General features: G+C 33.4%; 8 protein-coding genes across 13 annotated transcripts; 2 read left to right on the forward strand and 6 right to left on the reverse strand.

The window, feature by feature from the left end:
- Window positions 1-6,630: 6,630 nt before the first annotated feature.
- Window positions 6,631-7,680, forward strand: LOC140874704 (ethylene-responsive transcription factor TINY-like). Its single transcript, XM_073278059.1, has one exon. It carries the CDS (start codon window positions 6,807-6,809, stop codon window positions 7,587-7,589), a length of 783 nt encoding a protein of 260 aa, XP_073134160.1. The 5' UTR covers window positions 6,631-6,806; the 3' UTR covers window positions 7,590-7,680.
- A 12,739-nt stretch (window positions 7,681-20,419) lies between these two features.
- LOC140875952 (F-box protein At5g51370-like) lies at window positions 20,420-21,959 on the reverse strand. The gene has a single exon (XM_073279784.1). The coding sequence runs from the start codon at window positions 21,915-21,917 to the stop codon at window positions 20,826-20,828; it is 1,092 nt and encodes a 363-aa protein (XP_073135885.1). The 5' UTR covers window positions 21,918-21,959; the 3' UTR covers window positions 20,420-20,825.
- A 2,567-nt stretch (window positions 21,960-24,526) lies between these two features.
- Window positions 24,527-30,272, reverse strand: LOC140884449 (nuclear pore complex protein NUP85-like). Its single transcript, XM_073291222.1, has 18 exons — window positions 29,828-30,272; window positions 29,540-29,642; window positions 29,336-29,446; window positions 29,168-29,251; window positions 28,642-28,713; window positions 28,509-28,565; window positions 28,120-28,239; window positions 27,839-28,039; window positions 27,611-27,721; window positions 27,485-27,522; window positions 27,051-27,207; window positions 26,640-26,741; window positions 26,434-26,490; window positions 26,166-26,312; window positions 25,631-25,701; window positions 25,447-25,534; window positions 25,217-25,273; window positions 24,527-25,072 (listed from the first exon to the last, which is right to left on the reverse strand). Exons 1-18 carry the CDS (start codon window positions 30,187-30,189, stop codon window positions 24,878-24,880), a joined length of 2,133 nt encoding a protein of 710 aa, XP_073147323.1. The 5' UTR covers window positions 30,190-30,272; the 3' UTR covers window positions 24,527-24,877.
- Window positions 30,273-31,023: 751 nt separating this feature from the next.
- LOC140888297 (ultraviolet-B receptor UVR8-like) lies at window positions 31,024-34,315 on the reverse strand. 2 transcript variants are annotated; one of them, XM_073295983.1, is made up of 5 exons: window positions 34,167-34,315; window positions 33,836-34,012; window positions 32,895-32,930; window positions 32,637-32,761; window positions 31,024-32,556 (listed from the first exon to the last, which is right to left on the reverse strand). In XM_073295983.1, the coding sequence occupies exons 1-5, from the start codon at window positions 34,252-34,254 to the stop codon at window positions 31,246-31,248; spliced, it is 1,737 nt and encodes a 578-aa protein (XP_073152084.1). In that variant the 5' UTR covers window positions 34,255-34,315; the 3' UTR covers window positions 31,024-31,245. The 2 variants fall into 2 exon arrangements, with proteins under 2 accessions (XP_073152084.1, XP_073152088.1); XM_073295987.1 differs by lacking the exon at window positions 34,167-34,315 and having other exon boundaries at window positions 32,637-32,730; window positions 33,836-33,975.
- Window positions 34,316-36,444: 2,129 nt separating this feature from the next.
- LOC140876123 (uncharacterized) lies at window positions 36,445-37,708 on the reverse strand. The gene has a single exon (XM_073280000.1). It carries the CDS (start codon window positions 37,600-37,602, stop codon window positions 36,697-36,699), a length of 906 nt encoding a protein of 301 aa, XP_073136101.1. The 5' UTR covers window positions 37,603-37,708; the 3' UTR covers window positions 36,445-36,696.
- Window positions 37,709-39,687: 1,979 nt separating this feature from the next.
- Window positions 39,688-42,638, forward strand: LOC140875892 (protein NONRESPONDING TO OXYLIPINS 2, mitochondrial). 5 transcript variants are annotated; one of them, XM_073279718.1, is made up of 3 exons: window positions 39,688-39,893; window positions 40,319-40,488; window positions 42,407-42,638. In XM_073279718.1, the coding sequence occupies exons 1-2, from the start codon at window positions 39,766-39,768 to the stop codon at window positions 40,467-40,469; spliced, it is 279 nt and encodes a 92-aa protein (XP_073135819.1). In that variant the 5' UTR covers window positions 39,688-39,765; the 3' UTR covers window positions 40,470-40,488; window positions 42,407-42,638. The 5 variants fall into 5 exon arrangements, with proteins under 5 accessions (XP_073135819.1, XP_073135818.1, XP_073135822.1 ...); XM_073279717.1 differs by having other exon boundaries at window positions 40,319-40,482; XM_073279721.1 differs by having other exon boundaries at window positions 40,319-40,437.
- A 16,278-nt stretch (window positions 42,639-58,916) lies between these two features.
- On the reverse strand, window positions 58,917-59,585 carry LOC140872755 (uncharacterized). The gene has a single exon (XM_073275641.1). The coding sequence runs from the start codon at window positions 59,583-59,585 to the stop codon at window positions 58,917-58,919; it is 669 nt and encodes a 222-aa protein (XP_073131742.1).
- A 6,608-nt stretch (window positions 59,586-66,193) lies between these two features.
- Window positions 66,194-67,636, reverse strand: LOC140875469 (GATA transcription factor 9-like). The gene is made up of 2 exons (XM_073279155.1): window positions 67,176-67,636; window positions 66,194-67,063 (listed from the first exon to the last, which is right to left on the reverse strand). Exons 1-2 carry the CDS (start codon window positions 67,512-67,514, stop codon window positions 66,317-66,319), a joined length of 1,086 nt encoding a protein of 361 aa, XP_073135256.1. The 5' UTR covers window positions 67,515-67,636; the 3' UTR covers window positions 66,194-66,316.
- Between the last annotated feature and the right edge of the window lie 4,453 nt (window positions 67,637-72,089).

Raw genomic sequence — 72,089 nt, forward strand, 5'->3', positions numbered from 1 at the left:
TTTATTCAATGTCTAATGTTCATAAATCATAATATAAGATAATAAGAACGCTAGTGGCATACTCTCAGGCGAAAAATAGCCCAAATCATCCTATCCTGTGATCATCGTTCCATTCAATATATTTGAATCTTCCTTTAACACCATCGATGTTTGGATTTTGATTCTAAAAAATATTTCAATCAGGAGTATTCCAAACGCGATAAATCATTGAAGACAGCCAAATCACAACTAAATGATCATAAAAGTATTTCTCTATTATCAGGGGCGGATCCAGGATGTAAGGTTTGGGGGGCCGCATATAAAGTGACGACAATGTGCGACGGTGTCGGAACTACCAGTTTCCAACGAGAACTATTAGTTTCGCTATTTTGACTTGCGTTATTTTTCTAAAACTTTATGTTTGAGTGTGAGATATATAGAAAGATAAAAAAATTGAGAAATTTTTTGTTCGAGTGCCACATAGATCTGTCACTATTAGTGAAATCAAATTTTAACTTAATAAAAATCCTAATTTTTGTGTCATTTTATATTTTATTTTTAAAATTTAATTTAATGTTCGGAAATATTTTTTTTTACTAATTTTTGACTTTTTTCAATACGAAAAAAGTGTGTTAAAATAAAATTTTAAAAGTAAAGTTTTATAAATACTACTTTTTGGAATTTTAATAATAGACATTAAAATTTGCTAATCATTAAAATTAACCAAATTAAAAGATATTGAGGATGTGACAAACTGCCAATTAATACATGAGCCCAACAAATAAATAAAAAAAATTTAAAAAAAAATTGAAATGATGTTGATCAGATTCGAACCATGGATTATATCTCCTCATCTCTGCTTATTGAGATAGCATGGCCATCTACGCTAGAAACCTGATTATTAGCATAGATGGTTTATTAAAATATATATACACACTTAATAAAAAAATTCATATATAATACTAAAAATTTTAAAATTTCTGGGGGGGGGGCCGTGGCCCCCCGGGCCCTTATGTAGATCCGCCCCTGTCTATTATTATCATTGCCGAAGTTTATAATATCACAAATTTTCATATAAAAAAGACGATGATTTTTTCACTTAAGACACAACTTTCCAAGTTGGGAGACCCCAAGTCGCAGATTTCAATTAAAAAAAAGAATTATTATATCGAACTCTACCCGAGCCATATAAAAAAAATTCTTTTAAAGCACATTTTGAAAAGGAGAGGAGAAAGGAATTAAGTTCTATGACATGCAAGTACATAACATTTAATAACTATTAAGTACCAAATATTAATATTTTTTCTCAATATATATATATATATATATTTACTTCATTGGTTTACTGACATCTGGGACAGGCATGTGAATAGATCCATGAACAAAATTATGGGATATACATGAGATAAAGCAAATGCAAGGTGTGGAAAATGTTATAAGCTATTAATGCGACTTATACCTAACGGGTCCAAATTAATTAAAGGGAAACAAATCTTAATTATTGGACCCCATTTCTCATATAATGGGGCAAACTTGATTCCACAGTCGACGTAGTATGGAAATTTCTTGAAACAAGAGCATGTGTACCCCTCCCACACCAAACGCACCTCATTCCAAAAAAGTTTCATATAATTTAGATTTTCGAGAAAATAGCGAAACCGATCATGGAACTTGGCGTGGTTTTGGTTTTGGTTTTAATCATCTGATCGTGTCGAACTTCGATCTAATTACTAATTAATTAGCAAAATCCCATTATTAAATTTCAAAGTTTTTAACCAACTATGAGGATTATTTAGAGTGGATATATAAATTATAACACGAGGTTTGTGCAAGTGTAATTGACTAAACCAAGAAACAACAAAAAAGGATTTGCCCCACAGGCAATAATTACCCTAGTAGGTCTTACAACACTTATTAATAAGGTGCACAATTTGCGAATAAAATACAGTAAAATGAGACAATATATTCTGATGTCGATCGGCCTTATTTAACAATTCGATCTTCTAAATCCGATCAAATTGACGATCTTCATTTAAATATATATATATTTAAAATAATTAAGAACATAAGATATTTAATCAATCCAATTGAGTTTTATATTAATGCAAGTTGTTAATGAATTACATATGCTGCTAGCTTAATTAGTTTCTTATGTCATCGTTAATTTCAAAGCCTTGTATTTATTTATTGTGGGTGAAGGAATTTGTGCATCAAAATTTTCAAATACTCGTACAGTAGTATCTCAAAATGGGGAATTATATTGTTGGCGATGTAATTGGGACGTTTTCAATTTTTACCTTGTTGTGGGTCGATACGATCATATATAGTCCTCGTATTTTGTTTCAATTTTAATTTTTTTTACTAGAGTATTGATGCGATACCAAAAAATTATGCTACGACATAGAAAATTATTAAAACGATGTATGACATTGTTTATACATTCAGTCACGTCAACACTGGATGAAAAAGAATTCACATTAAAAAGTAAAAAAAATAGTTGACAATGACCTTGACTCGATCAACAACATAAAAAAATGAAAAAAAATTAAAGTTATGGCAAAAAAATAACAATCTCCCCTCAAATTAAATTCTGTGTTGTTATATTTTTTGATTCAAGTGTGAGCATGAGATTTGAAGTCTCTATCTCGAAGATGTCAAAATCGAGAAAAACAAAAATATAAAATGTATATTCAGTTCTTTAATGAACTTCTTTGCCATTTTCATCAACAAGGGATATATAAAATAGAATAAGTTTTATTGCGAGACAAACCAACAGATCTATATCTATGAAACGTGTTGAATTGGATTATATTTATGATTAAAAATAATATTTTTGACATAAAAAATAATATTTTTTTATGAGTAAGATCAAATAGGAGATTCATACAACAAAATTAATTTGTGATATCATCCTATAAATGTTTTTGTGCATGACATATTATCATACATATTCATAGTATATAGCATATAAATATGCAAGTTATATGATAATAATAAAGTTGATTCCAAAAATTACTGTATATATGACTGGTTATGTAAAATAAAATGGGCCCATTGTTGAAATCTGGAAGTTGTCCGGTTCGCTGGTTCTTGGGGCCAGCACAAAGGTAATCCACAAGTTATAAATCAATCATTTCACATAGCAAACAGACCATAAAATTAATAATCAATCGAACATATAATTAATTAGTACATCATGGCATAAATTAAATTGTACCCCAACAAAACTAGAGGAAAAACTCCAAATATTCTAGTAAAGATACCATGTAACCTCTAGAGGGCAACATATTTCTCAAAACCTACACAAACAAACAAATGAAATGACATGCACTTAAGTGCTTAAATTATTGTGAGGGAAAGAAAATTTTTTTTTTTTTTTGCCCTCTTGTATCTAACCTATACCGTCAGGAGTTGATTTTGTATTAGAGATTATGGCACGATTTAATAAATGTTAATAATAAATATATATACATATAATTAATTAATTGTTAGATTTTATAAATCTTGGAAGACAAATCGTAATGTTGTATTATGTTTGTATCGGCTGAATTATAAGGTGGAAAATAATTTTTTGTCTATTAAATTTTCAAATTTTGTTTTGTGAATCGATTTTGAATTGTTTTAGATTTCAGTTCCATTTCATCCGAATGCTGACATGAATCATGATTCTGAAAACTGTTTACTTGTCTGATGTCACATGAGAAATTAGATAAAAATAATCAAAAATTAAAAATTAATACACTAAAACTAAAATAAGAAAATTTACCTAAAATTAGGCAAGTAAGTAGATAAAAATTTACTCTAGGTTATAAATTATGTGTTTGCATCTTCATATTCGTATTGATGCAAGTATCATGATAGCGATCACCTTCATTGATGGCAATCAGTCTCTTGCAATGAAGACTACCTATAAGCATAAGATATTCTTTTAATTAAGTCACTAAAATTCATGATTTTAAGTCGATTTTATATGTTGGGTGATTTGTTAGTAATTAAATGAATTTGAAGTAAAACACATCCACCAAAATCAAATTATCTCGTCCAAATACATGATAATGTAATTAAGGATTCTAATATTAATTAAAGCATCAGCCACGCAGTAGATTCATTCAATACATTATAAGCCATTTAAAATGTAAAATTCATTAATAAGATATGATGTAGCTAGGATAAGGATAGTGATGGAAAAAAAAATTTAAAATATTTTTCTTAAATATAAAATTGAATCAAACATATGTATTATGTTGCATTCACCGCAGGTTAATTTGTCTATACTGCATTAGTCGTATTTCTAGATGAAATATCTATCCTTAGATCAACAAGACGTGTTTCGTTCGATGTAGCATCACGATCATTTCCCTTTCGTTTTCTCGAAAATTTTCATTACCACAGTTGTTGGATCACAAATTTTTTGAGTCATATTGATGGGCGGTTGTTTTGGCATCTTGAAATATCGATCCCACAAGCACCAAAGCAATTAATAACGTTACTAAAAATGAAAAATAAACTACTCCTATGGCCTCATTAAATTGTCTTTTAATCTAATTATATATATTCATTGCAAAAATTATAATACGCCAAACTAGTAGAATCCCTTTATCTGTCGATCAATCGCACTCGACTTTTATTTTCTATCTGATCATAAATACATATTTTGCATATTTCAAAATAGTGCCGATGAAATATGATAGGAGATAAAGGTACAGAGTTAAGTGTTACAAAAGATGAAGCCGGAAAGTCACCAAAAAGGGTTGAAATTAAATGAGGGCGTGAGTATTGTGCATTGTACAGGGCACCCATAATCGGCTATTTTATTTTCTTTCTTTTTTAACAAAAATAAAACCTTCATATTTTACAATGACACATATTTTAAAAACAAGTCAATGATTAATTTTGTAAAACGAATTTCTTATTTGACTGGATCCAATTAAAAAGTATTACTTTCTATATATAAAAAACAAAAAAATAAAAATAAGTTTTTTGGTCCATTAACTTGTCCATGTTTTGGTTTTGATCCACTAACATTTTTGATGTGGGTTTTGGTACACTAACTTTGTATTTTCAGTGTTTTTTGGTCCAACTGCATACGTGTCAATTTTTTATTGGTCCAAAATGATGACGTGGATCAATCAAAAGTTGACACGTATGCAGTTGGACGAAAAAACACTGAAAATGCAAAGTTACTGTACCAAAATACACATCAAAAAAGTTAATGGACCAAAACCCAAAGGGGGTAAAGTTACTGGACCAAAAAACTTATTTTTCCAAAAAATTATTACTTTTCGTTTTAAATATAGATCGAGTCGATTCGTTTAACAAGAGACATACCAGATATATTGTATTTGATTTGATAGTTATTAGTGGTACACCGAGTGACCCGATCGATCTGCTTAAAGTTCCAATCCGATAAAGAGAATGTTTTGGAGAGTTTTTACTTATTTAAAGTGATTCAAGTAGAGATTATTTTGAATTTGGTGAGAAACTAAAGTAAGCATTGTTTGAAAATAGAAGGTGAAAGTTAATATAAGCTAAAGTTTAGTGTTTGGAGAATAATTACTTCCAAACTTAATTTTTTAATTAAATGATAATCATATCCTTATTTGATTATTTAATTTTTTATACTCAAACTATAAAAAGTGAGTTTATATATTATTATTACATTATGAATTTTGTATCAAAAATATTTTATTTTTTATAACATAAATACTTGAAAAAATATATAATATTAATAAAAATAAAAATATAAAAAATAAAAAATGAAAAAATTTGTATAAATATACAAAATATTTACAAAAATTTATGAAAATGAAATATATATATATTTATATATATAATAATGTAAAATTTTAAAAAATATTTTTTTTAAAAATGCTTGTAATAATAATGTAAAATTAAAAAAATATTTTTTTAAAAAAAATGCTTGTAATAAAAATGTAAAATTAAAAAAATAAAAGTATATGTAATATGATAAGTTTATTAATGGTATAAATGTCAAATTATAATTTTATATCTTAAACAAAAAATCAGAAGCCAAAAAATAATCTAATTTTAGTTTCTTGCTTTTGAATAAAAGTTGCAGAAGCTAAAACAGAATTTAACATTAACAAAAACTCAAAAGCACTTATATACAGATAGAAGTTAAGAAGCACTTTGTAAAAGCTCTCTCAAACACTCCTTAAATCGATATTAAGCATATATATATATATATATATGATGAGTTTATGACAATTGATGATCACCTATTTGACCTACGATTGATCGCCTTCTATATCAAGGTTTTTCAAAAGTCCTAGATTTAATGGTCTCACCCGATCTACTCTGTTCATAATATTTAGATTCTCTACACGTTTATTTGATTGTTTACCACTTGACAAAAGTCATTTTAATTTGTTATTAACACGTATGGGCTCTCTCTTGATTGAAGTGATGATGTATAGTAGTACCAGTCATAAATAAAATTTTTTAAACAAAACCCAAAAAAAAACAAAATTCTTACACATTATTATTTTTTTTAATTTATTTATTTATTTATTTATTTTATTTTTAAAAAAAAGGAATTTATTTATTTATTGAAAGGGTAAGCCTGTGGCTATTTAAGTACACTATATATTCTTTCCATTTCTCTGCTCAAGTTTTCACCATCTCCAAGACTTTGCCCTCTCTCGCAGTTCATGAATTTCTGTATCTGCATTTTCCACTTTAGAAAAGTAAATATCCTACTTGTGCATTGATTTAGTTACAAATTACTTAATATAGCACCATAATATATATATATATAATATAATATGGAAGATACTTGTTAGTACATACATTACATTGTCACATATATGGATTCGGTTTCAAGAATGTTGAGTACTGCTGATCAAAACTCATCATGTGTTTCACCGTCGTCATACTCCCACTTCTCGCCGCCGGATGACGATGCTTTCAAGGCGGAGGAGTCCCCGGAGACGGCCAAGAGGACCAAGAGAATCCGAGACTCCGACGCTTCCGATACCAGCAAGCACCGGCCGGTATACCGCGGCGTCCGAATGCGAAGCTGGGGCAAATGGGTGTCCGAAATCCGGGAGCCCCGCAAGAAATCAAGAATATGGCTAGGTACTTTTTCCACGGCTGAAATGGCGGCGCGTGCCCACGACGTGGCGGCTTTGAGCATTAAAGGGAGCTCCGCCGTGCTGAACTTCCCCGAGCTTGCGGCAGCGCTGCCGCGCCCCGTCTCCCGTACCCCACGTGATGTCCAAGCCGCGGCCTTGAAGGCCGCCGCGATGGAGAAATTCGACGTTCTGTCGTCTCCCACCAGCACTTGTACTTCATCTTCTTCTTTCAGAACTTTATCTTCTTCTTCTTCCATGTCCTCTCTGGCTTCTGCGGCGGACATGTCCGCAGAGACAGATGAACTGAGTCAGATCATCGAGCTTCCGAGCTTGGGGCCGTGTTCCGACGCCGTAGATCTGCGGAACGACTTCGTATATCTTGACAACACGGTGGTGGATGACGGTTTGGACTCTCCGCCACCGTGGACCGGGGGCGGAGGCGGTGGTTGTGTTGGGGTCGAGAGTGATGTTGAAATTTCCTGCTATTTCGAGACTTTACTTTGGAAGAATTATTAATCTTTAAATTTTGAGTCTTATTTTTTTTTTTAACCCAGTGTGACCAATATTTGCCTTAATTCGAGCTACAAAAATTGTATCGTATCTGTTAAATAATTTCAATAGTATGATTTTATTTAAATTGAATGGCTTAAGAATTTTATTCATATATATATATATATATATATATATATATATATATATATCATCAATAAATGTTTTCACTCTACAGTAGTATTGTTAGGTCTAATAAATGGTCAACATTTTTTTTACTGTTGCGAAAGCAATTTACATGTTTTGAAATATATATATATATATAATTTTATAGAAAACTATATTAGAAATGCTAGGAGAACTACTTTAATTCAGTCTACTTTAGAAATATGAAATTGGAATTTTGTTAAGAAAAATAAAGAAGCAGATATTGGTGGGATTATAAAGTTATTAGTTTATGAGGGCATAAATGCTAGGAAAACTACTTGCAATCGCTCATAAAATCAATGGGCGGAAATAAATGCCAAAAACTACCCCAAAAAAATAAACCCATTATTTTTTTTTTATTGCAATAAACCCATTATTTAATATATGGCAGTCCATATCTTTCATTTTGTGTCTTGGTACAGATTTTAGGATTATTGAAAATATTAATTTATACATCATTTAATATCTACAAAAACTTTTAATATTAAAAAAATCATGGTTGGTTGGTTCGATTGTGGCAGATATATTGAAGACTTGAAGTTGCGCAAGTAGCCAGGTAAGTAAATTCTGGTTGGTAGAATTTTTGGATTACGAATCTCTTAGAAAAATTAAAAGTCTAAACCGAATTTAACCCAATAATAGATACCACAAAAACTAATGTGAGATCATTTTATTTTTTATTCGATCCGAATTATAAAAAATATTATTTTTATATCAAAACATTATTTTTTCTCTATGTATAAATCGATATATCTCAAAAATAAAAATAAATATTCGTTAAATTATCTCGCAGGAGATATACTCGTAACTAAAGTGCATGACAATTGACAAGTAATGAAGGATGAATTAAACGTACGACCATTCATCGTTGTGTAAAACTAGGTAGGCAGCTGCATTCTTAAATTCCAATGGATAAAATAATAAACCAATTAAGGTGAGCGGGAACAAATAAATGTTAGATTTCTTATGATTAATACTTTCTGTCATATCATTTTCGAAGTCCGCAGATGAAGATTTATCGGATTATATTTTATGTCCTTCAATACCTTTTTTACTTTAACTTCTTAATCAATTTTAACAACATTTCAAAAGTCTTAATTCATCGTTTAGTTTGTCAAATTTTCCATGAAAGTTTTACTGTTTGATGAATAATATTTTTTTTCTCCCCTGGTGTTTCGATTTTACTGTTTGACTGAGCAAATAAAATTGGTTAAAAAACCATAAAAGTATTGAAACAAATTAAAATAAAAACAAAAAAATATTTAAAATTATGTTTGTTTCACATAAATATACAAAAAATATGTACTCTAAGTGAACATAACACCTGGTACATCATACTAGTTTAAGGAATTGTCCGCCTACTTAAATAATTAAACTATATACTATTAACGTTAAATATGTCACTTCTAAAAAACTAACTAATCCATTTATTTAACTTAAAGTTGTTTTAAGTTTATATGATTCTGTTAAGAGACATAAATAAACTGATTTATTCAAAATATATAAAATTTCTCTTCATCTCCTAACCTTCTCAAGTTTTTAAATTTTAAACTGATTTATTCAAAATATATAAAATTTCTCTTCATCTCCTAACCTTCTCAAGTTTTTAAATTTAGTGTGGACACATGAAATGGTTGAAAATTATGCATCTTGTTAAAATTGACTCTTTAGTACAATGCATCTTGTTTTTTTGGCCATTTTTTAGTAATTAGATTTTTTATCTTAGTTTTTTCTTTCACGAAAATATTTACATGGTATTTGACAAGTTTACGACGTGTCAGCATTATAATTTATAACAACGACAATTAGTAACTCCTGAAAAAAAATTAAAATTATTTTTTAAAAAAACAATAGATAGGAAACCAAAATTAAAATTAAAATTTGATATAGTTGAGTAGTAGACTAAAAAATTCAAAGAATTAAAAAAAAAAGTTATCTATTTATTTATTTATTTTGTTTTTTTTCTCCAAAACATCGCGTATCCTACTCAAGATTTGTACACTTGGTCAGAGTTGAGCACTGCTGCAAGTCATTTGTAATCATCTAAGACAAGAAAAGGGGGGGTCTCTTTCGTATTTGTACCCATCGTATGTTTTTTTCCTCCTTTTTTTTTTGGTTTTATCCCACTTTAATTATTTCTCATTTTCTCCTTTCAAAAAAAAAAAAATTATTTCTCATTTTCCTAATCAGCTTTCTCTTTTTTTTTTTTTTGACGTATCAGCTTTCTTGTTTTGAATTTGTCATTATAGAGTGGCAAAATGTAAATTATATTTTTTAAAAAAAACTTTGAAAAATTTAATAATATAATTTATTCGTAAAAAATTAAAATGAAGATTTCAAGCTACTTGATAACTAATATTTTTCAATTGACCTTGTTGTAAGTATATATATATTTGTTTTGTTTCCCCTCTAGCGAGTAGTGAGTCTAGTGACTAGTGATTTTGTGTGTAATTTTATTGAGTTTGTAGGGATGTCTAATATATTTGTATAATCTATAATTTTTTATTCAAGTAGTTATTTAGTTTCCCAATATAAAAAAGTTCAATCTATGCTAAAAAAATCGATTGTCTCACTATTCAATTGAAATAAATCTCTCATTCGTCTAAATTTACAAAATAAAGTATTACTTTTCAATATAAATATAGATCGAATCGACTCGTCTCGGTCCTATAAGACCTTTTTTTTCCATTGAGGTGGTATCATGATTAACTTAAATCGAAAATAATATTTTATTTTGTCTCTTTTTTAATATATATTAGTTAATTATACTATATAATTAAATATTTCCCGTGAATCCAAAAATTGTGAAAATTATTGTTTTACTTGTTTTTTGTAATTTAATCGGAATATCTATTCCATATATTTATACTATCTATATTATATTGTTAAACTTGAAACTTTTTAGTGTTATGGTCTGTCATCGCAATATCAATTTTATCATAAATTAATTTAATATTTTTTATAGATATTTAATTACGAAAATATTATATTCTTTTGGTAGATATTTATATGTGGAAATGTCATTTTTGTATTTTGTATTTCATTGTTTATTTTTAATTTTTTTATTTTCGATAATAAATTGGTTATACAAATACGCAACGCATGCATCTGAGTAATATGATTATATAATACTTCAGTCATAATAAAAACAAAATATTGACTTGGTGCACTTTTTATAATCCCAGATACCTTTATTTTGTCTCAGCATGCACCCCCTTTCTTTTTTTTATATAATGAAAATTAAATTTATCTAAAAAATCTAAAAAAAATTGTTAAAATCAGGAAATTTTTATTTCGATTTCGAGATTATTTTTAACGAGAGTACTTATAAAAAAAAAATCGAAACATGCACACAACACATTCACAGGAGGCCGGTACTAATTAAAATTTTGGACGAATTGGGTAAATTTTAGGAAATCTTTATTCATATCTATATAAATAGATAAAAACATGTCACCTTTAATTAAATATTTCCTGGAATAAATGCTAAACGCGGGCATGGCTAATGTTGCCATTGCCAAATCATGAATCGCAATTAAGATAACGACAGCCAATTAAAAGAACTTAAACGTACTACGTACTTAATCACTGTTTTAAAAATTTTAATCACGTGTGTTGTGTCTATCACTAAACTATCATGATTGATTAGTTACTACTCCCTCCATCTCAATTATATAGTTCACGTTTTTTTTTTGTTTGTCTCAAATATATAGTCATATATCATATTTAGTAATATTTTTTTACACTCCTTTACTAATATAACCCTATTAACTACACCTTGAAAATTGTGCAATCATTTTTTAATACATTAAATAGGGATAAAATATGAAGTTTGTATAAAATTTATTTTTTCAATAAATTTTTCTTAATCTGTGTGAAAAAAAAAGTAGGACTATGTATTCGAGACGAAGGGAGTATTATGTTTTCCGAAACATGAACATTAATTTCGTCAAATGAAGCGACTAATTAAATTGTTCCCTGACACTTTTATTCATTCGGAGAAAGTAATTAAATCATTGGGAAAATTGCAAATTTAGTTTGGTATGTTTGTTACTTTGCGATTTTGGTCCTTTATGTTTTTTACATTTCAGTTTTAGTCCTACATGTTCTGATTTTTGACAATTTCGGTCCTTTTTATTCGAACATGCTTACGTGGCACTGTACACGTCAGCTCCACATCAGCACTGAATTGGTGCCACGTCAGCGCCACGTCGAAAAAAAGAATAAAATTGCCAAAAAAATAAATATAGCGGACTAAAACTAAAATCTCAAAATATAAAGGACTGAAATCGTAAAGTGACAAACATAAATAAAAAAAAAAAAAAAAAAAAAAAAAAAAAAAAAACGCAATTTTCCCTTAAATCATTGGATTAAGATCAGCCACTTGTCATATTGTTGGCTTCAACTAAAATACATGGAAAATATTACTTCACTTGTAGATTTATGTACGATTTAAAATTTAAAAATATATTATCACCGTCAATTATAGTTTTTGATAAATATATTAGTTGAAAAAAAAATTAATGCATTATGAAACAAGTTATTTAATTATATAAATAAATATGAATTTTCCAAATTTTTAGCATAATAACCGGTAAATATCCAATACTTGTTCACATTACCACTTATGATAATTTCTTTCATTCAAAATTTTGTAATGGTTTAATTCGTTCCACAAAGTGAATAAGGATACAGGAACAAATAGAGGAGGATTTGCCATCACATTTTTTCCTTCTTTTTTTTTTATTTCAATGCAATTCCTTATTATAAAATTAAACATTTATTGAAATTGGAATAACTCAAAGACATGCTCTTATATGGTGGTTGGCTAATTAGTTGATATGACGGCACATTATAAGCTCAGCGGCAGATATATCATATAAAATACAAATTATATATTTATTATTCTATAAACATATATTATAGCTATAACTTATGTATGTGTGAATAAAATATATTAAAAAAGATGTATGTGTGGATGAAGTACAATAATTGGAGGGCAGCATCCTTAAATGCAAAATCTTGATTGTATGTATATATATATATATACATAGAATTTTGCTATGCTGCTCACCAATCATGCCAACCTTTGTGCCCATCATGTACAATAGTTGAGTATTTTATACATGGTGGACACAAAAGTTGGCACGGTTGGTGGGCAGCATAGCAAAACTATATATATATATATATATATATATATATATATATATATATATATATATATATATATTTAATTTTTTTGTTTTTTTGAGATGAACAAACAATAAGACGAAACCATGGGTCCGCTCCGCTGTGTGGGCTTGGCCACTCGCCAATGATGGTAATCGAAGTAATGGTGATATGGTAAATCAAATTGGTTTATTCATATTCTCAAAAAATATATATATGAAGTTTCATTTGATGTAACGAAAAATTTTCTCGAATTCGATCTGGTAAAAATATATCTTCAACAACATCTTAGAGCTCAGGTCGGCAATTACGTAGAGGGCTTTTAGGAGTAAAATTAAAATAGAGTTATTTGCATCAATCACCCCTGTGAAATATTGAAAATGCACACTTTTTTCCTGTGATATTTTACTAGGCATCTTCAACCCTGACCTTTTAAAATATTAGCACACTCGTCCCTTCAGACGAGTGATTGTTGCGCACGCCGCATGCGCCCCTCATGCGACTGGGCAAAGATTTTGATATTTTTTTTTGCACCAAATACCCCTGTGAAATATTAAAAATGCATATTTGACCCCTGTAAAAATAATTTTTAAATCTATTCAACTCATAATACACAATTTTTATTAAAATCTAATTATAAAATATTTAGCAAACATTTTTCGTTTTATTAATTTTATTTTTAATTTTTAATTTATTATGATTATATAATTGTTTTGTAAAAAATATTATTATTTTATCTTGTTATCATTATTTTATTAAATTTTCTTCTTGTTTCCAACTTCTCCATTAAAAATGCATTCATAAACTAGATTTAAATACCTAAAAGTATCAAAATATTAAATCAAAATAATAAGTGAATGATAAGTATCAAATATTTTTAATTTTATTTATTTTTATTTTTATTTTTAAATTTATAACTTAATTTATTTTAAAAAAATTATTACTTTATCTCGTTATCATTTTTTATCAAATCACTTCTTGTTTTCAACTTCTCCATTAAACATGATTCATAAATAAAGATTTAAATATCTAAAAATACCAAAATATTCAACCAAATTATAAGTTCATGAATGTTACTTTTTCAATTTAGAATTATATAAGCATGTAATTTTTATTATTATTTATTACAAATTGTGCAATGCATATTCTCGAAAAATTTAAATTTTGGTTCAATAATATAATCTTAAATCGAAAAAACAATATGTTTGAACTTATCAGTTTAGTTCAATATTTTGATACTTGAAATTATTTAAATACTTGTTTATGAATGCATGTTTAATGGAAAAGTTGGAAATACAAGGTGAATTTAATAAAATAATGATAACATGATAAAATGATAATATTTTTTAGAAAATAATTAATTAATGATAATACATTTAAAATAAAAAATAATAAATCAAAAAATGTTTTCTAAATATTTATGATTGAATTTTATTAAAAATTGTGTATTATGGGTTGAATAGATTTAAAAATTATTTTCACAGGGGTAAAATATGCATTTTAAATATTTCACAGAGGTATTTGGTGCCAAAAAAATATCAAAATATTTGCTCAGTCGCATGAGGGGCGCATGCGCAACAATCAATCATCTGAAGGGGCGAGTCTGCTAATTTTTTAAAAGGTCGGGGTTGAATATGCTTATTAAAATTTCACAGGGGAGAAGTGTGCATTTTCAATATTTCATAGGAGTGGTTGGTGCAAATAACTCATTAAAAATATGATAATACAAGTTGCATTTTTATTTTGAGAAGAAAATATGGAAGCTCTAAGCATTCTTGGTTCAAATCTCACCGACTGTGCGGGATTTTAGTTAGTTAGTTAGTTAGGTTAGGTTTTGATAAATCATTCGGTCTTATTGTTATATTGTATACTAGCCAAGAATGGATCTAGCTTAGGTCAGTCCTTGGTTGTAGCCCACCCCAATTTTATTTATTACATGTGTATATTTTTTTACTTATTTCAATAAAAATTATTTTTTACATTGGAAGTCTAGCCCATCTTTTTAATTCTAGTGCACAACTTCATTTTTTGGAGGAAAATTGCATTTTCGTACTGCAAATTTGTCATTTTATGATTTAATTCTCTACATTATCAAATTTCAGTTTTAGTCACGTAAATTTTTTTTTGTAATTCTAGTCTCTTTTTTATTGAAAGTGCTAATATGGAACTATACACTTCAATGTCAAATCAGTACTGCATTGCTTCCATATCAGAGTCAAGTCAAAAGAAAGATTAAAGTTGCAAAAAAACAAAAACAGCGGACTAAAATTGAAATTTGGCAACATAGAGGATCAAAATCCTAATGACAAAGATATAAGACCAAAAACACAATTTTTTTATCGGTAAATTATAATTCAGTCCCCCAAACCTAAACTTAAATTAGTGATCAGTCTCTGTCATAAAAAACTTTGTTTAAACTCCCTGAGCCCACATGTTTTGTTTTGGATGAAATTTGATACAAAATATGAAAAATATGGTGCAAGTACATGATATTTGAGTATCGATTGTTTCAAATCTTGGTACTAATTTATTATTTTTGAGTACTCAAATATGTAAGCAAATATTGATATAATGACATATTTGTTTTTTTAGATGACCATCGGTACAAAATATTAGAAATACGATACTAATATACTAGATTTTGAGTATCAAATGTGTTAGATCTAGCATAAATATATGATTTTTGAGTACTAAGAAAATATTGATATTAATAACACATTTATCTTATTTGGATGTAAATCGGTACAAAATATTGAAAATATGGTACTCATATGTGATATTTGAGTATCCAATGTGTTAGATCTGGTACAAATATATGATTTTTGAGTACTCAAACATATGTTGCAAGTTCACATTAATAAAGATGTTTAGATTTTATGCTCAAAATCTTATTTTTTGTACTCGATTTTGAATAATTAATGCTCAAATATCATGTACCTGTACCATATTTTTAATTTTTTGTACTCAATTTTATTCAAGAAAAATAATGTGGGCCCAGAGAGTGCAAACAATTTTTTTTTCTGACAAGGGACTGATTCTTAATTTGACTTAGGATTTAGGGACTGAACATCAATTCACCCTTTTTATTCTTTGTGAGTAGTAGTACTATGTAATGACTTTTTTTAATAATATATAATTTATCGATCAAGTTCAAGATCACCCCAACTATAATTTCTGGATTCGTCCCTGATACTAGCCAACGAAGTACACGCGCTGCGTGTGTAAAATTGTAACACCCGGTATTTTAAATACGTAAATTCGCATGCATAATTAGGAAATTTATTTATTTAAAATTTTAGATTATAGGTTAAATTATTATGTGAAGTATTTGTGTATGATTTAAATTATTTTCAAGTATTTAACCCATAATTAGTGATTTTTATGAATTATTGGTATTTGAATTATTTTATCGCGTAGACGGGACCGTGGACGGACGAGATGACAACTTTCTATTCAATTTATTTCATGAGCCTTTTAAGAGCCCAAAAATATTATTTTGATTTTTATTTCTTCAAAATTTTTAGTATTTAATTTTATATAATTTTAGGAGTCCGTTTTTATTCAAAATAAGCCAAAATATTGACTTTTAGTATCTTTAAAATTCCCTTAAATTTTAATTTCGAGATTTTAAAATTTAGTTATCAGATTTTAAGTATTAGTTGGAGCTTTTAAGTTATATTTTTCATTATTAAAATTCTTATTAATATTTTTAATTATTCCTAAACTTTATTTCAATTAAAACTTCACCCTAATCTACCCAACCCTCATGCCTCCAAGCTTCAGCCGCCACCCCAGCCCTTGTTCTTCATCTTCTTCTTCGGCTAGCAATCTCCAAGGCTCCATGGCCACGTTTTTGAAGGTCCAAAGCTTGTCGTCGTCGTCCCGGAATCGTTCCACGCGCCTATATCTCTTCAATTTCGGTGAAAGGCATGATTCTTTTTTTTTTTTCGTGTCATATTAGGGATTATATGTGTGAATGTGTAGACATCAGATTGTTCCAAGAAATTTTCAGAAAACGTTTGCTTTTGGTTGATATGCACTTTGTTCATGTACTCCTTCCATCATGCTCACGTTTTTCTTCCTCCATGCCTTGTACGACTGCTGGTAGGGTTCAGAGGGTGTGTGTGAGTGGCCTGGACTCGAGTGGCTCGAGTGGTTCGAGCCAAACGAGCCCAGGAAACCACAATGTTCAGATCGGCCTCCATGGATGCGCAGCTAGGGTTCGAGGGAAGTGGGGTTCGGGCTTGCTTTAGGAGGTGCATGGGGTCAGGGCTAGGGCCAATTCTGGACCGCCCAGACGTGGGCTACGTCTGGGCGGCGGGGCTCCAGCCACGGGCGGCCGGAGCTGGCCGGCAGCAGGCCAAGAAGGCCTGCTGCTCGCGGCCAAGAGGAAGCAAGGGAGAGGGTCACGGGTTGGGCTGGATTCGTGGTCTGGGCCGGGTCTGAGTGGTCCGGGTCGGGTCAGTAGTGTAGTGGGTTGGGTTAAGTTGGTCCGGGTCTGGGTTAGGTGGGCCGGGCTCGAGTTTTTTTAATTTTAAAGTATTTTATGATTTAATTGGTTTTTGGGCCAATTAATTAGAAATAAAATGATTTGGGTTCCATTTAATTATTTGGGTTAAATTTAATTATTATTGGGCTTAATTAAATTAATTAAGTGAGTCCACTAAATTTTTATGGGCCTTGGGGGCCCATGCTTCTATTGGGCCATTCTTTGGGCTTTTGGGCCCATTGGGCCAGAATAGGTTGTTATTGGGCCATGAATGTTCTAATGGGCTTTAATTAATTAATTGGGCTTAGAAATGTAATGTTGAGCTTAAATATGTTATTGGGCCAGTCTCAGTGTTATTGGGCCAGATTTAAGTAATGGGCTTGAGAGTTTAGGGCCAGCAGTTCAGTACAACCCATGAAAAATTGCATGTGTCTTGAATATATATTTAATTATTTTTATGCATGGAAGTTATTTTTATATTTATATGTTAGTATGAAATTAAATTAAATATATATGAAGAACACACATTTTATTTAAGTACATGCATTCATGAAATAATTTTTATGCATGATTTAATGTTTAAGGTTGAGCAAAAGAAAATATTTTATGTTGGAAGTTGAAGTAGTGTGAAAATTTAAGGGGGACTCGTCCTCATATGTGAACTATTGAAGGGCAGTTTACTGCCAATTTAAGAGGTGATTCGTCACCGCCACGTATGTTGGTTTCCACGCTGATCAGTATTTGATGTATGATTTAAGGTTACACTATGGATACAACCATGCGATGTTAGAAAATACTTTGCTCAACAATGTTTATGTATTATGTATGATTATGATATTTAAGTTAATTTAAGTTATGTTATGTCATGATATTATTTTAAGCAAGCTCATTCATGTATATGTTATGTATTAGTATTAAAGTGATTTAAATTATTTTAAACCCTTGTTATGTTAGCATGTTGGGCCTCTAGGCTCACTACACTGGTATGGTGCAGGTGAGTACGTAGAGGACGTAGTACCCACCGGAGGCGAGGACCTATGAGCGGACATGCAGTGATCCCCCACGGCCGTCGTCTGAGTTTTTATGATTATGTCTTTATGAAATATTAAGCATGTTGTTCTTTTTATTCGTTTTCAGTGGTTGGTACTAATACTTATTTTTATTTAAATATTTTCAGTGCATGCAAACTTTCATTTAATTGTTTAGGACAACATTTTTATTTAATGCATGACTCAGACCTTTAATTTATTAAATGTTGCTTTTTATTTAAGATATTTATTTTTTTTAAATCTATTTTTTTCTGTGCATATATGTATGGGCATGTTTGTACATATATTTTTAAAAAAAAAAATTCGCATTTATTATTAGTAGTAGTTGTTTCAAACATAATATATGAATATTTTATTAGACATGTGATTTGAAAATATTTTGTGTTGTTACGGCATTCTAATTTTAATATTATGATTTAAATGATACTTAATAGTTAAAATTTATTATAAAGGAACACTAAATTAAGATGATATTTATGCAATAATATGTAACAAAATGATGGATGAGCGATTGAGAAACGTGGGAGGAAATGGAAAGAGTGGAGAAGTTTTTTATGTGAAATTATCATTTTGCCTTTTTTGATTAAAAAAAAATAGAAAAGGCAACCAATGGTATATTAGTCCACCCACATTAATGATCAAAATCAGTTTTTCTATGGGTTTCACCTATTTAATAATAGTAAAGATTTATATATATATATGAATGATGGTGATGATTTTTCAAATCATGCCACCTCGAAATTTTATATTTTACCCAAATAAATTTAGATCTCGTTTTGAGTTCATTTTCGTTAACCTTTTTCTTTCGAATTAGATGTCGATCAGATTCAGTGGTGCACACGGCTATACTAGGTAATAATAGTTAATTAATAATTATACAAAGTAACGAGAAATAGTTATTTGGCATATTAGAAATGTGAAGCTTTTTTCAAGAGAGGACCCCATCAGAAATAATTAAGTACAATTATTGTACTACAAAATAACAATACGGTCAACCTCAAAAATAATTGTTTAAATAAATACGAGACAATATAAGTCAAAAAAAAAAAAGAAATTGAAAATTACACAATACAACTATACAAGTCATTAATAAGAGAAAAGGGTGTTGCATAATAACAAGTGACCAATAAGTTTGGACGTCGCTTGTTGGTCCCCAAGTCCTTTTCTTTTAAAAGCAAAACAGTTCGTGTAGGGAAGAGGGATTGGACTACAACAGCTGGCGGCTGTCGGCACACCAGATATACACGTATTTTATTTTCGTCTCAAATATATAGATTTTTTTTTTTTTCGATCGTCCCAAAAATATAATTCAGTTTCTATATTTATTTAAAGTTTTTATTGTTTTTACTAATATAATCCTATTAGCCAAGTCTTGATGTGTCTCTGCGACCGTAGGTAATTGCTATTCCGAGTGGGTCCAACTGTCGACATAGAGAAGAGATATATCGGAATGAATACAAAATGACTCGATCAGCAAACTTATCAAGGTACAAGTTGCGGTTTTTTTGGAGAAGGTTTAATTTCCCAAATGACTCGAGAATGGAGCCAACAGATATAGCAGCCAGCAGGTGCAGTTTGAAGCTTATTGTTTTTACTTTTTAGTTGACCATAATGCGGATGAAAAGAATAGAAATGGAAAAGAAAGGTCAAAAGATGCAATTCCAATTTCCAAGTTAGTTTTATCAAATGGAAAATTTGCATTTCCAACATAATTTTCTCCCGAAAACTCGTGGGCCTTAATTTGGACCAAGATACGTCCCAATCAAGTATCTGTCATATCCAATGGATCCACTAATAGCTTAGAGTGGTGGTAATGCCTGAAATATGATTGGGCTTCCTTATCATATCATATAGTCAAAAAGAGCCCATCAAGTAAGGAATCCATCAAATTTCATAATCCACTCAACCAAATTCAATTTAAATCTATAAGGTCTCGTCTATGGATCAAGCAGTGCCTAAACGTAGGAGAAATGTAAGAACCAGCGTTACAGAAGAATCCATGTGGCAAATTCTGGGAAAGATCCATAACAATCATGCAATCCAAAAAGAAAATGGGTGAATTCATTTCCGTGAGAAGCAAAGTAAAGTCATCATAAAATTGAATGGATCGAGCATACTACAAGAATTCCACCATTCCATATAGTTCAAGTACCTGGTAGTGTGACTTGTGTCTCGTCCAAATCTTTGCCATCTACTTTTCGTGCTAAATTCTGTGATTTGTATTATAGAGTTTGAAATGTATCATTGTAACTAAATGTAACTAGATAATCGCAGTTTCGTCTGCTGATACAGCGTAAAATGTATCATCGTAACTAAAAGTAACAAAGAATTTGAAATGACTTTGGTCATTCATAACCTCCACTCTAGTTCGCATTGCATTCCCAATATGTTTTCTTGCACAGAGATTGGAATCCTGCTTCTGACTCTTATGTCAAGAATTATGTGTTCTAAATATGGGCACCCTAGCACCAACTGTTCAAGATCATCGCCATTCATAACTCGATCACTGTGAGCCAAAACAAGCTGGTGCAGAGAACCATGGCCTGATAAAGCAAGAATTCCAGCTCCGGATACCAATTCGCAGCCTGTCAAATCTAACACTACCAACTTCTTGCATATTTCAGACAGTGCAAATAAGGTAGCATCAGTTATGTTTACCAACCAAGACAAATTCAATATCCTTAAAGCAAACATGGCAGCCAGGGCGATTGTGGCGCCATTATCCGTCACCTTAGGTCCACACTTGGCCAAGTTCAGCTCCTGCAAACAACACATATTCTTCAAATGACTCAAGCCGGAATCGGTCATTCGATCACACCCAGCAAGATTCAATGTTTTTAAAGTCCTACACAAAGACCCTTCTGCCAAGAAAGCAAAACCCTTATCCGTTATCCTCCAACAGCCCTGTAAATTCAGATATTCCAATGAATTCAAACCCCTAAATGATTCGAGTGCCTTATCAGTAACCCTACACCACCCCAAATCAAGAATCCTCAAATTTCTCGAAAACTCAACTAATGAAGCAACCCCAAGACTCCCAAATCCTTTTCTCTTCTTCAACATAACAATTCTCAAATCGGAACACCTTTCAGCAAAATCACGAAGGCCCTCATCGCCAAAATCTTGAAAATCGACACTTAGGCACCTCGAATCCCCCTCTTCCTCAAAATTAAGACGAAGTTCTTGGATTCTTGAACATGTAGCGCCCAGAAATCGGATCAAAGAATCAGTGATTATAGATGATGCCTGGAATCGGAGTAAATTCGGAAATCGGGGCAAGAACATGGGGAGAAGTTCGGGCTCAAAAACTCGTATGCTAGATCTTTGGGCTCCCTCAACCCTTAACCATTGTTTGCAAACTAGAGAGAAAGATTTTCTGTGAATTGGGTCTTTGATCTTATGGAGAATTAAGGCTAGAACATCATCGCCAAGCCTCTCCATTCTATCGGTTTCTTCTGCCAGTTTCTCGACAATGGAGGTGTGGGATTGAGCCAAGGGAACTGAAATGGAGGAGTCATATTTATATATATATATTTAAAATTTTCACATTTACATTTTTTATTTATAAATAACAAATAATGATATAATATTTTAAAAATTAGTAAAATGTATTTTGATATATAAATTACTGATAAATTGACATATATTGTAAATTGTATAATTGTTACGTAATCAAATTAAAACAATCAAGTTTACCTTTGACCTAACTTACAAGTCCAACTACCATTATTAAAAGCAACTAGGTACACACATTTATTTTCAAGTTCATTTTAATGTCTAATTTTTAAATTTTTAAATTTATTTAAAATTAAATTATGATAAATCATTATCAGCTCAAATTATAAAATAATATATATTAACGGAGTCCGATGATATTATTTTTAGATTGTTGAAACAAACATAAACATCATTATTTTTTTTTCAAATCTAATATTGTTTTGTTGGAATTTGAAAAAATGTTTCTTATTAAATTTGTAGATAATGAAAAAACAAGTCTCCATGAACTTAAATAATAGTAATAATAATCTCATTCATTGTCTTGATTTGCGAGCTCTGCAATGGTCTAAAATCTCACTTAATTTAAGCATTTTTGGTAAATTTGTGAATTTTTTTTGGGACAATAGTCAAAATAGTCTTGTAAGTTTACTTGTTTTGTGATTTGGTTCTGTAAGTATTCAATTTTGGGTTTTGGTCCTGTAAATTTAGTTATATTTTAGTTATTAGTCCTTTTTCATTTAAGCAATGTTTTAATAATCGGACCGGTGATCAAACCGATCTAACTTAAAAAACGATCCAATTGGTTGGATTGTTTTAACCTGACGGTCGAATCGAAAAATCGTTTATATAATATAATATAATTAATAGTATGTTTTAAATTATAAAAACCTAAAAAAAATTATATAAATAAAAAATATATATATTTATCGTAGTTTGAAAACTAAATAACTATATAAATATATTCAAAAAAAATTATAAACTCTAATACTAATAAATAATATTTTTAACCAAAAAAAAATTTCAAATAATCATGTATGTATATAATAAAATATTAAATTAAGGTTTTAAAATAAAAAACTATTTTTTTTTAAAAAAATCGAAAAACCAAATTTTCGGCTTTTGACCAGTTTTGTCGGTTCAACAGTTAAAACGGTTTTTGGAAGTGTTTCAGATCAAATCAGTGATCGATTTCGGATCGAACCGGTCGGTACATTTCGGTTTTGAAAACATAACATTTAATTGTTGATGACACAACAGACACATCATCATTTCTCAATGTCACATAAGCATTTTTAGCTGCTGCATCGGCATTTTTTGATCTCACGTAACACTCTACGAAGAAAGGACTAAAACCAATTATAATTTAACTTATAGGACCAAAACCCAAAATTAAATACTTAAAAGACCAAAACACAAAATGGGCAAACTTACATGACCATTTTGACTATATTCCCATTTTTTTACTCGCTTTATAATTTAATTATAAATAAAAATATTTAAATTTTTATATTTTTATCGATTAATTAAATATAATTTAACTGTATAAATTTTTTATTTATTGAGTGTGATTTTATTAAGAATATCAATTTTGTTTTTTTTTTTTTAAAAGATAATACTTTAATATAGATAGGAAAATAAATATAATTTTATTATAGATTTATTAATATTTTGAAATTTATTATATTTGGTTGCATAATTTATTAATAATTAAAATATAATATATTTGAAAATTTGTAAGAGGCTTATTTATTATAATATTTAAATATACATAAATTTATTTTTAAACTTTTATTTAATAAAATAACTTTGACAAATAAAATGTGCATTTAGTTGAATTTATTAAAAGTAATTGAATTTAAAACTAATTTTATTAACTGGTAAAATTGAACTTTTAGCTGAATCATGTATCAATCAAGATATTTACTATAGTTCATTTATCAATTTATCACTAAATTAATAATTCGTGTACAAAAATAAATTTTATTTTTATAAAAATTAGTGTTCAGTTTCTTGCCTCGGAAATTCCTAGCATGTTCAGATTTTTCTTTAGTTGGTTTCTGTTTTAATATGCTATTTGTTTTATTTTTGTTTTTGTTATTATTTTCAATTTGACGCTGATATAATCGATGTAATGTTGATTTGACGCTAATATGTGTAACTACTCATTACCATTAAACACTCCCAATAAAAAATAAAAATAAAACCATCGAAACAAATACATATAGAACTAAAATTAAATTTTGATAACATAAAAAACTAAAATCACAAAGTACAAAATTACAACACCATATTCATACAAATGATACATATTCATTTGCTCCTTTATTCATCTTACTATAGGTTTAGATATGTTTTATTTTATTTCATGTTAAAATTGTTGCATTTCTCATGGTATAGCTTGCATGTAGAAGTGGTGAAATTCACATCTTGCTGGCTGAGTTTAATCTTTCTATTTATTTTTTTGTTTATCGTTACTGTCTGATATAGATTATGGGCACTTCAGACATGGCACTTGTAATTAATAAAGTTAGGTGTCTCATGAAAAATAAGCAGATCAATAAATCAAATTTCCGTATACAAATCAAGTTCTCTGTCAATTCCTTTTTCAACATATATTACAAGTCTTTTCCGATTCCACTCAGAAGCACCCAACTCCTCAAGCTAACTGTTTGTTTCTCAAATAAAAGTCACTTCAAAATTAGAAAATTAAAAATTAAAAAATTAAAAAATAAAATTTTTCTTAAAAGGATTCATACTGATGGTACATCAGAATAGCAGATTGGGTGGGGATGATACAACATGACACTAAGCATTATATTCAACTAAAAGAGCCCCATCTAAAGATAATATCATCACATCACTCACATTTATAAAGGCAAGCAAAATAATATAAGCTCGGGAAATTACTCGTGGAGGATGGCACGCCCTAAGTTAGAGGCTAGAGCAAGCCTGACAGATTTCAAGGCCTCAGGCGGCAAGCCGGAATCGATGAAATCTGGTCTTAATCTTGCCAATGACAGCTCTTGCAGTTTATTCAACAAAAGATTGGTCTGTGATACATTAAGCAAGGGTCGATCTTTCCAGTTCAGTAATTTCAACTGCACATGATACCACGAAAGTTAAAGCATTGTATAAACATGTCGGTAACTCCAAGACGAGAAGCCCAAGTCAACTGACAAACTATTATTTCCACCTGGTATAGACAATAAGAACTACTAGATGTCAACTAACTAATGGCTTACCGAGTCGAACAAGAGAGAGAGCCAAAATTGCTGTGGTGTAGAAGGGTTTTTCATGAGCTGGAAAAATTAGAAGATTGGGAAATCAAATACATCTCACAATCAACAAACTCTTCATTTAGTAGAGGAATGACACCACAAAGAAAATACATGACAAAAGAAAGTAATTGTTCCGAGAATGACGTAAGATAAGCCCTGCAATAAGTGCCACAATGGAAATGCATGAGACATACTGATATGAGCGTTTCAGCAGATTTCCGAGCAGCGTCAGTTGGAATTCCCTCTGAAACTTGCTGAAGAGATTTCCTGAAGTCTCTATACCTGCAGAATTTTAAGACACGCTGAAAATAGAGGAATAGTATAATGACATGGTACAGAGATTATCTCTGCTATTACAATGAGAGAATGAGAGCATACTTTTTCAGAAACTCGAGACCTCCAGCAGTTCTTGATTCAGATCCCAGCAGTTCAAGCATTCCTTCCCATTGCTGCAACAAGATGGGGAAAAATGCTCAAATAACTCCATGTGAGTATTTACATGCTGAATCACCTAATATTACTCGAGTTGCTAATTTAACACGAACTTTTCAAATTTTAATTTAAATATATCCCGTAATTCATAAATAAGACAGCTGCACAGTAGTAATTATTATACACAGGTAAACATGCTATCAACCTAGCAGTGACTAAACTACCTTGGTTCCAACAAGAAGGAATTGTAAAACACTTACTACAAAGTAGTACCAAGGAACTGAAAACCAGATACAGCACACAAACTGGTACTGTGTTTCTGTGAAAGCTTACCTTCACCATGGCAAATTCTATCATAGGATCCAACATTATGCCCTTTGTTTGTGAACTATTTTGAGTTTTCAACATACCGACAAACTGATGAACGTATGCTGCATACATCAATTATTAAATATTACCATTAATTTCAAGTGACAACTACCTTGAAACTTTCATCAGAAACTGATTTTCCAACAAAATCAAACAAGTGCTTGGCTATTCTGTTTAAGCGAGGTTCATCTCGAGCTTGCTGAAGCCAGAACACGGCAGAACCTTTCTTGCCATGTTTCCAGTAATGAACTCCAGCAATCTGCATAATCAGATGAGGATTGAAACTAGTAACCATTCATGCATTCATTACCTAAACAACATCGATGAAAACACTGGAAATTTGCAGCAATAATTTTTAAGATATTGGCTCCAAGACATACCTTCATCAAATCGTTACCAACAAAACCAAGTCCATTGAGACGGCAGATTTCTAAACTCTGTATGAAGCAGAAAAAAATGGGTTCATTAGGATTTAGGAATCACAAAAGCAGGCCTAGAGTTTGTCAACTCAACAATCAAAGTGAACTGATGAATGCTGACTGGAAACATAGACAAGCATGAGTTAGATGAAAGGTAGCTCAATCACCTTTAGCAACACTTGATGGTGTTGCACAGGCTGCTTGTACAATAAATTCTCCAACAAACCCTGTCCTTGCTGCATGCATGATGTCAAATATATAGGAGCAATCTGCAGGATCAAGATAGCAACAAGATATTGTAGGAAAAAATACAGTTAAATGTAGATAACCAGGACAAAATTTCAACAGTGAGAAAAGAACAAGGTGGAACGGGAAAAATGAAAACATATTTAAAGAAGATTTCTTAGATCAATATTCAATGAAAAATTTTGTTTAAATGTTGCAGAAACATGTTAAATAACTAAAAGTGAGCTTGACCCACAAAGACTGAAATTCACATTTAAATGAAAAAATTAGATGAGCGGCAATGAAGACAAGAATATCAATCTCCAAAGAAAAATCAGACAGTGGCTACTTACATTCCATGTCAAGGCATGAGAAGATAAAATTTGGGAATAAGTGAGTCGATGTAGCTCTTCCATACAAATTCCTCCAAATTTTGGCTGCTGTTCACGCATTAGTATTTCTGCTTGTGTACTTCCAGCTGTCAGCAGCTCTATAGCATGGGTTATCATCCTATTGGTAAAAAAACACAAGATTGCATCATATGTCGCAAATTCTGAAATTCTGGATGCCAATTCCATAACCATAACCATGATCATATTAATTATTCTCCAAATAGCATAATATAAATAAAATCCACCAGCACATCAAGAAAACAATTACTTGAGACATAACAGATGATCAACCACCATCAAGTCATATAAAGAAAGACAAGTTATCCTAAAAAGGATTTTCAAACAGAAAAAAATAGTTGAACAACAATTAGAACCTAGAAAGGTATGGCTCTCACCAGGGACCAAATGATCTTGAGCATTCAGCAAGAATAACCTGAATAATTAAACTAGTCATTCCCAGCTAGGCGAGAGGCCAACAATCAAAAAATGCTGCAGTCAATAGCTTAGCTCATATATCTTACTTCTGTATTTTCTTCTAGAATTCCAATCACGAGTCCCATCAACTTGTGATGATTGGAAATTGGTTTCAATTGCATGCATTTCTGAGCAAGGCTATACATGCTTTCTAAACCCTGCAAACAGAACAAATATTCTGAACGCACAAACAAACTGAAGGATAATCCTGTGCTATTATAATTATCAAGAAAAATAAACTTAATGTACGAAAGAATAAAAATTGTCACTCATACCACTGTGAATGGTCTGATGTAGAGAAAGTGAGATATGTAAAGTTCTATCCAGTGAAATGTCACATTGGAGAGAATGCTAGCATTTCCCAACATGATTTGAAGCATATTTTTAAGTCCATCTCTAGTCTGCTGGTGATCACATTGAAGCCAGAATGCACTGCAATCCAATTTAGTAATTTGAGCTCGCCATTTTTCCCATGCCTGACAGATTAACTTTATCAAGAACAGCAGAGCTTATGGTCTTCTAATAGATGCAAGATGTTACAAGGACTCAATATTACCTTCATGAACTCTGATTTGGTATTGTAGCACTCACCCAATTTTTTGGCTGATACATCAGACCGCAAGCGTGGCATCTGAGATATAAGAACAGCAACGGCTTCTACAAGTCCATTTTCTATCTGTTCGAGATAGATGCAAGAGATTCAGATAATTATTTCCAGCAATGGTTAAAGGCAAATAACTAATAAACAAACATCAAGAGACAAATTAAATAGATTTTCCTTCATCATTATAGGTGTCATTATTTAATTTCGATATGAAAATGGTAAATTATGCTTCTTAATTCTTAAATCATTCAAAATAATGAAATATTGTACATGGAAATCAGACCGAGAAAGGAGAAACATTAATAAGGTAATCCATTTGACTCATTGACAGCAATACTGACCTCACGGCTACCTAGCTGATCGAACAGATAAGATCCATGCATGCGCAATAATTTAACCTGCGAGCAGTGAATTCAATATAGAATGCAACACACTTAAAAATACAAACAGACAAATTCACGGAAATGAGCATACAACAATATCAAGCCAACCAACTGCTAAGGCTGAGGACATAGCTTCCCAATACTCAGGATCATTCTCAACAGCCTGGGAGAAAATACACATACAAAATAACCTGTTATATAATTTATTAAAAATTGTTTGACTAACAAACCACTAAAATAAAGGAGTCGACACATCAAATTAGAAAATAAGGTAACAATGGTCACATCCAAAATACAATTAAAAGAAAATGTATCTCTGGTGTTAAACATAAATTTTACAAACTTAAAAGATGATATCAGGCATCGCCAAATAAATTAAAGTCGATATGCAATTTTATATAAATTAATGTTAATAAACTGCTTAACGAGAAATAACAGTCATTCGGAAATATTTTGCGAAAATATAAATTTCCAGCATTGGATTGTCGGATTATATATATCCAGCATCAAACTATGACAACCAATGAAGTAATCCCCACACATATGCCAAATAAGAACTGTTGCCCCAAATTATGGACTCTAACTACAAATAAAAGATGAAAGTGCAACATAAAGACCTGTATAGTTACAAGCTCTTTTTGGAAAGCTAAAAGTTTTGAATGAACTGTTGACTGTATTCCAGAGAACAGACAATCATAGTCCTGTCAAAGAAAACCAATGGTTATGTACAAATAAAATAAAGCTAAGGCACAGAGGACGCAGGTAGATAATTGAAAAATTCATACAGCCAACCAATCAAGAAGACGTTCAGGGAGCCAAGTCTGAGCTTGTTTGTCAACATAAAATATTTCCATCAGCTCCCACGCTGCTCTCAACGATATTGGTTCCTCAACTTTCTGATTTTTGTGTGATTACAAGTAGATTAAGCAATATTCCAAAATACACGTGCAGCAACAAAACCAAAAGTCCATCCAAAAACCAAGATTTACCTTCAAAATTGCTTTGGGGTCTTCAATTAACGGAGTTGGAGAAGAATTGGAATTACCAAGAAGAGAACCTAGTTCCTTGCTGTACTCCATTACATGTTCCCACCTGTTGAAATAAAGATAACAAGTAAAAAAAACCAAAGAAACAAACAAATTTAACCCGCAGGCCTCCTGAAACTTGTTAGGTTCCCTCTTATCTCATCTGTGGGATTATCGCTTCAACTTCCGACAAAAATGCCCATCCAACATAGCATCAGTCCGGTAAACAAAAGATAAGTTCGAATAAATTACCAATCTTTCTTGTAACGGGATGCGTCCATAGAATTTTTCCTGCTCTGAAGAAGCGAGAATGGTGCGACCGAGCCATAAGCAATTTTCCTCCATTGCGCGCCTGAGATTTCTCCTCCCTCCGTGCTTGTGAGCTTCACTTCCACCAGTTGTCCACCACCGGGTCGCTGTTCATCAACTGCGTCGGACTGTAACATGGAAACACGGAGCGTGTTACCACGAGCCCAGGAGATGGAGACCCGCGCAAGCGGGGCAGTGAGGCCATGGTTCCGAATGGAGTACACTCGGGGGGTTGATGCATCGGACGAGTGTGGAACAACGGCGAGAGCGTCGGAATTCCTAGAATCCGACATCACTCCCGGCATTTCGCCGGAGTATTGTTCTAGGTTTTACAAGGGCTTTTACAGAGAAAAAGCGTTTTGCGACTCCCCTTTGTTATTTGCTCATGTTCCGCCAATCACAACTTCCTCAAAATTTTGAAAAAACCATATGTAAAATATTTAAAATGTTTTTTTTTTTTTCATTAACTTGTTTTTCGAGTTTTGATTCATTACATTTTTTCAAATTCGGCTTTGTCACACTATGACTCTAACTTTTAATTTTCGACAATATATCAAAACTCTAATTTTTAATTAAACAAGTTAGGGGAAAAATATTTTTAAACTCCTTGAGCATAAACCTTTTAATATAGTGATTAATTGTGTTTGATTTTTGAAAAATTGATCATGTATTGGTTTGTTAGTATAAAATTTTTTTGAACAGATTTCATGTGTTTTAGATTTTTCACATGAGACTCTGATGTAGTTAGCTCGTAAACTAATGATATTTTCATTTAAATATCCCTTTATCAAAATTAAATTTTAGTTCGGATGGTTATGAAGCTTTTAAATAGGACCATAATATCTAAATCTTTTACTTTTGTAAAAAAGAAGGATGTTAATTTATAATATATTGACTATTACATCGATTAAGCAAATAAAAAAAATCTGAAATTGACTATTACATCCTTTATCAAAAGTTTAACAGAATCCCATAAAATGTCTAGTGTCCCACGACGAAATTTGCCGGCAATTATTGTCTTCTTTTTTTTTCTTTTGTTTTTTCAGTCCCTCTAAATCGGAAGCAAACGAGTGAGAAACCATAATGCATGTAAGAGATTGCAAACTTTATTGTCCATAGGTGTAGATAAGGTACATCACTGATATAATATATGCTTTTATTTTACATTAACTAAACTTACAAGATGTAATCAAGAAACCGACGCAGTTCTAACACACATGACCCCAGAATATGTATCACAATGATTGATGAATCTTACAAGCTGCTAAACCGACCATGGACACGTCGGCAAATCATATTTGGCTAGCCACGCCCTTCAACCCAGGGGTGAAATGCGCTTGGTCGACAGAAACAGGCAGTATTTACCCAGTGGATCTCGCGGCGGCAGTTGATTTTAGACACTCTTTCACAATGTCTTGTATCCTTCTCTTCAGCAGCTTATCTTTTACACTAGCAAGCATGTCATTGTAAAACATCTCCAAACGGTGGAGCTTGTCGTAATCTGAACTCTCCAGCATATTGTTCCACTCTTTTGCAATGTCAAATACACCAGAGCTCTGGATCGAGGGCGGGATTTCTTGTTCTTGGAAAGGCTTCCCAAAAATCGATCCATGAAGTATGCTGGTGTATCTTTCCATCAGAAAAAGTTTTGATCGAAGAACTGCCATCTCCTCCATTGTGGCAGATAGCCTTTTCTCCTCCATTTCCACATTCTGTTCAGGATTCTTCTCTCTGTAATGTTCATTTGGCCTTGCATTGTCGAAGTCCTGTTTCTTGAAATCTTCAACGAGAGGTGGCCACAGCGCAATTGTTGGTGCATAGCAATCGACCATCTTGCCATTTCCAAGGACACCACTCCGGCCCCTACCCCAAGACCAGATCTTATAACCAGAATCTGCGACAAGTACAGTATGAGCTGCACCACATGCGACTTGCAAAGGTTCTTGAAATCTGGGGTTGTACATCCCATTACAAGGAATCAGTAATGGAGAACTAGCATCCCCAGAATCAGTTCCCGTAAATTGCGCATCTGGGCATAGGCCAAGGCCCTTCTCCATCCCCCATGACCATACATCACCAGCAGACGAGACCACACTCGTGTGAAATAATCCGCAGTCCACGGAAGTTAGGAAGGTGTTCTGAGGCAATCCTTGCACAAGTTCAGGGGACTGCAAACTTTGTGTCGTTCCATGACCAAGCTGCCCGTTATCACCTAATCCAAAAGTGAAGCAAACACTTTCTAAAACGTCACTTGATTCCTTGCTCAGAGCCAATAAAGCTGTGTGGTACGCACCACAAGATATCTCATACGCCGCCCATGGAGACTCCAAGTTCAAAGCTTCTAAAACCTCAGGACTTAACCTGCTTTCTTTGTCTCCTAGACCTAACTGGCCATGATTGTTGCCACCCCAAGAGTAACATATAAGATCATTACCTTCGTATGTTTCTCCAGCACTCACTAATGCCACAACATGTTCATTTCCACATGCCACTTTAACAACAGTGTGGCCATGGAAGTTCCAGATGGGAACTGGAGCTGCACTGCTGACAAGTGCTATTTGTCCTTCAACAGACTGACTTTGCGAAGGATGCGGGAAATTGCCCCACATCCACAATGATCCCTGATCATCAATTGCCAATGACATCATTCCTCCAGCTTTTACAGAAGAAATCTGAAATTGAAAACAAAGCAACGTATAAGGTGACACTTAAAATGGCAAAAATAAAACATAAAACAAAATTTAGCTTGTACCTTTAGTGGTTTTCCATTCTGAATTTCGTAATCTTTGGCAGCAGAACCTGGAGATCCCAGTCCAAGGAAACCTTCCAACAAGCAAGGCACCAAACTATTTTCTCCGGTACCACCAATTTGGCCATCCAATAAAGGGTCAAGGATTACTTATTTCTTGGAAGAAAGTTTGCAGAACTGCACTACTTCCACTATGAACATAGATGTATCTACTATCTAGGATACTGGATATTCAAGTTCAAACGTGTGTTAAAAGGATACAAATATTGTAACCCCATCCCCAAACTGATCCATCATCTGCCATCATACAAAGAAGAAAAAGAAGAGGGCCATAAGATTGCAGATGAAACACACCATTTCAACTTCCACTTCTTTTATGTGTCTGGGGCACTTGGCATTTAACATTTGGCACAAAAATAGAATCAAAAGCATTGTCACATGCAAAGCACTATTAGTACCCGGAAAGGTGACCAAAGTATGGACAGCCGACAGACAAAAAGCCAATTTATATAAAACAGTAAGCGAATAATCTTTTCAACTAGAAGAGGAAATAAAACTTGACAGAACAGGACATGAGAATAAATTTCTTAATCTTCCCCTAAAGAGTTTTTGCAAAAGTGTCATTGAATCTACACATCTTATATAAATACAGCCCTCAGAAACTGCAAAATACTAATTTGTTAGAAATTAATTGGATTGAAGTTATGGTGTCATCATTGGCTGGAATCAAAATTCACAGGCTAACACAAATCGTGTAGGATGAGACATATTTGAGAAAGATTTCAGATATCCATCAGCTACATTATTATAAATCTTTGTTACAACAAAAAACGAGTACTTATCACTTATCTTCCCCCTAAAAACAAAAGACAATTCAACAGAAACTCTAGTTCCTTCATCTTCCACTTGACATTCAGTAATTCACATAATTCAAAACTTTAGAAAAGTTCTCCGAATTTGAAAGCTTCGCCCTCCTTAACACAACTCCTCAGCCCGTTTTAATTGAATTTCCACCGCTGCCCATGTTTCAAGAGAAAATAAGCATAATGAACTGAATAAAATTTATCCCATCGCAAAGATATATAGTTGAGAAAAAAATTAACAAAACAAGATACCCATCTAAAAGCAAAGAAACAATAAATCAAACACAAAAGACACATCGAGAAAAACCAAGATTATACACTCGCAAACAAAAGCACTACCAGCAAGAGCAAGACTGTGATAAGCCCCAGCAGCAATCCCAACAATCCTGAGCCTCTCTTCTCGATCAGCGTCAGAACCAAAAAACTTGACCAGGACCGGAAATGGCTGATCGGCCTCTGAACCAGTTCCGAGCCGGCCAAAGGTTCCTCTCCCCCAAGAATAGAGTTTCCCATCACCTATACATACATAGATGCATATCTATACGCTTAGATAAATAAATAGACACTCATTACCTTTTCAATCAAGAATACATTGTCCCAGTTCATCTTCATCTATAATGGCTCAGATTTTCAGCTGACAAAAAGAGGAACAAAACCCACACTTACTGACCATTTAGAGCGAGAGTGTGAGCTTCTCCGGCGGCAATTGAAACGACTTTTCGGGAAAGATTGCCGGAAGTTGCCGCTTGCTCCATCATTTCGGCTGGTGGCGTGAGCTTGTAGAGAATAAATAATCAATTATTTTTCAGAAAGAGAAGAGAATAACAAAAAAAGTTTTTTATGCTAAAAATAAAAAACTTTTTATATTCTTTTTTGAAAAATGATTGGGGTTTATTCTTTTTTGAAAAATGATTGGGGTTTTTTTAATAATTGATACTGATCAACACCCAACGTTGGACGTCTCTGGTTGATATATAATGAATGTTATTTCATCTTTTAAAAATTATATATTATTATTAAAATAATAATTTCATACCAGACAATAATACATATTATTTCTTTTTTATAAAATACCATTGTCTAATTGTGTTTAAGAAAATTTTGATTTTCATTTTTTTTCCTTTGTAATGCTCTTAATATATTTAATATATAATTATTCGTTACATTTTAATTTTTGAAGGGATAAATCTAATTCAACTTTTTTAATCACTTAAATTGATAAAATTTTATTTTAAAAAAAAAAAATTTGTATACAATGTTACATTGTATGTCTAGCTAGCTAAGTAGTTATACAAATTAATCATATGATTACAAATATATATTTGTGTGCAGTCAATTAATTTTTAGAATTTAGAACTAATAATTTTTAGTTTACTATAATATACTGTAGATATTGTATTATATTATTTAAAATTTGTCTTTTCTTGTTATAAACATAGTTTACGTGATCATTTAAATAACAATCACTCTAACTTGTGTTATTCAAACTAATTTGGATAATATGCTTGCGGGAACAGGGGGCTAGATAATAAATTCCTTTGAAAGACTGTATTTTACATTGTTTTTCCCTCAAGTTTGATCTTTCGTTTGCAATTTCAGTAAAAAATTTTAATTAAAATAATTACGTACGTATCATTGAATACTTCAACGTAACCTGATCAGTTTTAAGTAGAAAAATATCTTAAAACAAAAATAATATTAAAATTTGCTAACATAAAAAATCAAAATAGTAAAAAAAAAACAATCATATATAAACAAATCAACAATTTACTCTAGAAATAAATAGAAACTTCAAGCATCTATTATTAGGGAAAATTAGCATTTTGGTACTGTATGTTGGCTTCTTTTTGGTTTTAGTCCTGTATGTTAGCTTGTTTTGGAAAAGATCCTGTAACTCGATTTTGTTTTTAGATTTAGTCCTATATGTTGGCTTATTTTGGTTTTGGTCATGTAAGTTGGTTTGTTTTTTTATTTTCGTCCTGTATGTTATCATGTTTTGGAATTTAGAAGTTGATCTCTAATTATTTTTGTAATAAATATTTTTTATTCTTTCATGTTTTTTCTGCTTATTGGTTTGAGATAATTACAACTAACTAATAAAAAATATTTTTTTACGCTTAAACTTTTTTTAATCTAAATAATTTAATAAAATCTAAAATATGTTAATTTAATGTATTAAATGTAACATACTTTTGTTCTTTTAAAAAGTAACAAACAAACATTTATTTATATTGTTCTCAAATGTAACTTCGATTTTTTTATTTATTTGGCACTAAGTGTTCGCCCACTTAGCACCTATTAATGATCATATAAATAAGTTCCAACCTAAATTAACAAAATTAGCTAAAAAACTAAAAATATATTTAAAACATACTTTCGTTTTTTAAAAAATAACACTCTAATATAGTTTTTTATCGTTCTCAACTATGGTTGACTTTTTTTGTTCCGCTTTTCTCGAAAGCAGAGTTTTTTAGGTATGTTTCACTTTTATCACGCTTAATCGCCGCTTAAGCGTGCTTTTTAGAACACTGCAAATAAGCAAAATTTGGCTGCTCACTCCAGTTTCGACGACGGAGGAAAAATACAAAAAAAAAATCAAGTTATTGTACCTTTTAGAACATAATTATTATTTTATAAAATAATTAGAAGGTCAACATCTAAATTTTAAACCTAATTTATTTAATTATAAAATCATAAAAAAATATTTATTATAAAAATACTTTTTTTCAAAACATAACTTTGTATATGACCAAAATCAAAAAGTAAATCAACTTATAGGACCAAAACCAAAACAATCAACATGTAGGACTAAATCAAAAATAAAAACAAAGTTACAAGATCTTTTCCAAAACAAGCCAATACAAGACCAAAACCAAAATAAAGCAAACATACCGGACTAAAATGCTAATTTCCCCGATATTATTTGGTCCATTATGATTCTACGAATTTGATAGCTCCAAGGTGATCTCCCAAACTTCTCAAACTTATCCTCACATTAAAGTTTTTTTTTTTAGAAAAACAAATTATTTTAGATGATAAGATTGGCCCACCAAAATAATTAGTCTAATGGATATTGTGGAATTAGATTTATATAAGATTAAAAATTAAAATACATATTTGCTGTGGAAATAATAAAATCTATCTATTAAAGTATGTTTTAGGAATTAGTAAATCTATTAATTAATTAATCAGGTAAATTATTAATCGTTGCATCGTCCGTTCTCCTCCATCAAATCACCTCCATTAACATAAGCAGAGAGATTCAGATACTTTTCTTGATCGCCGCCGTTGTTCCGCCACCGCGCACGGCAGAGGACGCAGGTGGCGGACCTTCTTCCGCAGCTCCTCTTCCACGCCAAGAAACACTCTTCATGTATAACATTCTTGCAAGCCCCACAAGCCACCACCTTCATATCTCTCTTCATCTCCTCCAAACACACCGGACATGCTCCGTCGCAGTCCTCCGCCGCCACCACGGGCGGCCGGGAGCCAACACCCTTTTCCTTGAAGTACAGCTGGTGGAACCTCTCTATGACTGATTCACCGGCGAGGGCTTCCACGGAGGTGGGGACGTCGAGCAGCCGGTGGAGTTGGCAGGGGCGGAGCGTCCGCCGCCACAGGCAAGAGTTGTCGAGGGGGACACCGAGTACTCTGATGAACACGAACAGTATGTGTTTACAGGGGACGGCTCGGTCGGGGCAGGTGCACGACGGAGTGGAGGAGATGTTGACGGTGTAAACGTTCCCGGTGGCGCCGAGGATGAAGAAATGGGGGTCGGAGCGATGGAGGAGGCTGAGGCGGTGGTGGAGGGCTCGGGTTATTCGGTCGGAGAAGGGTTGAGTAGGGGAGAAGCGATGGCGGTGGTGGTGGTGGTGGTGGTTTGGCGGCGGAGTAGAACTTGATGCAACGGACTCCATTTGTTGTTGGAAGGGAAAAAAGTAGTTATGGTAGTTGGTCTTGAAAGGTGGGGATGGAGTTGGATAAATGAAGGGGCACTGTTTTATTAGTATCGGAGAAAAAGTTGTCTTTTTTGGGTAAATGAATGTGGTGGAGATTCTTTGGAGAGTTTTCAAGGACACGTGAAGGATTGTGTCAAAAACAATCATATAGTTTGGTTAGGGTCGAAATATAATATTTAGTAGATGACTAAATTTATATAAAAATAAAATAAATTCGATTATGGGATATGGGGCAAAATATATTTATGTTTTATAAATACAAATACAAAATTATATGCATGTTTACATATTTCTTTTCTAATTTTCTTCAACCAATGTCACTTATGGTAGAAGAACTACTATATTGGGGTTGGGGATGATTATTGGAGTAAGGGTTTTCATTGGTTATCTTAATTATAGCCTCTTTTTTTTTTTTTTGAACAAATATAAAAGAAGTCACTTATTAGGATATTGTTGAAGAGTCATTTGTTTTTATTTTAAAATATAAAAATCAGAAATTAATTAAGTATTTTTTAAAACAAATTTTTTAATTAAACAATACAGTTTTTAAGAAAATCATTTGTAAAAATAACGTGTTGACTTTTCGAACAAGACATATTCTTAATACTTTTCGTAAATTTCAATTTTTCAGAGATTTTAAATCTTATCATAGTCCGTTTCGAAGCACTTTTTTTAATAAAAAAAATTGGGTAATGCTACATGTACACTTAGGGTTACACGTTGGGTTACACATTGCACTTGAAATTACATGATTATCCCTGCACTTTATTTGAAAAAAAAATCTTTCCAAAATGATATAGGATAATCATGTAATTTCAAGTGTAATGTGTAACCCAACGTGTAACCCTAAGTTAATATGTAGCATTACCCAAAAAAAATTGTGTTTTTCTTAAGTTATAAAACTTGATTTAAAAATATTTTTTTAGAAGACGTGTTTCTACTTCTATTTACAAATAAAATAAAAAATTTTGACATTTGTCCAAAAATCAAAACCATTTATGCGTTTTTTTTATAAACACTCTTGAAAAAAAAAACTCAACTTATCTAATTATTTTTTAAGCTATATAATTTTTATATCCAAACTCACTCCACGTCCAATACTTTTATGTCCGATCTTGCCACAAACCTTTTGGTGTTGTGCGTATAAACAAGTAATTGCCAATGTTAAGGTTCACGTATATTTACGAATTAAAAACAAATAATTAAAGGAGAAGTGAAAATCTGGAGAAGGAAGCCCACAAGTTTTTGTAAGTTGTATCTTGTAGACGGAATTTGGAGTAGCAATAAAGTTAACTTGGTTATTTAGCTGGAGAAAATTGTATCACAATTTACATGATTGAATTAATGTACAAGGAATCTACAAGTATAATAATGCACAAATATTCGATAAATTATATATGTTTAATGAAGTCACGCACAATTACTTGAAATTATAAAATATCTCAATAAAAAAATCTTCTGTAAACACGTCTTAAATAATTTTATAATTTCAAAATAATGTATAATCACGGTGACAATACTTTTCTACATATACCACAAATTCCATTTTTTATTTTATCTATTAACATATATTGTACTAGTATTTGTGAGATGCTTTAAAAAGTATTTTTCAGTTTTTTCTTAACAAATATTTGAAAATATTAAAATATTATTAAGAAAAATTGTTAAGCGATTCTTATATTTTTTTTCTCAAACATTATATGTATCTATTTGTAGAAGTTGTTTGGGTTCGAGCAAATTTATGGAGAAATTATTAGTGCATCCACCAGACTGCTAAATTTTTTTTCTCTCTCTGTTTTTTTTTTCAACATTATACATGAATGCTTTCGTAAGTTCGAAATCCAATCACTAAGTGAAAGATAATTTTATTAAATAGAGTGTTTTGAACAAACAATATCAATCGTTTTTTGATATATAGTAGTTAAAAAGAGTTTTATTTATTTTTTTCGAAAGACTTTGAAACAAAAACAATCGTGAAATGTTTTCCTTTTGTTTTCTAGCTAAAACCCATTAAGAATCATATTTTAAATCATTTAAAAAAATTTGACTTGTTTACAATATTTTGCATGAAAGCAAAATCTTGATAGATTTTAGAAATAATTTGAAGAATAAATAGAAAAATTTATAGAAACTATTGAATCAAATTTAAATCGAAACAATTTTACGTAATCTTTATAGATAACACACATACCAAGGTCTAACCCTTGTGGCACCACGTACAACACCTAAAGCTTCTAAAAACCCCTCCAAAAACCCTTCCTTTGCTGGTTCCTTGCCCCCCATCACGCTATCATTCACCAGCAGGCAACAATGGCTTCCCGCTCCAGATCAATTTCAAGACCTGCAATCAACCTTCTCAAATCCACCATTGCAAAGCCCTGCAGCAGACCTTCGTTCCCCGTTCAATCATCGCGGCTTCAGCCATTCCTTTTCTCCAGGTTTTTTTTTGGCAACCCCTAATTGAGTAATCTTCCGTGTTGCCTATTCATTTTAGTTCTTGAATCTTGATCAAAGGCTAGATTTTTATGTGCCATTCCTAAATTTCATGCAGCTTTGGAAATGGGTTTCACTTAAAAACTCCGGTTATAATGTGTGCTTTTGGCTTATAAACGCAAGTCTTTACGTTTTATGAGATTAAATCAAATACCGGATAAATTAGTTTAGAACCTCGGTGTTTGGGTCAGTGGATTTGGATTTGATAAAGGTGTTTCAAATGAATAGATTCTAAAATCAATCGAATTATGTGTGAAAAATTGTACTTGACTGAAAAGATGAATTTCAAGATCTCAATTTTCTTTGTTATCAAACATGCAGCCTAAAATTTTCAAAATCCAAATGCAGCTTAAAATATTTTGTCTTGCAGGCCGGTGTCGCAATTGGGAGCCCTCCAGTCTCTGTTACCACTCCACTCAGCTGTCTCCTCAGCTAGGCTGACGTCTTGCCTGGGTGCCGATTCCATGGGCTGTAGGTCGTTGTCTCAGGGTATGCTCTGCTGTGCCAACCCTGGAGTTTGATAGATTTTTCAAGGTTTCTGTAAGAATACTCTAAATTTTAGATCTAAAATGATTTTCCATGTCTCTTAACTATAGCTATCTGCTGAACTTTTCTTTTCAACTTCTTGTACTATTGATTTCATGGAGTTTAGCCGAGTTAATGCAATTTCGGGAGAATGCAATGGCTGATGGGACATCATGAGTTTCAATCAATTTTTGTATTTTTTTTATTCCTTGGAATCAAATTTTTAGGTGGAGAGAAGATTCATGGGTTTACGTAGACAATTCGAGGACAAGTGCGTTAACATTTACCAATGAGTTACATAGGAAATTTATTGGACAATGGAGGCCTTAGAGAAGCAAGATGGAGTGGTGTACACTTTCTAACTGAAAGTTAAATATGCCTTTTACTGAATGAAATATACTTTGCTATGTAAAATCTTATCCTACACAGTAAGAAAAAAATATGAGTGTTACATTGTCTGAAGGCAATGAGGGAACAAAGAACCTTGTATGCAAGTACGCATGGACTAGAGTGGTGGAGCCGTGGAGGTTAATCGTTTTGAAATTGAACATACTCTGTATGAGTTTATGGGTCAGTTGTACACATGCTTTCATTGTTACTTAAGGCATGACTTTATGTGAAGTACTATGTATGTATAAAGAAGGTTGTTGGTCGAAATTTAATAATATTGGTTGTAGTGTGGTACATAATGTTTTAAATCGTATTTTTTTGTTCGTTGGATCAAACAACATTCTAGCGATAAAATCAGTATTCTGACTTCTGAGTACTTAGTGGCCATCCATATGAAATGATGCAATTAAATTAAAAAACCAACAGCTCTCTAACTGGAACGACTTTTGTTTCCCCTTTTGTCAGCTCTCTTTTGAATTGAATCCTGAATTTTTATTTGATCTTTTTGAATGATGTATTATCTTTAATCTAATTCCTGCCCGCCTTTTGCGCCATTATATGATTTTATTTTGTAAACCTGAGATCATCTCCTTTTATCAGCTGCAAATTAGTTTTTCATGAAACTTTGAGGAAACAGTTTCCTCAATTGTCTTCTCTACATACGGTTTGGTTTTGGGGTGGAAAAACTAGTGGCTTAGTATCAGCTAGAGCAGAATATTGGCTTTGGTTGCGGAATGCTACATGATTTGAACAAAGATGACCACATTCCACGAACAACTTTGAAAACTTTTTCATGGATAATTCAGATTGATGATCAGCTGCAGTTTCTACATAGTGATAATTTTTGTCACTTTTGATATATACTCTAGGTTAGTGATCCCGGATATACTAGGACTAGGTCTTCATATTATTCTTTTTTACTATGAAAAAGGAATATGTAGCTACCATCCTATTCCTACCTCCAGATGATTATAGCCTGCTGTTTTTACTATCGTGGCATTCATATATTAGGAATAGTGTATGCCAGAGCTTATTGTAAGTGCTTCCAAGTTCTAGACAATGACATGTTTGGAAATTGTATTTAGAAATCAGGAAGTACTTAAAATAAGCTCTCGCAAAAACTACATTTAGTATGCTAACCAGATTTCAGAAATCTTGTTCACGTTATCGTTTCTATGGAGCTTCAATGTTCTGTCAATCGCAGCGAATCGTAACTTTTATCATAAACAAGATTTTCTGGTTTTTCCATAGTCGTCAAATCAAAGACACGTCATCTTTGAATGTGAAATGAAGCGCATGGAAGCATGCCTTAAGGGATCATAGACTCCCATTTTCCCTGCACTTTGTTTTTCCAATTCAGTTCATAGTTTTTTGTGCATAAAAAGATTTTTTGTCTATGATAAATTATTATTGTTCTTATTGTGAGCTTGCAAATGTACTGCATTCTCTGATTATTGCCTCTTTTTGGCCCCTCTAGTAGAGTTGGTTCGTGTATCCGTCTCGCATTTAATTCATTGCTCACAAGTTGATTTATTTATTTCAGAACTAGGTCTCTGTGTGCCGCGATAAGAGAGAAGATGTTTTTTTAGGTCGAAGAACTGATGTGAATCGACATGGCAATGAGTATGTTTCATTGCCATTTGCTTCAAATTCTTGACAGTATGTATACCCAATGTTCCTTTCTTAAACTTCGGATCCGAGAACTTGCTCACCGAGTTCATCTTCTATTCATAAATAATACATTGCAGCAATATAATTTGACATTTTATAGTTTTTCCCCCCGTGTCTGCATCGTTTAATTTTCCAGTTTCCCCTACAAAAACACATTACTAATCTGCCATGCGCTGTGGCTATCAAGTTTCGCTATTACATGAAATTTGACGAAGAAAAACTATAAATACAAGTATATTGAAGATAGTCAGATGGAATGACAAGCTAAAAACAATCATTACATCTAGATGAGTTATCATTGATTATATTTTTTCATGGGTCGAATATGTAAGGAAATAATGGTTGCACATAAACGGTTTGAGGTATTGACAACACCTACTATAACACCTTGAGTAATTTGCAGCGGAAAATAATTTTAAGCGTGTATAAAAAATAAGCAACCAAATAAATAGAATCAAATAAATTAAGCAAGAGTATAAAATACTCTTGCAGCGTCTCAGGGCAAAACTTCACTAGAAAACTTTCAAAGAGTTTTACAAACCCTAAAACTAGTGATTATGGTAAAAGTCAATTTCTCAAAACAAGTGAGAAATAAAGAATAAAAGTTCTCCTAAAAATTCTATATGGAATAAAATAACTAAAAACATAGTAAGCAGAAAAACTCTTGAAGCCAAAACACGTGAGATGTAAACACCCTTCGATCAATAATCTTCGAGTGTTCTTCACGGCTTCAAGCAACCATGATCGTGACAAGCTTCAGAGATTCTCCCGTATGTATCTATAGCTCTCTCTCCGTCTCTCTATGTATCGGTCACCTTCCTTGTGCACGCCTCTCTTCAATAAATAGACAAAGAATCCTTTTTTAGAATGTTTCCTTGTAGGCGTAGGACTCTAGATCTTGATCAAGTCAAATCTACACAATAAGTAATTAAATCAATAGATATATGATAATATTCTGATAACTCTATTTAAATCTTAAAACAAGTTATTCAAAGAAATAAATAACTTCATGTCCAAGAAAGGCAAAAAATATTAAATAAAATCTTTTTCAAACTAGGATGATTTTAAGGAATAAAATATTCCTTTCAATCTCCCCTTTTTGCCTTTCTGGACAAAACACAACGAAAATCCCCCTTAATCAAAACTCCCCCTGAATAGATTCTCCCCCTAAGTATAAGCAGAGGTATTGTCATAAGATGTTGACAACATCTAGCTATGACACCTCAAATCAAAAAACATAAGTGCAAGGAGAACTAATCATACGAAACAACAGAGCAAACACCAAAACAGTTTTGATTAGGGTCAGAGCAAAACAGAGCAATAAAAACCAACAAAACTTATAACCTAGTAAAAACAAATAAACCAAAAAATTAAAATTAGAATTGATTGCTCTCGGAGTTCGCTTCATCACTTTCTTCTCCCCCTTTTTGTTCAGAAGGGTCAGCTCCTCTTAAAAGAGACTCATAGTGAGCCTTTAACCCTTCGTAATAAGCAAGATCAGCCTTTGCTTGTGCAATCTTCTGCTCAGCATGCACCAATTGAGCTTGAATGAACGTTGAATCAACAACTTGAGCAGCAGAAGGAGGTACAAAAACAGCAGTAGCAGATGAGGTGTTGGAAGCACTTGCCACGACACCTGTATAATCAGCAGTCTCAGACCAAGGAAGGTCTATCCTCCTATTTTCTTTGAGCAGGGCTGGTGCAATCTTTAGCAGTTCTCCAGGCTCAATAAGAACTTCATCATCATCCTTCTCAATTTCTTGAGACAACATCATAGAGTAGATGAGTGATGGATAAGGCAGCTTCAAGGTAGGTTTAGCACAATCTGCAAATGCCATGACTGTGTCAAACACAAGTCTGCCATAATTGAACGCCATGCCAGTTCCAATCGCATACAAGACTGGAGCTTGATGCTTTATAACAACAGAAGAATTTCCAGACGGAGTCCAAGTCTTAACAGAAGTTTTGTGAAGAACAGAGTATAGGGCAGTAAGCTTGCCAGCCTGTAACTTCTTGGGATGAGCTGGAAACTCTGTAACTTGACCTCCAGTAATGACAGTAGTCATTTCATTCAAGGTAGGCAGAGGAGCATCATCAACAGACGACGTGTGAAGAAAAGCATTGATGATAGCTGGACTAAACTGGAACAATTGACCTCTCACATAGACTGTACCATACTTGACATACCGTGGGTCCTTCACAGCTTCAGTAAGATTACAATAAAACTCTCGAATGATTTCCCTGCTATACGTACCAGCAGTGGTAACAGTGGCAAGCAGATTTCTTGCTTCAAGGAATTTTATCATATTTTGAGCTCCATAATTCTCCACATCAATGTTACGCTCCTCAAGAAACTCACGATCAGAGTACTGATCCCAGCAGTCAGCAAACTCCTTGGAGTAAAAAGCAGATGAATAGGACGAGTTTACCTGGTATTCTTCTCCTAAAATGTTGTCCAGGGTGTCGGCAACACCTTCCTCAGCACCTTCCTCTACTTCTTCAGAGTCATCATAATTTGACTTTTCTTCCAACTCTTTCTCGACATCTGAATCTTCACTTGACTCAGTGCTGGAACTATCAGACGGATGAGGAAGGTTATCAGCAAATTCAGCGAGCATCTCCTCGTCTGGTTCATCCTTGGATTCCTCAACAGTAGCTGTAACCGAGGAAGAAGGCACCTTGCCTTTAGCTTTCTTCATCTTAGCCATGAATTGGGCTATTGAAATTTCTTCATCATCCGACAGAGCAGGAGGAATGACAGATGATGGTTCCTCAACAGTAGGAATGGATGCAGATGCATCTTTCTTATCAGCAGAAACAGTGTCTTGAGCCTCAGAGGAAGATGATCCATCATCGTCAGAGCTTGAATCCTTGTCAGACGCCTCAACAGTAGCAAATGCAACTGGGATAGCCTGTCCCGAGGGTTCCATCACAGAGGCTTTTCCCCTTTTTCGATGCACCAATTTGTAATCTTCATCATCGCTTGCATCTCCTGAAGAATACTCTGTATCTAACATAGAAGGCCTTGAGGATTGACCCTCTTCACGAAATCGTTTGGAGGCAGTGTAATCTGGATTATATCCAGCTTGTCTCTTGGATCGGCGGGTTAAGGGTTTTGTGGGAAACACCTTGTTTAGCACGCTCATGTCTGGCATATTTTCCACATCGATAGCATTGCCAGGCTCTCCTGGAGCGATGGAGTCCAGAGGCATCGGTTTCTCAGCAACTGGAACAATAGCTTGTTCAACCATGGGGTATGGTGATGTAGGTGCTGTAACACCTTCCGTAGCATCTTCTAAATATCCCATCTCAGAACGAATATCTTGGGGATCAAAACCCTTTCCTGCCATGAAAATGTGTGAGGATAAAATATTGAGAATGGAATAGGGCAATATTAATCGGAGAGTATTGAGAATAAGGGAATTCGGGATGAAAATAAGGAAATAAAATATTTCCAAAAGAAGATAAAAACACAGATATATAATCCCTCAAACCTTTTCCTATTCTGACTTGGATTCTGTAGGCCCCCAACGGTAACAAAATTTCAACGGTAACTATGAGGAAAATGGTAACAAATCCGACTTAATTAGGCAATAAATCCCTTTGATTTCCTCCGATAATCTTGGCCCAAATATTTCACCAAATCTTTCCAATTTTAACTCATCTTCAGAATATAACACCACTGAAACAAAATCCAATCACATTCAAATTCAAAAATTCAGAGGATAGGGCAAAAATCACAAATTTTGTTCGATCGGAATTCATAACCTTTTGGCCAAAGATATTCACAAATCAAAATATGCATGTCCTAATTATGTCTAAAACAGAATGCGACATAAACTTAAAATGCAATTATGTGCACAAATAATATGTTGACAAGCGAGGTGTTATCCACGATGTTGGCAATATCTTCCAGCAACACTTCAGGATTAACAAAACTTTATTTCCAGATAGCCATTAAATTCATTATTACAGAAGTGGTAGCCTGCACACTAAAGGAACGATCTTCAATAGACCCCTTTAGGTAGCTTTTTTCATTTGCTTCTGTTTTTCAATCAAATTTGATGATTGAGATGATCTTATTTAACCATTTTGTTATTTTGAGTTTCTGAATTTGCGAAATCACTTTTCACTTGGGACGAGATCATGGAATACACGAACATCCCTCCACTACTTCGTGATTTAGTCAGAACTCTTCTTCAATTAAATCTCATTAAACTGTAAAATAATTTGCAAAGAATCCTGAGTGAAAACTGGTCAATGATTACAAAGTATCAAACACTTCACAAAACAAAGTGTATGCATGAATGCAACATGCCTAATGATCCTAAAGATGCACATGCATGAAAAGGTGTTGTCACAGGGTGTTGGCAACACTCCTGATAACATCTAAGTTCTGTTTATAATGCACACATACTAAGAGACTTCCTTAGACTGGAAAATCTCTCGAAATCCAAAGCTTTTGTGAATATATCAGCTAATTGGTTATTTGTTCCAACAAACTCAATTAAGATCATGCTTTTCTCGACCAAATCTCGAATGAAATGATGTCTAATGTCAATGTGTTTGGTTCGAGAGTGTTGTACTGGATTTTTGGATATATCAATGACTCTAGAATTATAAGAGTACACAATAGGAGTATCACTCTTAACACCATAATCATTTAGCATTTGATTCATCCACAGAAGTTGTGAGCAACAACTACCTACAGCAACATACTCCGACTCGGCAGTAAAAAATGAGACACAATTTTGTTTCTTGTTATACCATGGTACTAAATTATTCCCCAAGTAGAAACATCCTCCCGAAGTGCTCTTTCTCTCATCTAAATCCCCAGCCCAATCAGCATCACTAAACCCTACCAAATTCAAATTGGTTTCTTTAGTGTACCACAAGCCCAAATTCAAAGTTCCTGCTACATATTTCAATATGCGTTTCATGGCTTTCAAATGAGTAACTTTTGGGTTAGACTGGTTCTAGCATACAGACAAACACTATACATGATATCAGGTCTAGTAGCACTTAAATATAAAAGACTGCCAATCATGCTTCTATAAAGGGTGTTGTCAACACCTTCGGCAACATCCTCTCTGGACAGTTTTTCATTAGCCCCCATAGGTGTGCACATGTGTTTAGTGTTATCATTCAGAAACTTTTTCACAAGATTTTTAGCATACTTGCTTTGACTCAAAAAGATACCATCATGCATTTGTTTCACTTGTAATCTCAAAAAGTAAGTTAGTTCACCAACCATGCTCATCTCGAATGTAGAGGACATGCACTTCAATAAATCATTAATAAGTTTATCATTTGAAGCACAAAAGATTATATCATCCACATAGATTTGGCAAATTAAGATATTACCTTGAGACTTTTGTACAAATAAAGTCTTATCCACTTCACCTCTTTTGAAACCAATATTTAACAAGTACTCGGTGAGTCTTCCATGTAGTAACCCAGAAACCATTTTAAGATAATAATATGTTAAAAATGATTAAGGGTTGGTATTTAACCAATTTCGGAGTGTTATTGGACTTCAGAAGTAAAATTTGGGCTTTTTAATTTTGGGCCGGATAGTAAGTTTCGATCCCGGATAGTAAGCTCCGATCCCGGATAGTAAGCTCCGATCGGAACGGAAGCTCCGATCCTGGAACGGAAGTTCCGATCCCCAGCTGCCAGAAATGATCGATGACTCAGTCGCGAGTTTTGACAAGTGTCGATCATAGAGCAGATCGGAAGCTCCGATCGTAGATCGGAAGTTCCGATCCTGGCGTGGCAGACATGCACACAATGAGCTGGATCGGAAGCTCCGATCCCGAAATCGGAAGTTCCGATCCTGGCCGAGAAATTTGCCTATAAATAGGGCTTCTCAGATTCATTTCTGAATTACGAATTCCCGAGTTTCTTTATTCAGTTATATAGTGTGAGATATACACTTGAGGGCCCTATCGGTTATAATAGAGGTTCGGGAATAACCAAGGTGTGGTTATAGTCATCCGGGACTAGCGACTTCAAAGGGCTAACTACGGACGAAGGTATGGTTCGGGAATCTATTTAAGTTTTGGGAGTACTTATTAGCTTAGTTAAGGCTTATAGAATTTATGTAGTGATACGGTGAACTTTTGAATATAGGCTTGGAACCTAGGATCCTATTATACTTGAACTAGCCTAGAGGTACGTACACATTGACTGAGATTGCCAGCGAGTATACATGTTTATATGTTGCATTTATTTGGCATTATTATGGCATGATGTATGATTTACCGTTTTCTATACTCATATGTCATGTGCATATACACGTTGAGCCTATTCCTTGTTATACCTGATTATAGAGCCGCTCAGCTCTATACTCGATAGTCTATCACTGAGAGTACCGCGACGACGGGGGAATTTATGCCTGTCTACTCTGGTGTACTGGACGAGTGTGGTTGCACCCAGAGGTTGATCCGTGTGGTGGCAGCACTCATATGGCGCCGGTTCTGAGCATGATTTTTCAGATGATCTTTTACCAGTCATCATGTAGCATGCATTATATACATATGTTTACTCATGTCTATGTACTGGGCGTAGCGCTCACGTCCTAGTTGTTATCTTGGACACCCTATTCCATGGGGCAGGTCGCAGGATGGACGGAGCTGGTAGTTCAAGGCAGGACTAGGGAACAGGAGCCTTGAGGATTTTATTATACAGCAGGATTCGATATAGCTGTATAATGTTTACCGTTTAAGATTTCGATTTGGTTGTATCACTACAGATTTAAGTCTGGATTATGTTACTAAGCTGATATGTAAATTATGGTTTTGTTTCCGCATGTCTTACTCTGTTAAGTTATTTTGCTTTATTAAGTTTAATGCATGCTATTAGTTGTCAGTTAGTAGGTGATACCATGCAGGGTCACTACATTTTTGGTATCAGAGCATGCTTAGATTTTGGGATTAGTACTTGGGATTTAGTTTAGTCTTGAGTAATTCTTGCGCATTTGGGATTTAAATGTGCAATTCTTTTCAGGATATGGCTGACGAGAGTCACGGTAGTGTTGGCCAGGGAGGTGGTCATCATCATCGTCGCCATCATCATCAGGATGATCAACATCGTCCTCATGAGGGTCGACGTCGCTATACTATTAATAAGTTCATGCAGGTAGGACCGAAACCCTTAGTGGGAGGCGAGAATCCTGAACAAGCTAGAAGCTGGATGTCTAAACTTGAGAGCACGTTCCGAGCTTTCGAGTGCACTGAGGAGCAGAAACTGGAAGTTCTAGAATTCGTTCTAGAGGATAGAGCACGTTTTTGGTGGGATGCCAAGGTTGCTCAGGCACGTACTGAGAGAGGACAGGTGACTTGAGGGGATTTTTGTCGGGAGTTTCAGAAATTGTATTTTCCTCCGGCTGTTCTCCAAGCACGATCTATGGAGTTGCTTACTTTGAGGCAAGGTCAATGACTATTGATCAGTATCAGCAGCGATTTCTTGATCTGCTACCTTTCAGTCCTCATATTAATGCGAGTGATGCGTCGAAGTATGATATCTTTCTGCAAGGCCTGAACTAAGATATCTACGCACAGGTTGTCGTCTGTGATGACCCGGTGTCTTATGAGACTTTGGTGAACCGTTGCCGTCTTGTGGAGACCAGCAACAGGCGTGGACAGTTGATGATGCCAGCACAGCCTAGTGGATTTATTGAGCCTCGAGCTCAATCTGTTGTGTCATCTGTACCTACGTCTTCTTCTACTCCTACTACTTCGTCTGGTTCTCGTGGTTCACGAGGTACATTCCGCTTTGGGAAGAAGAAGAAGAAGGAGGAGTTTTGTAGCCACTGTGATGGGAAGCATCTTGCAGCTTCATGTCGAAGAGCTACTGGGGCTTGTTATATTTGTGGTCAGCAGGGACATCTGCGGAGAGATTGTCCTCAGCGTATGGGTTCTGCTAGTGGATCGGGATCTCAGGTTGGATCTCAGGCTTCTACTTTTCCACGTCAGCAGCCAGCACCACAGAGTTCTTCTGGTTATCGTCCCCAGACTCAAGGGCAGGTGTTTGCTCTGTCTCAGGAGCAGGCTACGGAGGGAAGCGATCGCATATTGGCAGGTAACTTCTTGTTATGTGGTATTCCTGCACTTGTATTAATTGATACTGGAGCATCGCATTCCTTTATTTCTAGTCGCTTCGTTAAGAGACATAGATTACCTTACGTATCATTAGATATGGATTTAGTTGTATCTACTCCGTTAGAGCAGGAGGTAGTAACTAAGCGTCTAGTGATGGGTTGCCTTCTGGAATTTGAGGGTAATGTGTTATCGGCTAATTTGATGATATTAGCGATGACGGATTTTGATTGTATTTTGGGAATAGATATGATGACTTTGTATCACGCTACTGTGGATTGTTATCAGCGTCTGGTACAGTTTCATCCCGTTGAGGGTGATAGCTGGTACTTTTATGGTGAGGGTGCGCGACCTCCGATGCCACTTGTTTCGGCTCTGAAGGCATGTCATGTCTTGGAGTCAGGTGGGGAGGGCTACCTCATCTATGCGGTTGATATGTCTGCGAGTAGTTCGGGTATTGATCAGCTACCGGTTGTCAGCGAGTTTCCTGACGTATTCCCTGATGAGATTCCTGGTTTTCCTCCGGTTCGAGAGGTTGAATTCGGTATTGATCTAGTACCAGGAACTACGCCTATATCCCGAGCACCTTATCGTCTGGCACCGTCAGAGATGAGGGAATTGAAACAGCAGTTGCAAGATCTGCTTGATAAGGGATATATTCGTCCGAGTGTTTCTCCGTGGGGAGCACCTGTTTTGTTTGTCAAGAAAAAGGATGGATCGATGCGATTATGTATTGATTACAGGCAGTTGAATCGTGTCACCATCAAGAATAAGTATCCTTTGCCGCGGATTGATGATGTGTTCGATCAACTACAGGGTACTTCTGTTTATTCGAAGATAGATCTGAGATCTGGATACCATCAGATGCGGGTACGAGACTCAGATATATCTACGACTGCTTTCAGGACCAGATACGGACATTATGAGTTTCTGGTGATGCCATTCGGTTTGACGAATGCACCGGCAGTCTATATGAATCTGATGAATCAGGTATTTCGAGATTATCTGGATAGATTTGTCATCGTCTTCATAGATGATATTCTTGTTTATTCTCATGACAAGGATGAGCATGCACAACATTTGAGGATTGTTCTACAGACGTTACGAGATAAGCAGCTATATGCGAAATTGAGCAAGTGTGAATTCTGGCTTGATCGGGTAGTATTTCTCGGTCATGTGATTTCTAATGAAGGGATATCTGTTGATCCTAGTAAGATAGAGGCAGTGCTGAACTGGTCTCGACCGACGACGGTTGCTGAGATTCGTAGTTTCTTGGGTCTAGCTGGATATTACCGTCGGTTCATCGAGAATTTTGCACAGTTGGCAAGGCCTTTGACTCAGCTTACACGTAAAGATGTTGCCTTCATTTGGTCATCGGATTGTGAGGAGTCATTTCACGAGCTGCGTAGACGTCTTACTACTGCACCTGTGCTAGCTCTACCTTCTGGATCAGGAGGTTATGTTGTCTATACTGATGCCTCTGGTCAGGGGTTAGGATGTGTTTTGACACAACATGGACATGTTATTGCCTATGCTTCTCGACAGTTGAAGTCGCATGAGAGTAACTATCCAGTGCATGATCTCGAGTTAGCCGCCATTGTATTTGCGCTCAAGATTTGGAGACATTATCTTTATGGCGAGAAATTTGAGATATTTACGGATCACAAGAGTTTGAAGTATTTATTCACTCAGGCAGAGTTGAATATGCGACAGAGACGCTGGATGGATCTCCTGAAGGATTATGATTGTGAAATCAAATATCATCCAGGTTCTGCTAATCTTACTGCTGATGCCTTGAGTCGGCAGGTGAGACTGTCTGCACTTCAGACTAATGAAATATCTCATATGATTCAAGAGTGCTGTTCATTGAGTTTTACGCTCAAGCACAAGAAAGGGAGGACTGGGATTCGTTTGTATACTATTCTATCTGAGCCAGCATTGTATTCTCGGATCAGAGATGCTCAGATATCTGATGTTAAGACTCAGCGATTGGCACGTCTAGCCAATAGAGTTAATACATCTGGATTCCATTTTCAGGCAGATGGTTTATTGTGCCTATCCAATAGAGTGGTTGTACCTAATGTTGCGGAGCTCAGGAATGATATTCTATCTCAAGCTCACAGGAGTCGATTATCAGTTCATCCTGGAAGTATGAAAATGTATAAGGACTTGCGAACTAGATTCTGGTGGAAGGGGATGAAGCGAAGTGTGTATCAATTTGTTTCGAGATGTTTGGTTTGTCAACAGGTCAAGGCTGAACATCGACGACCAGGTGGATTACTGCAGAATCTTGAGATTCCCGAATGGAAGTGGGAGCACGTGACTATGGATTTTGTTACCCACTTGCCTTGTCTTCACGTCAGTGTGATGCTATCTGGGTTGTCGTTGATCGTTTGACAAAATCAGCACATTTCATTCCTTATAACCGGGAGTATTCTTATGATCGCATGACACGCTTATATATCCAGGAGATTGTGCGATTACATGGGATTCCAGTGAGTATTGTTAGTGATAGAGATCCGCGATTTACTTCACGTTTTTGGGGTAGTTTTCAGGAGGCGTTGGGTACCACTCTGAGTTTGAGCACTGCGTATCATCCGGAGACTGATGGGCAGTCAGAGCGCACTATTCGTACGCTGGAGGATATGCTACGTTCTTCTGTCATGGATTTTGGCTTATCTTGGCAGGATCAGTTACCTTTGATTGAATTTGCCTACAATAACAGTTATCATCGTAGTATTGATATGGCACCTTTCGAGGCATTGTATGGTCGACGGTGTCGTACTCCGTTATTCTGGGATGAAGTCGGGGAACGGCAAGTCGAGGGTCCTGAATTGGTGCAGCAGATTGTAGACAAGGTAGATTTGATCAAGCATAGGATCAAAGTTGCTCAAGATAGACAAGCCAGTTATGCGAATATTCGCCGCAGGCCACTTCAGTTTGAGCCTGGTGAATATGTGTTCCTTCGAGTATCACTTTTTAGGAAGGTGATGAGATTCGGTGTGAAAGGCAAGTTGTCTCCTCGTTACATTGGGCCTTTCCAGATACTGGAGAAGATCGGAGATGTTGCTTATCGTTTGGCTTTACCGCCATCTCTTTCCAGTATACACAATGTTTTTCATGTGTCGTTGCTTCGACAGTACATAGCTGATGAATCTCATGTGATTCAGTCTACTGATATTCAGCTAGAGCCAGATCTGTCTTTTGTTGAACGACCAATCTGTATCCTAGACAGGAAGGAGAAAGTTCATCGGAACAAGACTATACCACTTGTGATGGTACAGTGGCAGCGCCGAGGCGTTGAAGAAGCAACTTGGGAAACTGAGAGTCATATGCGAGCAGAATATCCTGAGTTGTTTGCTTTGTATTTTTGATTACCATGTAAGATGTAATTACCGTTGTTGTAATAAGACATGGTTTGATGTTTCATATTGTTATCTTGATTTGTCTTTAGATGTTATTTCGCGGACGAAATATCTAAAGGTGGGGAGAATGTAGTAACCCAGAAACCATTTTAAGATAATAATATGTTAAAAATGATTAAGGGTTGGTATTTAACCAATTTCGGAGTGTTATTGGACTTCAGAAGTAAAATTTGGGCTTTTTAATTTTGGGCCGGATAGTAAGTTCCAATCCCGGATAGTAAGCTCCGATCCCGGATAGTAAGCTCCGATCGGAACGGAAGCTCCGATCCTGGAACGGAAGTTCCGATCCCCAGCTGCCAGAAATGATCGATGACTCAGTCGCGAGTTTTGACAAGTGTCGATCATAGAGCAGATCGGAATCTCCGATCGTAGATCGGAAGTTCCGATCCTGGCGTGGCAGACATGCACACAATGAGCTGGATCGGAAGCTCCGATCCCGAAATCGGAAGTTCCGATCCTGGCCGAGAAATTTGCCTATAAATAGGGCTTCTCAGATTCATTTCTGAATTACGAATTCCCGAGTTTCTTTATTCAGTTATATAGTGTGAGATATACACTTGAGGGCCCTATCGGTTATAATAGAGGTTCTGGAATAACCAAGGTGTGGTTATAGTCATCCGGGACTAGCGACTTCAAAGGGCTAACTACGAACGAAGGTATGGTTCGGGAATCTATTTAAGTTTTGGGAGTACTTATTAGCTTAGTTAAGACTTATAGAATTTATGTAGTGATACGGTGAACTTTTGAATATAGGCTTGGAACCTAGGATCCTATTATACTTGAACTAGCCTAGAGGTACGTACACATTGACTGAGATTGCCAGCGAGTATACATGTTTATATGTTGCATTTATTTGGCATTATTATGGCATGATGTATGATTTACCGTTTTCTATACTCATATGTCATGTGCATATACACGTTGAGCCTATTCCTTGTTATACCTGATTATAGAGCCGCTCAGCTCTATACTCGATAGTCTATCACTGAGAGTACCGCGACGGCGGGGGCATTTATGCCTGTCTACTCTGGTGTACTGGACGAGTGTGGTTGTACCCAGAGGTTGATCCGTGCGGTGGCAGCACTCATATGGCGCCGGTTCTGAGCATGATTTTTCAGATGATCTTTTACCAGTCATCATGTAGCATGCATTATATACATATGTTTACTCATGTCTATGTACTGGGCGTAGCGCTCACGTTCTAGTTGTTATCTTGGACACCCTATTCCATGGGGCAGGTCGCAGGATGGACGGAGCTGGTAGTTCAAGGCAGGACTAGGGAACAGGAGCCTTGAGGATTTTATTATACAGCAGGATTCGATATAGCTGTATATTGTTTACCGTTTAAGATTTCGATTTGGTTGTATCACTACAGATTTAAGTCTGGATTATGTTACTAAGCTGATATGTAAATTATGGTTTTGTTTCCGCATGTCTTACTCTGTTAAGTTATTTTGCTGTATTAAGTTTAATACATGCTATTAGTTGTCAGTTAGTAGGTGATACCATGCAGGGTCACTACATTCCATACCATACACGTGGTGCTTGCTTCAATCCATACAATGCCTTTTTCAATTTGTACACATAATCAAGATGATTTGGATCCTCAAAACCCTTAGGTTGTTTTACATAAACTTCTTCATTTAGGATCCCATTCAAAAAGGCACTTTTTACATCCATTTGAAAAAGTTTCATTCTCATGTTACATGAAATAACAAGCAAAAGTCGAACAAACTCAATGCGGGCTACAAGAGCAAAGGTTTCATCAAAATCCACCCCTTCAACCTGTGTGTACCCTTGAGCTACCAACCTAGCTTTATTTCTAATGATGTTTCCCGACTCATCAGTTTTATTCTTGAAAATCCACTTAGTTCCTATGATATTGCCATGAGCAGGACACGGTACTAAGTACCAAACATCATTCCTAACAAATTGTTCTAGTTCTTCATGCATAGCATTGACCCAAAATTCATCTTTTAATGCCTCTTCAACCTTTTTGGGCTCAATGTTTGACACGAAACAAGAGAATCTTACCTGAAAATACGTAGAACTCATGCATAACAAACCTGCCATTTTTCGATAATCCACTTTCTCTTTCCTTCGATTTTGAAAGTCTCCATGCACATCTCCAATAACCTGTGAGGTTGGGTGATTCTTCTGAATTCTGCTTGGAACATTCTTTCCAGTTTTATTTACCTCACTGTTTTCATCAATATTCTCATCAGTAGGCTTTTCATCTTTTGGTTCTGGATTATCTGTAGGAGATGTTGTCGGAGGTGTTGGCAACACTCCTTTGACAACATCTATATTTTCAGAATTATCCAGCAGATCATCAGCTTCATCCTCAGCTGTTTTCTTCTTTAGATCTGCAAAATCATCAAAAACAACATTAATTGACTCAAAAATATTCTTTGTTCTTAAGTTATACATCCTATAAGCTCGGCTATTTGATGAATATCCTAAGAACATGCACTTATCACTCTTTGCATCAAATTTAGCAAGATGATCTCTATCATTCAAAACGTGACATACACATCCAAAAACATGAAAATATTTAAGGTTTGGTCTCTTTCCCATGAGGATTTCATAGGATGTCATAGTGGTACCATTCCTCAAATAAACCCTATTTGAAATATGACAAGCAGTATTCAAGGCTTCAGCCCAAAAACGTTTTGAAATATTTTTAAAACTTAACATCACTCTTGCCATTTCTTGCAAAGTCCTATTTTTTCTCTCGGCAATCCCATTTTGTTGTGTAGTTTTAGGGGCAGAAAATTCATGAGAAATACCTTTCTTATCACACAAGCTAGCAAAAGAAGAGTTTTCGAACTCCTTACCATGATCAGCACGAATTCTGATTACCTTCAGATTGTATAGGTTTGAAATCTTAGTAAGCAGCTTCTTGAATGCATCATATATGTCCGATTTTTATCTTAAGAAGTTTACCCAAGTATATCGTGAAAAATCATCCACACAAACAAAAGTGTATTTCTTACCACCGAAGCTTTCAACATCCATTGGACCCATCAAGTCCATATGTAAAAGTTCGAGGCAGCGTGTTATCACAAATGTTGGCAACACCTCGTGTGACACCTTAGTCTTCTTCCCTTTCTGACATGCTTCACACACAAATGGAATACCAGATTTTAAGTTAGGCATACCTTTCACAGCATCTAACTTACTCAAGTTCTTTAATGTCTTGAAATTTGCATGACCCAATTTTTGATACCATAAATCAAACTCATTAAATTTGGTGTGTCTATAAGCCATCTCTTCTCCGAGTTGATAGCAGTTATCGGATGACCTAGTACCTGTCATGACACAGAGATTTGATTCATCAAAAACTTTGCATAATTTCTTATCAAATTGTACATGCAAATTATCATAAGTTGGCTTATTCTTATTAGATTCGCAGTTAATCCTTCAACATGAAGCACATTGCGAAGCTTGAGTAGTCCAGCAACATTCAGAGTTTCCTTTCCAACAATGTTTCCCTTTGAACCTCTTCCATAGGTCACTTTTCCACTTTTCTGTTCGACATAATCAGTGAGAAACTTCTTGGAACCTGTCATGTGACGAGAGCTACCGCTATCAAAGTACCATGCACCTGAAACATTAGTCCTCAAAGTAGTATAAATCATATGACATTGAATATCAGCTTTTGGTACCCAAACCTTTCTTACATATGTTCTGTTTCTAGGGATGTTGTAGGGAGGTGTTGGCAACACCTTAGGCAACACCTTAGATGCAGATCTATTCCAGTAGTCTTCCTGCAGCTTAAAACAGTATGATTTGATATGACCAGGTCTATGACAGTAGTGACAGATGTACTTACGTTTCCTTTTGGATTTTGAAGGAGCAGCAGGCTGTGGCTTTGGTTTTGGAGGATCAACTGGCAAGACCTTTTTGCTTGAGCTTTTTGTACTGCTAATTTCCTTGACAAACACAGGCCCTTTCGAGCTTTCTTCAATCTCAAATATGCTGTTTTCAAAACCTAAACTAGCTGTACCATCTCTTCCCATCATGAGTAAAGAATCAAGCTTGGTAGTGCTTGAATTAAATTTAGCCAACGTAGCTTTTGCTTTTTCGAGCTCTTCCTTCACTTGGCTTAACTCGATGTCTTTCTTACTCAGCATGTCTTCCAACCTTGACACATCAGCCTTTAAATCAGAATTTTCCTTTGAAAGAATAGTGTTCAATTTATTCTTTTCAATCCAATCAGTATGTAATTCTTCAAACATCATCTGAGCTTCTTCTATGGACATTGTCTCTTCACCTGTATCATTATCACACATATTATCAGTAGTGGAGGAATTCAAACAAACTGACCTTTGAGAGATGCTGCGGCCAGGTGTGGCAATACCTGCGGCAATACCTAAAAGATTGACTTGAAACTTTTTCTTTCTTTCCAGTAAGGTAGATAAGGCAGTATGACTCTCTTCATCTTCATGTTCTTCTTCTTCAGACTCTTCATCACTCAAAGACGTGTTCATCACTTTCCTAAGCGTGTTGGCACACTCATTTGCATAGTGTCCAAAATCTTGACATGCATGGCATTGAACCGTGTCTAGCTTCTTTGAGACAAACTTCTTCTTTTCATCCACTATTATCCGAGGCTTAGAAGAATCAGTAGGTTTCTTTGGTGATTGTTCTGGTCCAATAATCCTTAAGGGGTTTTTGGAGAACATTGGAGTCTTGAATTTTTTATCCGTCTTTCTTGACTCTTTCATCCTTTTCAGATAGTCATTAAATTTCTTAGTCATGAGAGAGATCGAATCCTCTTCTAAATCAGATTGATGAACTTCTAGATGAAATTTAACATATTCCTCATATGAGGGCTTCGAAACTTGAAGAGCTATTATTTTCCTTTATCCTTCTCTTGTTCTGTATTGTTCATCTCAAAGACTTGAAGGATGCTAATCAGTTCAGTCATCTTCATCTTTGAAGTGTCCTTTACTTCTTCAAGCGCCCATATCTTCCCATTGAATCGTTTAGGCAGGGATCGAAGAACCTTGTTCACCATAGCTTCACTCGCAATAGGTCCTCTAAGAGCATGAGCCTCTGTAGCTATCTCCCTAAGTTTTTTATCATACTCAGCAATAGTCTCATTCTCATCCATCCTGATTCTCTCAAATTTAGCGTTTAAAAATCTCAATCTTGTTCTTCTCACACTATCTGTTCCTTCATAATGTTCTTGAAGAGCATCCCATATGTCCTTAGCAATAGTGCAGTCAGATATGATCCCATACATCTTCATATCCACAGTTGCAAGGATTGCATTGAGTGCCTTAGCATTGTAGCTTGAGCTTTGTGTTTCCTCGGCAGTCCAATTTTCTTCTTTCTTGATGATATAGTCTCCGTCGTCATCTTGCGTTGTTGGAGGAGTCCAACCAGTCAAAATACTTTGCCACGCACGAACATCCATAGCTTTAATAGTATACCTCATTCTATGCTTCCAAAGTGCGTAATTTGCGCCATCAAGGATTGGATGTTTGAGAAACGAATTCGAAACAGATGATGAGTCCATCTTATTTCTTGTAATAAAATAAGCAACCAAGATCAGTTCTTAGTGTATCAAGAATATGGCTCTGATACCACTTGTAAGGAAATAATGGTTGCACATAAACAGTTTGAGGTGTTGTCACAAGGTGTTGACAACACCTACTATAACACCTTGATTAATTTGCAGCGGAAAATAATTTTAAGCGTGTATAAAAAATAAGCAACCAAATAAATAGACTCAAATAAATTAAGCAAGAGTATAAAATAATCTTGCAGCGCCTCATGGCAAAACTTCACTAGAAAACTTTCAAAGAGTTTTACAAACCCTAAAACTAGTGATTATTGTAAAAGTCAATTTCTCAAAACAAGTGAGAAATAAAGAATAAAAGTTCTCCTAAAAATTCTATATGGAATAGAATAACTAAAAACATAGTAAGGATAAAAACTCTTGAAGCCAAAACACGTGAGATGTAAACACCCTTCGATCAATAATCTTCGAGTGTTCTTCACGGCTTCAAGCAACCACGACCGTGACAAGCTTCAGAGATTCTCCTGTATGTATCTATAGCTCTCTCTCCGTCTCTCTATGTATCGGTCACCTTCCTTGTGCACGCCTCTCTTCAATAAATAGACAAAGAATCCTTCTTTAGAATGTTTCCTTGTAGGCGTAGGACTCTAGATCTTGATCAAGTCAAATCTACACAATAAGGAATTAAATCAATAGATATATGATAATATTCTGATAACTCTATTTAAATCTTAAAACAAGTTATTCAAAGAAATAAATAACTTCATGTTCAAGAAAGACAAAAGATATTAAATAAAATCTTTTTCAAACTAGAATGATTTTAAGAAATAAAATATTTCTTTCAAAATAATACATCTATTTTACAAAATTAGCTCGTTACAATGTCTCGCAGAAGATTTGTACGTGCAAAGAAGAAGATTTGTACGTGCAAAGAATCGTCCTAGCTAAATAATGCAAGAAACTAAAATTGATATAACTTTTTGTTATGCTTGTAATGATTCTGCTGCAAAGAAGCGAGGCGTCGCATGTGGCCTGGTGGTAGGCCGACGTTACTGGTAAGTAATACTTGTGTCATTGTGTGTTGCAATATGTGTATGTAAAATATAATTTTTTTCAAGTATTGAAATAAATGCACCATGTATTGCACATATTTTAATGCTTCGTCCTTACAAAGAAAAATGCACATCATTTATATTTTTGAGAGGTCATGTGGATCTTGTGACAAGTGCGCGCACATACACAGATATATTGTATTCAAGGACAATTTGTTGCAGAGATGGTGGACGATAGGAGACAAGACCCTTTACAATGAACATGGAAATGATATCCACATGCCATGCATGGAATGGGAGCCCATTAAGATTAATTCGGGTACCCTTTGGACCATTAAAAATTATACCCTTTGTCTCATATTTTATTCATTCACATATGTTTGCATCAATATTCTATTACTATTTTAAAATCACTCGAGGCTACTAAGCCGATGACTTGATACTTTGGCATGCTACCCTCCATAAATTGGCAAATTCGATCCTATCATATTACTCATATAATCATATTCTATGTCTTATCTCGTCGCAAATTTCAAAACTACTTGTATTTCACAAATTATTTATTATAGGGATTTTTTTTATAACATAAAATGTGTAAATCGGGACGCTAGTCTATGATATTAGGAATTTGTAGATGCTAGCATATGGTCTCGCGTAATTTAAAAAAATGAGTCATTAAATCTTCATTCGGACAGTATCGACAAATTCATGATACCAAATGTAGTCGTGAGAGGATTTGACTTTTCCTTTAAAAAAAAAAAAGGTGTTAAATTGAGTGACAATGAAGATATATAAAGATCTCCATCGTGCCAAAGTTAAATTTCTTTATATCAATTATTAATCTGTTTAGAGTTAAATAATTATTTCTTGATGAAGCAAACAAGAGTCCCCATGGGTTGCGTTACACACGTGCTCGTCACGTGCAGACATGGTGCTTATTTGGTTGTCGCCTTTTTTTTTCTTCTCTTTTTTCCTAAACCATTTTTCATCCATTAAAGTCTTTTTTTCCAAAATGTGAATGGTCTTCAACTTGGTTTAACAAATTGTCAAATTATTTACCAAAAAATGACATTTTCTGGTGACAACATTGTAATATTGTATGATTGTGTATACTAAAATGGGCCAATTTGTTATTATGGTGGAAGATTGGAAAAGTTAAAGAGAGGCATGTGATTACTGACAATTAATGAATGTATTAAAAAAAACTGCATGTTATGATTAATCAATTAATTACATTATTAACTTCAATTACATAGCTAAATTCAGTGCTGGCAGCAGACTAAAACATTAAGTTAACAAACTTTGCTGGGGAGTAACGACAAAAAATGCTGGTTCTTGTGATACTTATTTCCCCTCCGGACTCTCAATTATATATGTTTCATTTTTTTCCTTGGTTATCTTAAATTTATATTTCAGTTCTTATATTTAGTGATATTTTTATTTCTATTTTTTACTAATATATATTTCAATAAGTATTGGAAAATGTATAACTATTTTTTGAATGAATTAAATAATTTTTTTTAATCCATGAATTAAATATATATAAAATAACAAATTTGTTTGTAAACTTTGTTTATACAATTATTGTTTTTTTATTATGTGTGAGAAAACAATATATATATGTTAATTTATTTGAGACATAAGGAATATATAATTTTTATCAAATTGATTATGTGTATTTAATCAGTATAAGGCAACCTTTGGATCAGCGGTGCCTAGGATCTCTCAGCGGCAGTACATAATACAGTGATTTATCCATTCATTAGTTTTTTTAAAAAAATTATAAAATTGATTTTTAGTTATCCATTCCTAAATATTGTATGTCTTATTAACTATCTAAATTTAAAAAATCAATGAAAATAGCCGAGGAATAAGAATTATTGAGTTAATTTTAAAGCTGGGAATTGAAAAATAAATAGCACAAATTTTGAAAATATTATTCGATCACATGGTGTGCATGGAAGTAGGCACGTCTCCTCTTTTTATTTTTTTTATATATTTTTTAATGCATCGACTCTTTCTCGAGGACCAATAAATTCGGGTGGTGGACTTGAAGTCCGTGCCAGTAAAGATTTTAAAAAAATACAATCTCTCTATAACATTTAACAAATACTAATTAAAGATTTTTTTTGAGAAGATATTTCAGGAAACAAAGTTTATATAAATATATATATATATATATATATATATATATATATATATAATTGAACATTTGAGTAAAGATTTTAAAAAAAATACAATCTCTCTATAACATTTAAGAAATACTAATTAAAGATTTTTTTTGAGAAGATATGTCAGGAAAAAAAGTTTATATAAATAAATAAATAAATATATATATATATATATATATATATATAATTGAACATTTGAGTAAAGATTTTAAAAAAATACAACCTCTCTATAACATTTAACAAATACTAATTAAAGATTTTTTTTGAGAAGATATGTCAGGAAACAAAGTTTATATATGCATTGATTAAATAATCAAGTTAACACTATCAAACAACTCTAGCTAAGCCTTCAAAAAAAAAACTCTAGCTAAGTAAATCGTCTTGGACGAATAATGTACGGCAAACTCATTTGATAATCGAATTTCTGATTATTGATCAAATGTTCAATTATTAATTGAACATTTGATCAATAATCAGAAATTCGATTATCAAATGAGTTTGCCGTACATTATTCGTCCAAGACGATTTACTTAGCTAGAGTTTTTTTTTTGAAGGCTTAGCTAGAGTTGTTTGATAGTGTTAACTTGATTATTTAATCAATGCATCGTCAAATATGTATATATATATATATATAATTGTTTATTATATATGTGTAGGATAAAATAAATTTGAAACAAATAATTAAAAAATTTATAAATATGTTTCCTCTAAACATTCTCTGTAATTTAGTTTTTGGAAATTCACCACACAGTATATATTTTGCACTCATATTCATGTACAGCAGAGGCCAAGAACTATCCTTGGTCCACGCCCCATGGTATAGAAGTTGAGTTTCCCAAGTTAAGATTCAGCGCCAGAGGTGGTGCCATTTCACCAGCCAAAATAACCCCCCAAAAAGAAAACAATTAAAGGGCAATCACATTACAAATTAAATACATATTTAATTTCTAATTGCATTACATTTATTTAAATACTCACTGTCAAAAAATTTGAATTTTTTTACTCCCTACATTTAATATTGGCTAACATATAAAACTGTGGAAATTATATTTAAGTAAATTATCCACTTTCATTATACAAAAAATAAATAAATAATAAGACGGTGGAAATTTTTTTGTTGTGTTCAAAGACAATGGAACATTGATTCTCCATGTTATATTTCTTTGTCTGAGGTGTAAAATTGAGAAAAATAAATGACATAATTATTAATTTGTCGGTCTTCGAAAAAGTTCGGAAGAAAAAGAATCGAGCGTCTCATTTAGCTTAGTCAGTACCAAATTTTACATTTAAATTGATTTAAACCTGAGATCTATCTCAATTTTTTTTGAAAAAACCTGAGGTCTATCTAATATTGTGAAGATAAAACTTAAAAAATAGTTAGATTATATTAAATTAAATTATTTGGAAATTATTTAATCCGGTGCTTGACCTAATTAACCCAAGTATTATTATTTACACGGGTCACACACCACACATTAATTCCATGTAGCTTGTCATTTACACAAATCTTAACAGTACTGTACCATATGCCAAGGATTTTATGGTAAGTTACTAAAAATAAATTATAGCATTAAATTGTAATGTGAATAAATTATTTATCTGTGTCCAAAATCTTGAATAATAATAATAATAAATAAAAAAATAATAATAATAATTATTATAATAATTATTATTATTATTAATTGTAATAAGTGGATATTAAATGATTCAATAAATTTCAGATAAATGGTAATTTTACTATGACAGTTGAAATTTTGTATGTACGTACTGTCATATATATATATATATATATATATATATATATATATATACCCAATGTATCCTCGTTGTCCACTATTGAGATGATATTCAATTATATTGAATGCACAATTAATCAATATATATATATATGTGTGTATATATATATATATATTATCATATTTGCACACACTAGTTGTGTGTGAAAAAAATTGATTTGATATTTTTTTATTAAACTTAATTTTAATAAAAACATTTAATAAATTTATGGTACAAAAAATAAAGGTTTTCTTGGTAAGAATCTAATAAATTTATTGCAAAAATCTAATTTATAATATATTTCGACACTATTTTTTTCAAATAATTTGAAATTTGAAAGTAGATAAATAAATAGAAATTATTATTAATTTTGTGTTATCATACCAAAATATATATCATACAATTTCTCTAAGACCTCTGGTTTAATAAATAGGTAGAGATACGTGGGCTTATAAAATATATATATATATATATATATATATATATATATATATATATATATATAATTGTTAAAATGAAATCAGAATTAATAAAATGTGACAGCCCTGCACGTACCTACATGCCGATAAGGACCAATGCAAACATAATGTCCGCAAAATACACTGAATTGGACTTTTCTTGTCAATCCGAAAAAGAACGTTTTCTTTACTTTTTCTTTTTTTTTTTAAAAAAAAAAATAATAAACTTATGCTACCGACATTTATATATCAAACAATTCTCGAGACGGGTCAATGATGATTATAATTAAAAAATAATATTTTTAATATAAAAATTCATATTTTTTTATAAGTGACCAAAATAAAAATACATGACTTCTTGTGTTATATATTTTAGTGCTTACTTCAATTTGAAATAAAGTACTATATTTTTTTAACAAATGCAGATAAATGCCTGCAAATGACTACGACATATACTTGCTCACTTAATAAGAGGTCAAAATTAATTAAATTTCTCATTTCCATTGTATGAACTATGAAGCTAGACCCCCCATCACCACTTAACAATTTAATTAAACATGAAAGTAAAAAATTTGTTCCAATCCATCGATCAAGTTTAAATTTTGTGTGTGGTACAACGACACTTAAAATTTTTAGATTAGATAATAAATAAATTATACTGATAATGGGTTTTATTTTTCTTAAATTTAACTTTCCAGAATACAATACTTTCTATTCTTACTGACTTCCTAATTTGGTTAATGCTAAATATCGACTTAACTGTAGGTAAATGTGAAGCTATCCTTAGATTACTAATTACTAACTCAATTAACGTGTCTAAAATAATATATTTAATAATAGATATATGCATACTGAAAAAATCAATAGACCTAATAAATGTGTATACTAATAAATGCCCGAACTTAGATGCACTTTTCAGAATAGTACCCTCAGATATCGTCTCACTAGTAATAATGCATTATGAGACTACAAATTCATAGAGAAATAGGAAAGCATAAATTCTTTGATCACTAAATCTTAGTCAAAGAATTTGGGCAAAATGAAAGGTAAATTTGAGATTTCTTTTCTTGATCATAACAATATTAGGGAAAAAAAAAAGCTACAAAATTCCATAAGTTAGGAATCAACACTTTATGCTTGTTCTCGAAATTAATGAACTAGAACCCAAAAAAAAAAAAAAAAAAAAACAAAAAAGGAAATATGTCTAATTAAATTAAATTAAATTAAATTAAAGTAAAGTAACCTCATGAATGCCAAAGCAAAGCCTGTAGCTAAATCAACTGTCGAAAATCAGGGCCGATGTGTTGATGAATCAAGTAATCGTCACCGTTGGATATGTCAAACATCATACTTGGATGGTGGTGATGATGCAGAAAGTGTTGCTGCTGATTCTGCTGACTTCTCACCTGCTCTTTCTGCCGTCGCAGCTCCAGAACTTTGCGGTGTGAATTCGAGTGCTTCGTAAGCACAAATGTCGGGCTGGCCGCGGGCCGGTACTCGGGTACAAGCCGACCCGATTTGTACCTCACCCCACATGCATTGCACAGTGTTTTTGGTCCCATGGGCCCGGTCCGCCATTGCGGTGTCTTGTCAGTGGCGCAATGGAGGCACTTCCGACCGTCGCCGCCGGTGGAGGAACCGTCGGGGGCCTTCTTCTCTGCCACCGTCGTCGTTTTGCTGCCTGCGGCGATGTCGGATGAGGAGGAAGATGACATGGTGGGAACGTTGGAGGACAATGGGGTCGGAGCCACGGCGAGAATGCGCGAAGCCCAGTTTCCGGGGGTGGCGCGTGAACGCTTGCTACGCGCCTTGGCGGGGACCGACATTTCGGGCCGGAGAACGGGGCAGGTTCGGGTTGCGTCGGGCTGGAATCTGTATTGGTGGTGAGTGCTCTCCGGAGAAGCTTCGTTGTTTCGGGCTTTTAATCCTTGTATGAGATGCAGCTTCTGCAAATCCTCGCTCGAGAATGATTCCTCCGTGAAATTCGACAGCCATTCAAGCTCAGCCAAATCATCATACTGTGTAATAATTAATTAATAATATTAAAAAACGCGACAAATGTCAAAAAAATAATCATCCAAATTCGCCAAACTACATAAAGTTATCATATTTTTAATTCAAATCACATACTGGGACGCAGAGTTCACTTGAAAAATGGCCATCGGAGAAGCCGCGGCCGCCGCCAACGTCGGCGGAGTGAAACAGCGGCTCGACACTGCTACCTCCAGAGAAGGAGGAGTTACACGAGTTATCCACCGCCGTAAGTGCCGCGGAGTCCGTGGGTATTCCGGTCACACCCGCCCCGCCGCCGCCGCCGCCTCCGTCCGCCGCCACCATATATTCGTCATTGGGGATGTCGAGAAGGTCCTCGACGACGAACTGGTCGCTGTTTTTAGCGTCGGAGGGATGTTTCTCATGCGCGAAATGGGTGTTATAGTAGCCTGTTTGGTAGATTTCCGAGTTTTCCATGGAAAGTTTTAAGTTAGGAGTGTATAGAAATATAGACAAGGTAAGAAAGGCAAACGGAGAAATGGAGTAATTATTTGCGTGTGTTATTTTATGGGGGTGAGAGAGAAAAGAGGAGGCTTATTTGCTTTACAAGGGGACACCTAATAAATTGGATTTTGACGAGGAAATTATCATGGCTTGGCTTTTATAGGAGTATGAAAGATTTCCTAGTCTTAAATTAAGACGTCCAAAAATATATATTATACTTGTGATCGTGGGTGTGAAATTATCATAATGCCCTTCATAATTTGTTGGTTTCCTAATCTATGGAAAAATATTATGCATGGATAGCGGTGGGATTCATGTAAAATGAATTGGGAAAATTTAACCTTTGCGTGTACCATTTCCTATGGTATATAGTGATATAACACTAATACACTATCAATGAGCTAGAAAATTCGTGCTCGATATAATAATGTTATTAATATTATTTACAAGTACAAGTCACTTGGTCCACTTCCTTAACATGAACTTTGTCAACCCTTAACTCGAGAATAATATAATAATAATATATAAAACGATGTATTTAAATTTGAAGTTGACCAATTAAATTAAGTACACGAACACCAGTAGCATTAGGATTTAGAAATATATATCTATCTGCCGACTGCCATGCATAGCGTATATATATAGTTCCCTATTCATAGTTTTCTATCTAGGGGCAGATTGGGAACTTCAAATAACATAAATTAAGAGACACAAAAAATGCTCTTTTTTAAAAAAATAAAAATAAAAATTTTAACAAAAGTGTAGGAATTGGGGATGTTAAATGTCCAAGACAATCTAACCACCCTAATGAATCGATCAAAAAGGTTGAAATGTTCAAATCAGTTGTTAGTCCAATTATAGCCATGTTTTACCGAGGATAGTGAGCCTATTTTTGTTTTATTTTTTAAACCAAAATAAGGGTAAAACTTCAACACTTTTGTCAATTACTAATTTTTGGTTGAATATTTTTTTAAATAATATCTCTTAAGTTCAGAATTTACGTTTTGTATTGGATTTTAATGTCAACAAGATAGTCAATTGAAATAGAAAGAAATTAAATTAAAATATATAAATCCTAGTTTCCGAATGAATAATAATTTCATCTATGTTGAAAAAAGACGATGATAATATACGTAATGTCGATTTCTGATGTAAGTATTATATTGCAGGCCATCTCCGCATGCATTTAAATTTTTTACTACTTTGAAATGGTTGCACTAAAAACATGATCGGCTGGCAAATATTTTTTTTAATAGACTAACAAAAACATTTACGTATTATTAACCAAATATATTAAATATTGCTGATTTACAACAGTAACTGATGGCGTGGACATAACATGACATGAGAGACGGAATGCATGCATAATGGCGAAATTATAAACAATATCATGTAGTCAAATTAAAAAGACATTTCGTTGCGTATGTTGGCTTAAATAGATTTTTTTATTTTCTAATTAGTTAATTAAGAGGCCAAATGATAACTAAAATTTTCCTCTAATTTTCTATTTTTTTTTATATTTTATAACTCTTATAATTATTCAAATTTGAGTTTTAGTCTTGTAAGTTAGGTTATATTTTGATTTTTGATCTTTTTTTTATTATTTATTTATGGATATCAACCTAGATATATATATGTCAAAACAAGCTAACTAGCAAGATTAGTTTTTCCTGCAATCCACTATTAGGCGGGTTCGAAAATCATCGACCCAACCCACATATTGTAGGTGGTACGAGACAACGGACTAAACCAGTTTTATATGTGATTTGGCGGGTTGGGACGTAAGTTTGACCCAAAACCTGCCTCAAATTAGGTTGACCCCGTATGTTGACAGATTGAAAAATCGCCGACCTACGTTAAACCACTTATTTTATATTGTCGGGCGAGACAGTTAAGGGGATCTGATCTTTTTAACATCTCTGTTTCTGTTTCGATACCAGATATGTCAGCATCTTCCATTACCACGTCGACATGTCTTCAATAAATCAATTGTTATAACATATTTTACATCTTAAGTTAGAATAAAATTTCAAGTTTGAAATCGAGCGTCATAAAAATAAAAAAAAAAAAACTCGACCCAAAACAATTACACTTCCACTCCATTAATTTAAGTTACCTTCATCGATACTCGTGCTGGTGTATAATATCTTAAATAATTAACATATCAAATATTAAACTATAAAACCCTCTGATTTTACACGTTAAAAAATTCCCCCCTTTTGTTTAATTATCAATTATTAATATTAATTTTACATCCCCCGTGTATATATTCTCATAATTTCATGACATCTCCCACTACAGTGCACGATATTTACAGCTAGACTCGACCCATGGAAGGAGTAAGTGTTGCCAATTATGAGACACCATGTTGACTGTGTATATCGGCAGATCCAACATGCAGAGCGGGCACAAGAGACCAGCAGTACCTACTAAACGAAATTAAATTAAACCTTATGTTATTAATTTAAATTCAAATTGATTATAACAAGTACGTGGACATCAAAATTTTAAATTTCATGCACTTCCTTTCAATATATATTTACCTTTTTTATGCATTCAAAAGATCAAACTTTAATGCAAAGAAACGATCTAAAGCGTCGTTGGTTATTATGATACGAGTAGGTATCTGGTACAACATGTCACTGACGAATTGACTTGATACATATTTTCAATTAAAATTAAAGTAACATTTTGGACAGATAATATTTTTTTATTAAATCGATTTTGATATGAATGGGAAAATTAGCGTTTTAGTCCTGTATGTTGGCTTTTTTTTTTGTTTTGGTCCTGTATGTTGGCTTGTTTTGGAAAAGATCCTGTAACTCGGTTTTTTTTTTGGATTTAGTTCTATATGTTGGCTTATTTTGGTTTTGGTCCTGTAAGTTGGTTTGTTTTTTGGTTTTTGTCCTGTATGTTATTATGTTTTGGAATTTAGAATTTGATCTCTAATTATTTTTATAAAAAAATATTTTTTATTCTTTCATGTTTTATCTGTTTATTGGTTTGAGATAATTACAACTAACTAATAAAAAAAATATTTTTTTACGCTTAAATTTTATTTAATCTAAATAATTTAATAAAATCTAAAATATGTTAATTTAATGTATTAAATGTAACATACTTTTGTTCTTTAAAAAAGTAACAAATAAACATTCATTTGTATCGTTCTCACTGTAACTTCAATTTTTTTTATTTATTTGGCACTAAGTGTCACCCACTTAGCACCTATTAATGATCATATGACATAAATAAGTTCCAACCTAAATTAACAAAATTAGCTAAAAAACTAAAAATATATTTAAAACATACTTTCGTTCTTTTAAAAAGTAACACACTAATATTTTTTTATCGTTTCAAATATGGTTGACTGTTTTTGTTCCGCTTTTCTCGAAAGCAAAGCTTTTTAGATAAGTTTCACGTTTATCACGCTTAATCGTCGCTTAAGCGTGTTTTTTAGAACACTGCAAATAAACAAAATCTTGTTGCTCCCTCCAATTTCAGCGACGGAGGAAAAATACAAAAAAAAAAACCAAGTTATTGTACCTTTTAGAAAATAATTATTATGTTAAAAAATAATTAAAATGTCAACATCTAAATTTTAAACTTATTTAATTAATTTATAAAATCATAAAAAATATTTATTATAAAAACTTAAGCCGTGAAGTTGGAAAGTCAACATCTAAATTCTAAATTTAATTTATTATTTTAAATTAAAAAACATAGACGTTTATTCTAACTTAACCGGGCTTAATTTGGTCAAAATCGTATCTTTTCAATGACCAAAATAAAAAAAACAAGTCAACTATTAGAACCAAATTAAAAAAATCCAAATTAATGTGTTTTTTTTCAAAACATAACTTTGTATAGGACCAAAACCAAAAAAATAAGCCAACTTATAGGACCAAAACCAAAACAATCAACATATAGGACTAAATCAAAAAAAAAAAACAGAGTTACAGGATCTTTTTCAAAACAAGCCAATATATAGGACTAAAACCAAAAAGAAGCCAAGATACAGGACTAAAACGCTAATTTTTCCGATATGAATCTCATAAAATTGGTCCGTCGGAAGGTTTTGTAAGATTTTTGTTTTATTATGTAACATGAATAATGTGATATGTTCGCAACTACAATGTCAATTTTCGACGATCTGTATTTGTTCTGAACCAGTGACCCTAGCTATTTTGAAAATTTTGTTCGATAAAATAGACTTCATATCCGTATCATTTATTTATGTTTGTGTGTGTTTTCATACAGATTGAGAAAATGTTTGGAAAAATAATAAGTTTTGTAAAAATGTTTATATTTTCCCTTATTTAACGAAGAGTTAAAACTAATAAAAAATAAGTGTGCAAGTAGTTAATAATATTAATTTAATTGAGACAAATTGATAAAATAATAGGAAAGATGATATTTAACATAAAAATTAGACTGTAATATAGACGGACCAAAAAAATCTAAATGAGTGAGATAAAAAGAATAAAAATTTAACCCATCGACACCAAACTCGTAACATAAATCTATTTCAATATAATTGAGAAAATGTTT

Source organism: Henckelia pumila, chromosome 1 (genome assembly GCF_033568475.1).
Source record: "Henckelia pumila isolate YLH828 chromosome 1, ASM3356847v2, whole genome shotgun sequence".
NCBI lineage: Eukaryota > Viridiplantae > Streptophyta > Magnoliopsida > Lamiales > Gesneriaceae > Henckelia > Henckelia pumila.

Coding starts and splice junctions, on each gene's coding strand:
- LOC140875892 (XM_073279718.1), top strand. CDS start 39,766: ATGGCTTCCCGCTCCAGATCAATTTCAAGACCTGCAATCAACCTTCTC. Junction 39,894..40,318: donor CAGCCATTCCTTTTCTCCAG/GTTTTTTTTTGG, acceptor TTTGTCTTGCAG/GCCGGTGTCGCAATTGGGAG.
- LOC140888297 (XM_073295983.1), bottom strand. CDS start 34,254: ATGATGGAGCAAGCGGCAACTTCCGGCAATCTTTCCCGAAAAGTCGTT. Junction 32,762..32,894: donor GGGATGGGGTTACAATATTT/GTATCCTTTTAA, acceptor ACCCTTTATTGG/ATGGCCAAATTGGTGGTACC. Junction 32,557..32,636: donor AGAATGGAAAACCACTAAAG/GTACAAGCTAAA, acceptor TTTCAATTTCAG/ATTTCTTCTGTAAAAGCTGG.
- LOC140884449 (XM_073291222.1), bottom strand. CDS start 30,189: ATGCCGGGAGTGATGTCGGATTCTAGGAATTCCGACGCTCTCGCCGTT. Junction 28,240..28,508: donor ATCAGCTAGGTAGCCGTGAG/GTCAGTATTGCT, acceptor TATCTCGAACAG/ATAGAAAATGGACTTGTAGA. Junction 26,313..26,433: donor TTGGTAACGATTTGATGAAG/GTATGTCTTGGA, acceptor CTGATTATGCAG/ATTGCTGGAGTTCATTACTG.
- LOC140876123 (XM_073280000.1), bottom strand. CDS start 37,602: ATGATTGTTTTTGACACAATCCTTCACGTGTCCTTGAAAACTCTCCAA.
- LOC140875469 (XM_073279155.1), bottom strand. CDS start 67,514: ATGGAAAACTCGGAAATCTACCAAACAGGCTACTATAACACCCATTTC. Junction 67,064..67,175: donor CAAGTGAACTCTGCGTCCCA/GTATGTGATTTG, acceptor ATTATTACACAG/TATGATGATTTGGCTGAGCT.
- LOC140875952 (XM_073279784.1), bottom strand. CDS start 21,917: ATGGAGAGGCTTGGCGATGATGTTCTAGCCTTAATTCTCCATAAGATC.
- LOC140872755 (XM_073275641.1), bottom strand. CDS start 59,585: ATGGACTCATCATCTGTTTCGAATTCGTTTCTCAAACATCCAATCCTT.
- LOC140874704 (XM_073278059.1), top strand. CDS start 6,807: ATGGATTCGGTTTCAAGAATGTTGAGTACTGCTGATCAAAACTCATCA.